Genomic DNA, 60,886 nt, shown 5'->3' with positions numbered 1-60,886 from the left:
GTCAGTAAGTACACATAAATCTAGTATTTGTTTCACACAAGAAATTACACATACCACAATTTTGTTTTAATTTGTAAAATAAATTTATTTGCTGTTCAGCATCACAGCTTGACACTTTAATGTGAGAAATCAAATAAACAAATAAAATAGACACACAAATAATAAAACAGCCAGAACAAGAGGTTGCATATCTCCAAACATGTGTTACCCTGCAAATGCAATGGTGAAAGAAATGGGGACACCAGAATACGTACTGCAACAACCAGGGTGAATACTAAGCAAGATACACACCACCAAAAAAAAAAATCCTGCATTTGTAGAGGTCAAAATACGAACTTTCATGCCCATGGCACGCAAATGGATCGATGGGCAACTCAGGAAGCGGATGTCCAGTGCAATTTAAACCTTTGGCCTCCAACCACAGAGGAAGTGAACCAGGTCTCATTTGGGCCCTTTTTTGCCCCTTTTAGATGGGGCCTTGGGGACAGGGGCCTTTGGGTCAGCTGGCTTTCGGCGTCTTCCCCTAGTCGACACAGGAGGGTCAGCCGAGGTGGAAGGTTGGGGAGCAGCTTGGGGTGGGGCAGCAGATGGGGGATTGTCCCTTAGGGACCTGGCGGTGGACAGCTGCTCCGCAATAAGTTCATTCTGGCGGCTGAGGTGTTGGCCAATGCTTAGCATGCCAGCCGCCAGAGTTTCATTAATGCGGTTCAACGCCTCAACCTGCAGCTGGTTTGTGGCCTTCCACTCCGCCAGAAAATCTGACACCTGCTGCTGACGGATCGCAGCATCCACCCCTTGCTGCTCGATCCTGTCCAGCGTCACCAACAGGCTCTCACTCAATGTCTCCTGTGGCTGGGGCTGGGGGCGACGTCTTGCTGGAGGCTGGACCACCTGCTCCACCTGTGGCTCTGCAGAGGAAGATGCTGCCGGTACATCCTGACTTTCTGCTTCTGCTAGGATAAGAATTGAAAACAACGTCACCATCACATACGCAATAAAAAATATCTTTCTAAATACAATGCATTACTGTGACTTACCATCAAAAGCAGCAGCAAAGACCTGCGCCGGGAGCTCACTGTCCATATTGGAGATCCCCCTGATCTCCCCCACATCGATGACGTCACAGGAGTCCAGCTCCAGGGGGGTATACTCCAAATGGTCAGGCATAGGACCGCTCCCGGTGGACATGCTGTGGTTGTACCGGTCAGTCATCTTCCTCTTCAGGGCACTTTTGAAGTCAGTCCACCTACAAGTTTAAAAATACAAATATCACCATGAGATATGTGCACCACTGTGCTACGTGTAGGGTTACCACCTAGTCCCTTTAATTCCGGACACATGTTACTTACACAGGTTCTGTGGCAGTTTAAAATTAGGTGAAGTGGAGTCTTGAAGTCAGCCAGCCACAGAACCTGTGTAATTAATATGTGTCCGGAATTAAAGGGACTATGTGGTACCCCTAGCTACGTGACATTTCCTAGTGTGGGTGATCTTTTGTGCCATGTGTGGCCAAATATTTCTTTGATGGACAAAACCATGTGCACTGCAGGTGAGGCAGGTGTAAAACCCCACCCAAATCTCATTATCTCTGCACAAGTAACACCTGCCTCACCTGCAGTGCACATGGTTTTGTCCATCTAAGAAATATTTGGCCAGAAAGAGTGAACTAGAATAAGGGCCTCAGTTCCTGCTGGAGACTGCTGAAAAATTGACCTGACAAACACACTAACCTTTTCTTCACCGCGTCCCAAGTTCTGACCACTGGTGACACCTGGTTCACTTCCTCTGTTATCTTGTCCCAAAGGTTTCTCCTTGCACTGGCACCCGGCTTCCTGGTTGCCAATTCAATCCATTCGCGTGCCCTGGGCACTAGAATTCGCATTTCGGCCTCTACAAATGCAGGGTTTCTCCTTCTGGTGGTGGTATCCTGCTCAGTCATCACCCTAGATGTTGCAGCACGTTTTCTGGTGGCCCCAGTTCTCTCACCATGCACCTGCTGGGTCACACCTGTTTGGAGAGATGCAACCTCTTGTTCTGGCTGGTTGCTTGGCCCTTGTGGAGCTGGTGGAGGTTCACCAGGGCCTGTTACTGAGGGGCCCGCTTGATCTTGCAGGCGACTCCTCTCTTGGGCCCTCCTTCTCCGCTCCTGTTCCCTCTTCTGTAATGCTTCAAGCAGGGATTCTGCTTGTGCTCTCTGCAGAGCGTCCTCTGCTGCTGAATCGTCAGAGTCAGAAATGTTTGCAGCAATTGTGGGCTGCATCTGACTGAATATTTATATGTTAATCTCCCGCCACGAACAAGGGGGCGTATATATTTCCCCGCAAGGTAGATGCAAATTTACGCCGATATTTCCCGCCGATAATTGCCGCTTAAATTACGCAGGTCTCAATGCACCTGATCAATCACCCGTATATGTATATACACAGGTTGTGGAGCATTGTGGGCTACATCGTGAAATGTGTGCACCTGTCATTCCAATGATGAGTGTTGTCAGCTGGTATCTGTTGGAGTTCGTGTATGCTTTGTGAGTCACATTTCAAAACATCACGTTATCATGCTTGCCTTGCATATGTAATGTGTATGAAATTGTCATACAGCAACATGTTGCATTGTGGCCCTTTAGGCAGCGTAGTTATAAGTAGAGGGTTGCGTGTATTATTTTCCGCCTACTGTATATACAGTACTCCTCTCCATGCATATCGGTGTATCGTGCCCCCTTTAAGCAGCGTAGTTATAAGTAGAGGGTTGCGTGTATTATTTTCCGCCTACTGTATATACAGTACTCCTCTCCATGCATATCGGTGTATCGTGCCCCCTTTAAGCAGCGTAGTTATAAGTAGAGGGTTGCGTGTATTATTTTCCGCACACTGTCAATACAGTACTTCTCTGTTCATTGAATGCATGCTGTTGGTTGTGGTGTGTGTATATCGGAACGGTCCGCGTAAGTTTCTATTCGCATCCAGTTTGTTAATGTAAGAGGGATTAATAAAGTTAATACCAAACAAACAATTTTTTCGACCAATCAGCAAGCACCAAAAGTGATATATGTACCTGCAATTAATAACTGCGCCATTGCCAATATGACTTGTCCAAGAGCTAGGCCCTTTTCCACGTCAGAGCTTTTGGCCCTGGTGGAAGTGATGGACCGTCACCTGGGGCCCAGGGGCCCTTATGTCAGTAATGCCGACAAGCGGCGGGCGTATACTGCTGCCCGCCGCCTCATCTTCTCTACGACCGGCGTCCGCAGAAGCCTGGGGCAGGTTGAGCGGCGCTGGTCAGACCTGCGCCGGCGGCAGCCGGTTTTACTCAGCAGCCTTCGCCGCCATATTGCCCGATGTAAGTTTTGATTACTAGTATGTCAGCGTTTTTTAGCAATGTTTTGTGTACTTTTTATAAATATGTTCCTGAGTATGGGGGTGTATATGGGGGGTATATGGGTGTATATGGGTGTATATGGGTGTATATGGGTGTATATGGGTGTATATGGGGTGTATATGGGTGTATATGGGTGTATATGGGTGTATATGGGAGTATATATGGGGTGTATATGGGTGTATATGGGTGTATATGGGTGTATAGGGGGTGTATAGGGGGGGGGTTTAAGTAGTTGATCAGTTTTTGGGTGTAGGATATCAAATAGTTTGCATGATAAATGTCTGAAATTTCACAGCAATGATCATTTTGAAGGTTATGAGCATGACTAATGTGAATTTTTCTTTCCCCCTTTTTTATAAAACCCAATCTTCGATTTCTATGCCATCAACATGAACATTTCAGCACGGGCAAGGGCACGCATTGAAGCCCGGGAGCAGGCAGCCCGGGACCAGGCAGCCGAGGAGGAGGAGGAAGAGGAAGAAGAGGAAGAGGAAGAGGAGGAGGAGGAAGAGGAGGAGGAGGAGAAGAAAGAGGAGGAGGAAGAGGAGGAGGAGGAAGAGGAGGAGGAGGAAGAAGAGGAGGAGGAAGAAGAGGAGGAGAAAGAAGAGGAGACCCAGGGTGCAGTTTGGACCCACACAATTTCCCCATCCCCTTCCCCCTCCACAACCCCCACCCCCTCCACAACCCCCACCCCCTCCACAACCCCCCCCCCCACAACCCCCACCCCCTCCACAACCCCCACCCCCTCCACAACCCCCACCCCCCCCCCCCTCCCCACCCCATTTCCAACCCCCCTACACCTCTCCACCACCCACCCCCAAACCTCTCCACTCCCCACTCACACCCACTACCTCGGGCCAAACTACAGGACCATCCACCTTGCTCCTGACCCCCACAACCACTGCACAGCCAACCAACGGCAACCAGGATGGCTCAAGTAGCCGTAAGTAAATAATGTGTCTAATGTTGACCTACACATTTCTACACATAAACAATCACAACAACCACATATGTGTATCCAACATCAACATTAGTTGCAACATATCACTGCAGGCCGACCATGAGGTGTGTCCTGTCCTTCTCCAGGAACAAGGCTCCCCTTGGTGGTTTTTTTGAGTGTGGCCATGCCTCACCCCTTGAATAATTGACATAACAGTACATCCAATGAGATATCCGACATTAGTGGTGTGGTAGTTATGTGGCTCCAGGTGTTGGGTAACTCCAGTTCCCAGCATGATGTGCAACACAGGGCCGGATTATAATGGAGGCGCAAGGGGTCAGTGCCCCTGGGCCCCCCTCTAGCTAGGGGCCCCCTGTGGTTGTCATGTATTTTTTTACAAATAACATGTTTAAGTTATGTTTTTTTTTTTTTTAGCTAAATGTTTTGTGCATGGGTGGGGTAGTGCTGCAGCTTGACCTATCTGCCAATGTGACAATGATTTATGGTGCTGAACATCGGGAGCCAAGGCACACTGATTGCACAAGTGTGCAGTGCATTTCTGGGAGTTGACTAAGTCCCATGACACTTTGCACCAGAGGACAGAGGCTGAGAAGTTTGTGCTGAGCTCTGATTGGTGGAGCTCATTACATGCTTCTCAGGTCCATGGAGAACAGCAGCAGCAGCTTAGTCATAGGAGGGTTTTTAATCAGAGGCAGCACTAGGACTGTGAGGTCTCCTCCAGAGTAAGGGGCAGAGGGACAAACACAGGCTTTTCATGTGGTGTGTGTATATATATATATGGGGTCTATTATTATTCCGAGTGCCGCCAACCCCCTGTCTATATATATATATATATATATATATATATATATATATATATATATATATATATATCCCCTGCAGGTAACCATTGACCAAGTTTATTCTGCCTTTACTCTATGTTTTGACAGTATAATATTCGCCCATGCAGTGTGCGGCCAGTAATGACAAGTGCAAGGGGGCCCCCCGCTCTAAAGTACCCCGGGCCCCCCAAAGGCTTAATCTGCCACTGGTGCAACTTAAATGTAGAGATTGTTTTGGTAATAGTGTGTGAGGCCATGCGGATGCATGCTTTACAAACATAGCTGTAGGCCTATAATTTGTACAGCAATGTCCTAAATTTAAAATAGTAAGGAGTGCTTAAGCCACAACAATGTCATAACCCTTAAATAGCACAGGCTAATTGTGAGGTTAGAGGAGAGTCCCCCAAAACCAAAGTACCAATTGGGATACAGCATACATTCATTGATGAAGGAGTAATTGAATTAATGTTATTTACTATGTACAGTATGTGTGTGTTAACATATTTTTTTTTAGTACTGTGTTTACAGCAGACCCATCTTCAATGTAGTTTCTAAATGTATGTGGCCTTCACACATAACTCTGAACTTTTTATTATGTACAAATACAACAAACATTTGTGTATATTAATTTTTTGTTTTATCCCTTCATTACAGACACTGAACAGCAGCAGGAGGAGGTGGCCGCAATAATGCGGGAAATAATGCTCACCCTCGTCTACCTCCAGCTCCTTTTTGGGCTTCTGGAGGCCCGCCTTTAATTTTTTATTTATCCCCCCCCCCTTTTTTTTATGGTATAAAATAAAAGTTGGATTACTGTTCGAAATTGCCTGTGTTTTTAATAATAAATATGTTAGAGAGCGTGTAAGGGTAGGTACATACAGATGTGTACTGTAAGTTATACTTGTAATTTGAGGTGAGGGGTAATGATTGATGTGTGAATGTGTGTGTTTTTGAGTAAAATAACACATAGTGAAAATGCATGAATGTTTAATGTTGTTAGATTAAAACATCACACATAACATCAGGGTAGGTATACATGTTACACATTTTGGACAAAGTAATTACGTACATAATTTAGTACATATACAGAAACACCAACATAACTTGATTTAAAAGTAACAGCAATATGGGGACACATAGATAGTGATTAAAATGCCACATTAGAACATCACAAATATACATGTAATGTGGGTTCAAATGTAGTTTTATTAGGTCTTTATTAAGGTAGACAATTGAGTTAATAGAAAACAATAATTGAATAACAAATAGATTAATTAATCAATTGTCAGATTAGTAGTTGAGAGGCAAGATTTGCAGGTCCATATATGTGAAGGGTATGCCAGCGTGCACGGACGTACGCTCACTCTCACGAGCGGTGACATAAGCTGAGTTTTCCATTGAAAACAATAGGGACCCGTCCGTGCAAACTGGCGTACGCTCAGATCTCCGCAAGAAGTCGGTGGGGAGACGGAGGAAAGACGGCCGTAGACGGCGCCGTACGCTCAGTTGTACGCCAGTTGTCGGAGTGTAAGGGCTGGGCCGGCCGCGTACGTTGCCGTACGCTCATTTGTACACCACTCCCCTTCTACGGTATTTCTGCCCGTACGTAAGCGGCTGATTTGTGGGTGGACTTAACCCCAACGGCCGCGTACGGCTAGCGTGCGGTAATGGCGAACGTACGCACGTTTGGCCGCTCCGATCAGAATAATGCCCCATGATTCACATCAGATTCTTGGAAAACCTTGACTGGATCTAATCAGTCCTGCTGCTTCTTTAAATTCTGTTGTTCCACATAAATCGCCCTGTCATGACACAGTTTATATATTTCCATTTCAACCATGTCAACATTTTCGAAAGTCATTCTTTTGTCAACATTCTGTCAACATGCGGAGCCTATCAACATTCATATTAGGTTGACATTGCACTGAAGCTGAGACTTTGCACCACTTTGTTTCCCAGCATCTGATTTCCCCAGTGATTTGGTCTATCGGAGTTTGGGCCATTGACCCACATGCCCGCTGCCGTATTAGACCCAATACACTTCACATCCAGTCTTGTAACAATACGAGATTTACAGAAGCTGCAGCATTAAAATCACGTTTTGGGGTCACCGTATCCAACCTGTCACATGAGTCCTTTGTCTGTAAAGGTCTTTTTTATGTTTCCAGCAAATGTCACGAGTTGGATGAGACGGGAACAAGCCTAAAAGGACATTGAACGTCTTCTATTTCACTGGGATTTAAAGCTGATCGGGGGAGCCTTTGTGCTCCCGGCTTCCTGCGGCCTCTCATCCAACAGACGTTTTTAGTCTCAAAAATAGCAGCTTTTTTTGGAAAATATCAGAATCTCCTTTGATAAGAGCCTGTTAGCAGCATCCACTGGAGCGGCCTGGCTTTCAGCACAAGGTATAAAGAAGCCTTTTCCCTGCAGTACAGTACATCACAGGTTTTCCTGGCCCGGGGAGGTGGAAGGGCGCGCTCTGCAGAACAGTTTGGACGCAGCTGAGAACATTGTACAAATGTGGGTACAATTCATTCTAAATAAATTCACTCTTTCACCTGAGGTCTCCTTCTGTCAGATAAGAAAGAAGAAATTGATGGTATTAAAAAATCTGCAATTGACCCCATGGTGACGGGAGGAACATGAGAGCGGTACTTACAGCAGGCGATAAAGGGTAGACACTAGAAAAGTTTGACATGAGTTTTTAAAAACAACTGTCTACATGGACGCCCAATTAGCATTAATTGCTTCGCTTTTGAACATCGTCCTTTTTTATGTCGAACTTTTGACCCTTTTTGGGATGGACCTATTGAGACACTGTTAACCTACCATTCGGTTGCATTTCTGCGCATATTCAGGCACAGGGGATGGGGTCAGTGGCGGGGGGAAAAGCCCATGGAAACGCCCAGTGAGAAGGGTATGGGGGAGGGTGGGCAGCAGATGTCAGCTGCCCGCCTGCTTCACGCACAGGGCGCTCGCAGATCTGAGACACCATAGAGGTGTTTCTGATCTGTGAGAACTGGTGAAATCATTGAGATCAAATGATTTCTCTCCCCCCCCCCCCCAGAACCCAAGGCTGATTATGCAAATCCTCCATTCGCAGTCGTGCTTAGAATCGCAGGCATGAGGGGTTGGGGCGGGCATAACTACGGGCGACATTTAGTCCACACGCAATGTTGCAACTTTGCAGCGTTGCATGTGGACCAGAATAAGGTGTCGTCCCCCCCCCCCCCACCTCAATCTAGAATGCTGTGGTGGAGTTGAACTAGTTCCACCTCACCATTATAGGCGGTGGAACTCCCTCCCCCCAACCTCACCCCTCCACTCCCCGGAGTGGAAGTATGATAACAATGCATAAAGAACACAGGACGCTTTCAGTACACAGCCCTGTGCCTTGCTGCACAAATACAAGGTGTGAATGAAGGCTCGCGACGCAATATCTCCACAATCAGTTCTAAGAGGTTACGACAACAGATGGATCAGGTGCTGTCTAAACAGGTTTTATGAATTGTTTCACCTCTGTCAGATCTCAATAAATCCATCATCTGTCATATCCCGATGAGTATCCCGCATGCTCTGCTCTGGCTCCTCTCCAAACTCTGCTCTACCACCCACCTCCCACGCTCATCGCTGGAGATCCCAACCCCTCAGTAGCTGTCAGGTGCCCAATCTCCACAGCTTGGGTGCAGAGAGGGGTTAAGTGCATTCCAAACGGGTGATAAATAACTAATAAATAATAAAATATGGATTGCGCCTCGCTGAGGGTTAGAAGTGATTTGTAATTTGTCAGCTCCACATCAAGGCAAATGCGGCCCTTGTACAGGCGGTCTGTGAGCATGTTGTGAGGTCTGGGCATTGTAGTGCATCTTCTAGAAGTACAGGTTGAGTATCCCTTATCCAAAATGCTCGGGACCAGGAGAATTTTGGATAACGGATTATTCCGTATTTCGGAATATTTTAATATTTCAATTATGTATTTTGAAGTATCTTGCATTTATGCTGTATAAACACATAATATACACACAAATATATTTTATTACCACATAGAATACACACAAATATATTTTATTTGTTCAAAAAACAAGGTTTCAAAACGTGAAACAAAATGTGTTTACTATCTCAGCACTGAATTTGAATGCCAAGCAATCATTGTCTTGCACATATATAGTGCCAGTTACATATCATGTCACCAGTAGTGCTGTTACAAATGTCCCCAGTGAGTTTTTAGCAAAAAAAAAATATTTTTTTTCACTTTCTGGAATGTCTGGTTTTCGGAATAATTCGGATAACGGATATTCGGATACGGGATACTCGACCTGTAGATAATTCAGAACCTGTATTTAACACATTTTCAAAAACATTTAAATGGTAATTCATGAACGATCATCTAGTGCAGGGTTGGCCAAACCGGTCCTCGATATCTACCAACGGTCCACGTTTTCCAAGTCACCTAGCTGGTGCATAGGTGTATTCATTACTAACTGTTGCATTCCCCACAGCACCTAGCTGATGCACAGGTGTAGTCATTAGTAACTGTCGCATTTTCAAGTCTGCTGAATTCATTCCTACTATAGATCCACAGGTTGCTTACAAACATGAACTGTTGGTAGATCTTGAGGACAGGTTTGGCCGCCCCTGATCTAGTGTCTAGTGTCCGTTTGTGTGTCTTTGAAACACCGCCATCTATTGGTAGCAAATAAAACTACATATTTTTCTCTCACACATGCACTAACACATAGGCAATTACAAGGTAGCAGACAAGCTTTCGAAGCATTTGCTTTGAGGCGGGCTTGCTAATTTCTTATATATTCCTTTCTATCATTGCTTCCATGATATAAACCGTCTTCTGCTCTTCTTGTATAATATTTCTGCAATCTGCTGCAGCTTTTTTTATTGCTACATAATGATGCTTAACAGCAAATAATTGCTTTCCTTCAGTGATGTACATGGCTGTGTGACTATTTGTGCATCTTTAACACTTTCACAAGATTGTGCCATGCACAAAACACTTCCATTTGTAAAGCACAATTGAATAACTTTGTGTTTAACTCTGATATAAAGCAGGGACACACCTTGCATTCAGTGCTAGGTGATTGTTTAGTGTGAGCTTTGGCCTGTTGCTATACATAATGCACAGGAAATGTGTTTGACAACTCTTATTGACTGTTCTCCTATCCTAATGGTATCTATTGTGTAGCAGACTCTTGCGATCAGTCTTTATTAAAGCATTCTGACATCGCTAGGAAGCCTTGTGATTCAAGGAGAAATGCGTTAGCATTTAGCAACATGGATGAACAACTGAATTCCATATAAATACTTCAACCCGCAGAGTATAAGGTGTGAGTGAACGTCAGTTAAGTCATTTTTATTGGTAATTTAAGAAAAAGTAAAATAAACCATTAAAATAATTAATTATATATAAAACACATGGGCATTAAAATAGGTTAATCTCTAAAACAGCATAGTATACACATTATAATAAAGTTGGTGCAATCTTTATACACAATAATAAAAAAAATACATTTAAAAAGGGAAAAAGGTCAAAAACAGATTCTAAGGGGTAAATTTACTAAGATGGGAGTTCTACTGAAGACGGGATTTGCTCATAGCAACCAATCAGATTCTATTATTTCTAGAAGGTACTAAATAAAGAAGTAGAATCTGATTGGTTGCCCATAGCAACATCCCATCTTCAATAGAACTCCCATATCAGTAAATAAAGACATATTGACATTTGAAAAAATTGGAATCTTGACAGTGATGGCATTTTGAACATGTTAGTATTTTGATTGTCTGACAATGCTTGTTGGTATTTTGTCCGTGGGTATTTTGGATGTGAAGAAATCATACCAGACCCCCGCAATCTAACCCTACCTTCCCCCCCCCCCCCGCAGTATAATCCTAAAACTGCAGCTTAACCTTAAGTCCCCCGCAAGTGTCTAAACCTAACCATCCTCCTCCCCCCGGCCTAATGCTAACACGTCCCACATATTTCTGATCAGGATTCTAGCATTTGGGATTCCATCTTAGGCAGGGCTGCCTTCAGGGGGAGACTGCGGGAATTCAGTCCCAGGCCTGGACAGAAAGGTGCCCCAGGATTGCGATCTATCAAGTATAATTTGTGAAAAAGAAGCTTTGCATTTCCCTTGAAGCACTGTAGAGGTTGAGCAGTCCAGAGGTCTCAAGAGCAGTGTTCCCTCTAAGCTGTGCGCGTGTGCGCGCGCACACAACTCGCCAAGCATGCGCACAGACATTACAACAGAGCGCACAAAGCAGCAGTGGTCCCCTTTTTGCAGTTGTGGACTAAATTAATGTGAGTTTCACCCAATAACTACATTGTGTGCTGTGTTTTGAATGTTTAAATGTTTTGAATGTTTAATATCACGTTGTTTTCCAGTTATATATAGAAGTGACGCACAAAAATAAAAATTTCCTTCCAAAGTTGCACAGCCAAAATCTTTTGCCGCACGCAGCCTTCGTAAAATTAGAGGGAACATTGCTCAAGAGGTACGCTGGGTGTTTGGCAATGGGGCCCTACCTATCCTGTCAGTACCCACGGCAAAAATTTTGTTGGTAGCCATCGGTATCCTCATGTTGGGATTCCGGTGTTGGTCTTCTGGCTGCTAGTGGGAATGTCACTGTTGGTATTCTGACTACCAGTGTCCCATCCACCAGGATATTCACCGCATCGCGTCCTAGAGGTATTTAAGCACCTTTAATGGTCCGCACTGTCATAGTGGGAGAACTGGTGTGTACACACGTTAGATGTGCCTTAAGATCCTATCCACGATCTGATCAGATAGGATCACGGATAGGATCTTAAGGCACATCCGATTTGCATCCTATCTTGACTATATAGTGCAGATCTGCACTATATAGACAAGGCAGCCAAGACTTTCTGGCTTCCGATAGGTGAACGCGCATTGGGATCGGATCGAGATCGCAAGGGTTAAAACCCTTGCGATCTGCATCCGATGTTGATCCGACCGTGTGTACACAGCAACATTTTCAACAGTAAATAAAAACCAGACAGTTGCATTAGAAGAGAGGTCTTAGATGACATTGGGAAGCGCAGAAATTCCGACACTCTGGGAACGCCCGACGCAGATGGTAGATGAATAATGATGCATTTAATTTCCACCTGACACGGCAGAGCTTGTGCACCTCACCTGCGGCTGACACAGCCTGCGCTGCCTCGGTAATGCATGACATTCGTTACGATGATCTGCGCAAACCTGATCAACAATTTAGCTGAATGCTTTGGGCTGTGGGTCAGAGCGGAGCTTGTCGGAGATAAGACGCTTCTTCTGGCTCGTTTAGGGCAAACTGCAAATGCCTGGGAAGAGAATGGAGCAAGATAATAATGTCATGTAGAGTGGATTATAGACACTTATATTAAGTGGGAGAATAAATGGAATCCTCGGAGATAAAGTCAGGCGGCACAAGATGATCATATTATTGACAGGCTTAAGAACATACATTATACAAAAGGTTCAATACGTCTCAAACACATCTCCTTATGCATTATTCAGAAAATGTCCTTAGTGACCATAGTGCGTACTCAGATTACAGCATGGAGGGCCTGATTCAGATACGGTTGCAACTTCAATAGGAGCGCAACGGAGCGATTATCGACTGTCCGCGTATGCATTGTGGACTGTCGACCAGTTGCAAAGTGATTGGTTGCAATAGGCCATTTGGGGGAGGTAACGGGGAGGGTTGGTGCAAAACGCAGGCGTGTCGTGACCATTTTCAGGACTGCGATCTCGCGTTCATGAAACATGGCGCCAAAGTCGCACCTCCCTCAGATACTCTGCTTGGCTGTAGTGGCGCTCAGAGAATCAATGTTCCAATATTGACTCGATGTTACCACAATCTGTCACCAGGAAACGGTCGATTGTTCGACCTAAAGATGGTCGACAATCATTAGGTCGACACAGTTGGGTCGACATACTGGAAGGTCGACATGGGACAAGGTCGACAGGTGTCTATGTTGACACATGCGTTAGGTTGACATGGGTTAGTTCAGCAGGCAAAAGGTCGACATGAGATTTTTCACTGTTTTTGGAGCCGACATGTGCCGACAGGTGATATTTCATGCCCTACCATCCATTAGGGCATGGTGGGAGAATAAAATAGTGTGCCGAGTGTAGCCAGCCATGCGAGCGGACACGGTGCACTTAAAACTGTGTCAACTGTGTCAACATTCGGGTCAAAAAAACATTGAAAAACCCCATGTTGACATTTTGACTGTCGGCCTAACCCATGTCGACCTAACGCATGTGTCGACCTAGATATATGTCAACCATGTCCCATGTCGACCAAGACACTTGTCGAGCTTGAACCATGTCGACCTAGACACCTTTCTACCTTCCAGTATGTCGACCAAATGGTGTCGGCCTGATGACTGTCAACCATCATTAGGTCGACCCAATGATAATGTCACCTATCCATAGTTCTCCAATTTACAATATCATCACTTTGCTGCTGCTGTATGTTCTCCATAGTTGTTGACGTGCGACTTGAGGACAAATAGGACGTCAGGGCTGATTGAACTAAATACAATGAACCTGTCGGCATATCTCATACTCTTCATTGGGGAAATATTAATAGATCTGTTTCCAGGCTCACGAAAGGACGGCTCCTCTCATGTATCTCAGTGATGTTTGTAAATAAGACAGAGATGGCTCCATCGCTGGGCAATTGCAGCCGGTGAAGATACTGATTACAGTATGTCATCAATTTGGGCAACAGCAGGGACAGGCACAATGCAACTAAAATAAATCACTTTTGTTTAATAAGACAAAGACAGCACATGACAGAAATACTCATATCCCATTAAAGGGTAAAGGTAATTAATATTGAAACAGAAGTTGCCAAAAGTACTCTGGTAAAATTTAGGTAATGACCACAATACCTGCTATATGTAGAGTTTAATATATTCATATAAATCAATGTATTACTTTTGTCAGATAGTCTGTAGTGTCCAGCATCTGAAGACTTTGCTTGAGTCTCCCATGTTCTCCTCCTGCTCGCCAGTGTCAGGGCATCATTGTAAGTCACATACAATGGAGATAGTCATGCGTATGCTCCATATATTTCAATTACACATACATCCAAGTAGCTAACATAACATACCAAGGTGCAGAAGAGATTGAAGAGAGCGGTCTCAAAAATGTATGGGAATTGCATTAGGTACTTTGCGTCTTGTTGCTGTGCTCAGTCTTGCTATAGTGTATGAACTGTGCCAAGGTCTTCCAAAACCGCACCTTTGTAGCAGAGTTTGGCTTTTCCGCACCCAGTTTTAAACCTCCCACACAGCTGTTTCTGTTTCAGTTAATGACTGTGTTTCAACCTACATATGAAAATGATGAACATTATCACCTGTTTCGAATGATTGGTAAATCATACACCTGACTACAATCCTACACACTCCCTGACTTTGTGCTACCCGTTACCATACGCAGGATTCAGACTCACCTGCAGGTTTTTAAATACGCCCACGACATTTCCACAGATCATTGAGGTTATGTGTCATCACATTGCCACCGGCCAATTCCAGCTCCATCATGACCCAATGACGCAGAAAGACATGCAAAATTTGCATTGATTCTGCACGTGCTTGCCAGCACTGCAAAACCTTCGCCAGAAACGTCACTGATGTTTCCTGCCTCTACAATGTGAGGTCAACAGAGAAGCCGCACTTGCCGGCTTTTAACGAATTCGCAGTGGGCAGTGCTATGACTAGCGCCACCACCATCTGTAGCATCTTGCGCCATTCACATGTATTCTGTCTTTTATTCCGCTCATCTCGTCTCTTTTTCTGCATATTTGATCATTAAAATTTTAATCACACCTTCTAATTAGGAAAGTTGCTATCAGCGGATACCAGTCATCTTCATCTTGTTTGTACTGTATTCCTGAAATTGAGCATCTCTGGGGCCGCCCCAGCAGTGAAGGGGTTACGCGTCTCAGATGCCAAATGATAATCGTCCCCAGAAAATATCCCGCACGCTCCTCAGAGCTTATCACGGCTTAATTAATTTGATTCTAGGCCCTTTCTTCTCCTAGCATTGCTTGTTCATCTCATTTTAATTGAAAGGTAGCTTATCACAAATAATACACTTGAAATAGCAACCTAATTAAACAAACAAACCAAGTAAAACATAATTATTTCATTAATCAAAAGCAATAGCATTTGGACAACATGTTCAGTGGATTTTTTTTTCCCCTCTTCCTTATAATGACAAACAGGACAGAAAAAAGACTTTAAACAACCTATAGTCTGTGTTTGATGAGCGCGTTTGATGATAAGGAAGAAGGCTGCGTTTCCAAGCGGGACTCACAACTAACGCACCAGGCGATAAATCAAAAGATTTTGTTTTCTAAAAGTAGCGAAAAAGTTCACAAACTTGGTTCAGTTGCGCAATGAGAATGATCTGACTTCCAATAAAATAAGAACATATTTCATATTAATTTTGTTTTGTTTTTTTCTTGCACGGAAGACGGTATTTTATAATGGTTTATAAACCTTGAGATAGTCCGGTTGTGTGTCGGAAAATTAGAATTTCCAGATAGGAAGAGAATTCGGGCCTACTCAGCAAGGACGCGCTGCTGTTATGAAGTATTAGGATGGGAAACATTATACGGTGCCTGACATACTATGGGTCTGATACAGACTTAGCCGTGGCTGCATCGTTTTGTTAATGCCGCCGCTAATGATCTTCCTGCTGAGACAGCCAATGGCTGCAGCGCTAATCCGTTTAGGGCCTGATCAGCACTGATGAAAATGCAAATGCAATGGCGGTGTCAGAAGGGATGAATACAAGTGACCTTGCAGCCTAACCCTAAAGGTGGCCATACACACGCAGATTTATCTGCAGATCTGTCTGGTTGGAACAAAAACCTGGTTATGGATGAGAGCAAATGACAGTTGACCATTTGCTTGGAAATGCTGGAAAACTGACAAACTGTCACTAATCCATAACCATGTTTTTGTTCCACCCAGCCAGATCTGCAGATAAATCTTACTAGTGTATGGGCACCTTAACTTTCCCCCGAGTGCCTAAATCTAGCCCCCCATTACCCGGACTGACCCTAACCCATCCCGGCATACTTATGTTCAAGCTTCCTGGTGGTTGTGATTCATGCTCAGATTTCTTTGCAAACAAAACATCGGCCATTTGCCTCCAGGGTCTGATTCAGGGTTCTGGCCACCTTAGGCTAATAATGAAGTGGACATTCCCCCACCACCAACATACATACATATAATTATAATTTTTCTTATCTACATGCTCGTAGCCAGGGGGTTTCATGCTTGTTGCCAGGGGGTTACATGCTTGTTGCAAGGATGCTACATGCTCATTGCAAGGGAGTTAAATGATCATTGCCAGGGGGTTACATGCTCATTACCAGGGGTTACATGCATGTTGCAAAAAGGTTACATGCTCATTGCCGGGGAGTTACATGCTCATTGCCATGGGGTTACATGCTTGTTGCCAGGGGGTTACATGCTTGTTGCTAGGAGGTTACATGTTCATTGCAAGGGGGTTACATGCTAATTACCCGGGGTTACATGCTCATTGCCAGGGGTTTACATGCTTGTAGCCATGGGATTACATGCTCGTTGCCAGGAGGTTACATGCTCAATACCAGGGCTTACATGCTCCTTGCCAGGGGGTTACATGTTTATTACCAGGGGTTACATGCTCATTGTCAGGGAGTTACTTGCTCATTGTCAGGGGGTTACATGCTTGTTGCCAGGAGGTTACATGTTTATTGCCCGGGGTTAAATGTTCATTGCCAGGGTGTAACATGCTTGTTGCCAGGAGGTTACATGCTCATTGCCAGGGGGTTACATGCTCATTGCCTGGGAATTACATGCTCATTGCCAGGGAATTACATGCTTGTTGCCAGGGGGTTACATGCTCATTGCCAGAGGGTTACTGCTCAGAGTTCATCATCACTCCCGGAATCCACACTTCCGGGTAGCATGGGGGCACTGCCTTCCCCTGACAGACTCTAGAAATCTAGTAGGACCTCTAGCGTCTGTCTCCTAGAAGGCGGCAGCCATTTTGGAGGCTGCTTCCAATAGTAGGTACATCCACAGCATCTGTTGTGCAGGCGCTGCACCCCCACAGGCTGCAGTCTATTGGTTGATCAGACCCTGTTTATCTCCATTTGCCTCTGCTGCCACCTTTGACCTGCCCAATGTGCATAAAAGGAGCAACAACTTTTTATAACATTTGTCCCTTCTAGAGATGACAGACACCCTCCGCAGGTTTCTGGGGGGTCTGTCCAATATTTTAATTGCTTATTTACATTTTCTGTTAGGCCCTGTGGAACCCTTGTGGCTTCATATAACATATTAATAATTACAATATCCCTGGAGTTTTCCAACCAGGGTACATGGATTACCTGCAAGACTCTAGCAGAGACCACGTTTACCTCTACGTGGATTTCCCCAAGCTGTGCGACCTGCGCTTTGACACTTGGTGAGGTCGGACATGCTTCCCACAATATTTATGAGCCCTGAAACGCTGGCTGTGTTATTCTAATAGCTGCACAATACACTGGGGAAGATCGGACGGCCCTACAGAACACACACCAGCCCTGCACTCTACCTCCATCCCCGAATGGGCTCTATTACGGCATAAGGAAATTGAGAATCTTAAGCCTTATGGGGCTGCCCCAGTCAAGGTAATTTAACCAAAAACACGGTAGTGTAGAAAGGAAAATCCTTTTAATTAGTCCCTGGAGTTTCATTTGGGGACATAATCTGATTCATTAAAGAGTGGCTGGAATTCTCTCCAAATATTTCCCGTATAGCAGAAGTTTACTTGCAGAATCTGCTTCCGGGAGGTTCTCTTATTGCCTTGGTGTTTGGGACCGATTCCCATAGCAGACGAGGGCTCTGATGTCAGACGCGATGTGTGGCCAGGGGACATATTTACATTTGGGCTGGTGGCAGATAAGTAAAGAACACCAAGGAACCAGGCGTGCGTGCTGAATTTGGTAATTTGGAACAAGCACAGGTGCCAGTCTGCAGATAATCAAGGGGCCGTATTAGAGGTCCAACCTGGTGGGAAAGTGGCCTAAAGTCCACCACCATTATCCCCAGTAACCGGTGGTTTTATTGTGTTACAGTAAGTTAGTAACTATGATGATAAGATTTTGCACATGGATGGAAGAATTGGACGCTAGCACATGTTATCGCTGTACAGTACATGAGCTGGAAACTTACATTTTGATGGATCAGGAATTGATCCTGAACATTTTTGGTTAAAAGCTCTACAAATGCAAGTTTCCTGAAAATAATATGAAAGATATGAAAATAAAATAATATGATGACCCCTTTTTTCCAGACAACCCCAAATTTCTCACCATAAAAGGGTTAAGCAACTGGATCCTCATCTGCTCAGCAGACACAGAGGGGAGGAGAAGCCACCAGTAGGGTCAGCGGATGGCATCCTCGGGGGCTGGAAAGGACACAATACAGCGTGCATGATGGCCTGGAAGTCAGTGTTGTCAGAGCCCACACAACCAAAGAAGACTGAGGTCATGGAGGAAGGAGGCACTGACATAAGTGAGGTCATGGAGGAAGGAGGTAATGACATGAGTGAGGTCATGGAGGAAGGAGGCACTGATATGAGTGAGGTCATGAAGGAAGGAGGCACTGACAGGAGTGAGGTCATGGAGGTAGGAGGCACTGACATCAATGTGGACACACTAGACCAGGCTCAATGGCTGGGCTCAGTAGAGGCCGTGGTGCAGTTGGTTGTTACAGAGTCTGCATCTACCAGGAAAGTGAGGATGGAGAGACTGCGGAGGGGGGTCACAAACAGGAAAGTGAGCTTCCAAAGAGAGATCCATCCTTACAGGCTGGTTCAATTCTGTACAGAGAGCTGAAAGTCTAATGTGTGTACAAAATCGAATCGGTATCACATAGACATTGAATGGAGATCGAACACGTTTTAAACCTTTTGATCCCGATTCTGTCGATGCGCGCTCCCGTTCAGCTGAAATTGAATAGCCAAATAGACAGTGCAGCAAGAACTATATAGTACAGATGTGTACTATATAGTCAGAATGGGATGAGTGCGTTTGGCTTGCCATGCGATTCGATCCCGATCGAATAGGGATAGAATAGCAAGGCCATATCACCATGTGTACACAGCATGTCAATTTCTATTAAAACTTGTAGTGTGTTTATGGATAAGATCTAACTCTGTTTTCATTGGAAATAATGTATCTGTCTAGTGGAAACTGTAAATTATGATTTATTAATTTGATAACATGAGAAATCAATAAATACACATATCATAATAAACATCATCTTATTATCTATCTATGGCCCTTATTCTGATCGGTGCGGCCGGAGCCGCATATGCGGCTCTGACCGCACCAGGCGAATCCCCGCCTTCCATACGGATCGCCACGGCCGTCCGTACGCGGACATGTGGCGATCCGCATGAATGTGTACGGGGATACGCCTCCTCCATGGTGGGAGCAGCCCCTGCATTCGATGGTCGCCGAACATCGAATGCAGGGCCGCACGCTCCACCAGGTCCCGCTACACAAGACCACACGGACACTTGTCCGTGTGAAATCTTGTATGGGGGCGGGCAGCTGACATCCGGCGATGTCAGATGCCCGCCCTGTACCCACGCGTCATAGCCTCATTAGCATGCGTACGCCCCGCGTTTGCATGGGAACGCCCATGAAACGCGGGGCGTATGCATATGCAAATGAGGCTTCGTAGCCCCTCACGCCCCTATCCACCCCCTTTGCGGCGGACAAAATACGTGTACGGCGAATTCGGCTGCACATGCGCAGAGTAGCCTCTGCACATGCGCAGACCGAAAACATCGGCGGAACGGCCGCATGCGGCCGTTACCGCACGAACAAGAATAAGGGCCTATGTAATTTACTCAAAATAAACTTTGTGTTATGGATGCTTTTGGATTAAGATTTAATTGATTTCCAATAGAAACGATGCAAACACTGAAAAAATGCTGACAGCCTATCAGAATCAAGGAAGGGGGATATAAGGAAGAGGAAGTGACACAGCAGGCTACGCCTTCACAAAGCCTTATGGGTTAAATGGTTGTAGGCTAATGGACCTGTTGGTGCATTGTCATATTATGTGATACAAAAGTTACCATGTTGCATACTATTGAGGGGTAACTGATGTCTGAGTAATAGATAGCAGCAGGCAGAGCCAGTCTGTACAGCACCAGCAGCTGAGTCTCATTATAGTTAAGGACTAGCTGACTTCACAAACATACAGAGCTGCCAATAATGACATCACACATGGAGAGATTTACTGGGTGATAATAGAGATAACATAGGAGTTGGTTCCCTGATTCCATATTATACAAAGTGAAAAACAATCATTTCTATAAAACAAGTAGACAATAGCTAATGTCTTGTATATATCCGCGGGCTCTCCTTGGCCCATACAGGGTGGATCTGAGATGGGACAAAACTGTAATATTTGATATTTATTTACTGGTGCGGGATTTGCTCTCTGTTTGTGAATAGGGATTAGTTACCTGTAGCAGGGTCTATTAAGATATAAGGGGTCCCATGTGCATTCTCTGTCCAGGCTCCCTATTCTCTAGCCCACAGTGCATGGCGCTGTACCAGACTCTACTGTGGATGTACAGGTCTCTGGATAAAGGGCAGGGCGGCCATTTTCCCAGTGATTTTCTATTCCCCCAATCACAAAACACCTAAATAATGGTCACCAAGCGATTTTCCTGGTGCAGCACTAGAATTGCTGATGTGGGACTCTAGAAAAATGAGTATTAAAAAACAAACTTACACACATAGATACATCATTGGTTCATCGTATACCTGCAAGAACCAAGCAGCATGTAATCCAAGCCTACATGTTGTAACAGTGTTGCTCTATAAATTAGAGTGTACTTGAATATAATTTGTGTGTTTATTGCACCTGGGGTTGGGAACACTTTACCTCTCTGCTATGAAGGAGAGAGCCTGCCTATTTGTCTTTTATATTGTTGCAGAAAACCCTATTCTCCATGTCAGCACTTTGATTGGCGGATAGCTCCAGCCATCCACCAATCACCTCACTGACAGCTATGCACTGTCTGGCTGCTGGCTGGTAGACAATGCTGCCTGACCATTCTTATTGGGGTAATTGAGTTGTTAGGCAGCGTTCACTACCTGCCCTATAGGAAGCTCAAAAACTACCAGCCCAGGAAGCAGATGTCCCGTGGCCAATCCGGTCCTGCTCGGAGCCCCCCCTAGAATTGTGGCAGCTGCCCAATGTGCTATCTGCTTAAGATAGGCTTACGGTCACATCAAGGCTCAAGGCTTTTTCTTAACAACTTTTTATGTATCTGACCTTCAGTAGTTAGTACCCGTCTTTCCGCTGGTTATGCTACAATCAATCCTGCTGCTACAGTACAAAGACATCTTTTTGCGGTTCATAGAAATTGTTTCAATTGATTCAATTTATAAACCAGAACAGTTTTGTGGTTTTATGTGAATAAATTATCTGTGAATATTTAATCTAACAATAAATGTGTTTATGTAATTACTGGGCTATATAGATATTTGTTTAAGCAGGATACAACAGCTTCTGTTTTATGTATTAATATAGCAGTAAACAAGCATCTCTGGGAACATAATAACGAGCAGTAGATTTAATTCTACTCCGCAGAAACCGAATACGCCTTTCCCTTTAAATGATATTTCAGCACGAAACGCGGAAGGTATCGCTTACATAGGCCCCGAGATAGGGCGCTGGCGGTCGTGTAAGGAGATAATGCTTCCTCTGCACACCGTGGTGACCCACGGATGCATCCATCTCCGTAACTTGCAGCTTCTACTAGCAGTAGGTGACATGGAGAACGGGGGGTAAGATTTTATTAGGATACAACATCATATTACTGTTCCAATAAACCGAGAAAATGAATGCAATTCTTTCTCTGATCTCGCTACAGCTGTGATGATATATAATTAAATCCAAGCACTTTTATGATTCCAATTATATTATAATTATAATAAGACATCTGGATTTATTTGAGCATTAATTCTACTTTTAGTGTGTTTTGTTTTATGAACAGGAGAATTAGCATTTCCCATCCATAGGTGTAGGCATTGCCGCTACGTGTAGGAACTGATAATACTGATGGATAAAGAGTGTTTATAGAGTGCGGCGTATACATAACACGGAACGCATTAGAGATAAAAGGTTCACCTATTGTAATGCTACATAATCATATCCCCCTAAGCTTTCTGCGTCATATCCCCCTAAACTTTCCGTGAGGTGAAGTGCAAAAATTTGCTGCACATTAAGAAATTAGGAGTTTTGTCACTTGTGGCGAATCAGCAACTTGCTCCACCCCCACCCCCCCCCCCCTTTCCCCCAATGTTTATATACAATATTTATATATAATTCCATCGCCTTGTTTTTACGCAATCATGCAGAGATTCCGGCACTTCCAGGTCTGCTGTTTGTACTAGGGATGTCAATCAACAGCTACGATTCATAATTATCGTTGGTTAATGGTGTATGGAGAATACTTTTGCTATCGATAGGGGAGGATCCAAAGGTTTCCGTACATCGATGACACAGCATAATTGAATAGTTCCCGCCCTCCCCCCAAGGTGTCAGGACACTGAGCATAGCTCCGCCCCTGACTTCCATGAAGCCCGCCCCTAGTTTCTGATTGGCCCGCGGGACAGTGTGTGAAAGAACAGGGTTGACGATCTATGCTGCCATCGATGGTCACTTGCACTAGAGATGGACAGTCAATGGCAGCTACATCGATGGCCATTCCTAGTTTGCACGTTATTGAATGCTAGAGGTGCCCTCTGTCCCCTAGCGTATGGATGGCCACACATACGTAATGTGTCTGCAGATAGATCTATTCACACATCTGCACATGTGGGTACTAGAGCCCGCTGTGTAATAGCAAAGCTGTCCAGTACTACATAACACATGCACATGCCCTGTATTACCCTAACATCCTGCCCCACCACAGACAAAGCAATGAAAAGTGCTATTATAAGGCGGCAATTTGCCATTGGGTGGGTGCAGTCCAGGTAAAGTATGCGTGACGTCACATGCAGCCTCTTCGACACCCTCGGATAGCGTTAGCCCACTGTCTGCAATAGAGAAGCCCAGCTGCGGCAGAGGGATCATTATCTTTCTCTGATTGGCTGGAGTTGATCATTATGCTCATTGCAACCTTTTTTCAGATATGAACATAAGTGGAAAGTAGCAGTACGGATGGTGTAATGGTTAGCATTACTGCCTCACAGCGCTGAGGTCATGGGTTCAATACCCACCATGGCCCTAACTGTGCAGAGTTTGTATATTCTCAGTGGTGGATTCAGGGGGGGGGCACCCGGGCACGTGCCCCCCCTGTCATTAATTTTGTAGATGAGGACCAGAGCTTTCCAACGAGCCCAGCCCCATGTCTCTAGCCCCCCGGGAACCGGAGATATCGCCTGGCAAAGCTGTAACATTTTTCCCCATAATAATATGGGACCCGTCAATTCCGACCCCCACCCGGTTCCGACGGCTGCGAGTTCCCCGCCTGCCATCACAGGAGCTTGTGGTTGATGTCATTTAATTCCAAATCGCTGGGCCTTCAATATGATACCAGGATGGTCCATATCGGTCAATCGGTTCCAGAGATATAGCATGTAAATCATTTTTTTTATTTTTGAAATGTAATTTCATGGCTGTTCATGTTCTTTGAGGGCAGATTACTCTGGAACCAAACGTTCCAGTTTCACTGGACCAAAATCATTCAAAGCCCACTCAAAAGTTCTTCAATATGATACTTGTCTCATGTAAATGGGTCAGTTGGTTCCGAAGATATAGCCGGTTAAATTAGATAACTGGTTAAAGGGGGGAAGGGGTGGTTTTCTCTCCCCCTCACACCAGAAAATGCAGGGACTAGGCTGGTGTAAAAGGGACCAACCTGGGAATGCATTTTCTGGTGTGAAAGGGGTATTATTTCAAATAGCCGGGACCTGCAGTGCTCGGAATACAGCCAGGCTCTGCCACTGTCAGTGGCTATCACTTCTGCCTGGCGGCGGCTGTCCCCCATTTACCGCGAGCATGTATTCCCCCTTGGCAATGAGCATGTAATCCCACGTGGCAACAAGCATGGAACCTTTGGCAATGAGCATGGAACCCTTGGCAATGAGCATGTAGATAAGCAGCACTTGCAGTATGTAGCATAATTTTTAATAGGCATTATGGTGTTTGGCATAATACATAATGGACATAATGGCATGTAACTTAATGTGTAATGGACATTATGGTATAAATGTTTAATGCGCACCTTTGGTGGACAATGTCCCTGTTTATGAAGCATATTGTGAATTTTGTCTTAATCTGTGTGGCATTATGTGAATTTTGTCTCAATCCGTGTGGCATTATGTGAATTTTGTCTCAATCCGTGTGGCATTATGTGAATTTTGTCTCAATCCGTGTGGCATTATGTGAATTTTGTCTCAATCCGTGTGGCATTATGTGAATTTTGTCTCAATCCGTGTGGCATTATGTGAATTTTGGCTCAATACGTGTGGCATTATTTGAATTTTGGCTCAATCCATGTGGCATTATGTGAATTTTGGCTCAATCCATATGGCATTTTATGAATTTGGCTCAATCCGTGTGGCATTTTGTGAATTTTGGCTCAATCCGTGTGTTATTATGTAAATTTTGGCTCAATCCGTGTGGCATTATGTGAATTTTGACACAATCCATGTGGCATTGTTTGAATTTTGGCTCATTCCATTTGGCATCATGTGTAAGGGGCAAGTATAATGGTGTCTAGTATTTTGTAGCATAATGTGTAGAAGTTGTATATGGTGTTGTACACTACACTCAAGGACATGCCCCCTGTTGAGTGGCCACACCCCCTTTTCCAGAGCGCGCCTTCGGCGCGCGCACAACTACATCCTTCACTTTTGTTGCCATGGTGGGCCTATTTTTAATCCCATTGCCACCCTCTCTCTGCCGCTCTCTTAGCATGTTCACTGGCACCACTAACACTGGCCCTCCCCCACCTAAACCCTCTTTTATCATGGTGCCCCCCCTGTCATTTTATCCTGGATCCGCCCCTGTATATTCTCCCCGTGCTTGCGTGGGTTTACTCCGGTTTCCTCCTACAGTCCAAAAATATACTGGTAGGCTAAATGGCTCCCAACAAATTAACCCTAGAATGTCTGTGTGTGCGCGTGTACATGTGGTAGGGAATATAGAGTGTAAGCTCCACTGGGGCAGGGACTGATGTGAATGCTCAAATATACTCTGTAAAGCGCTGCGGAATATGTGTGCGCTATATAAGAAACTGTTAATAAAATAAATTTATAGGGTATTTGTTATTTTTAATTTTGTTTAAGTTGGCACAAAATTAAGGTATTAACTTGTTATGTCAGGTTTTTCTGGTCACTAAACATGAACGTTCCAGATTACTGGAGATTGTAATGGTGAAAATCCATTCAGGGAGTTCCAATAACTTTCTCTGGCCAGTCTAGTTGTGCGCGAGGCCCTAACCATCAGACAGTCGCCGAATCTACGTATAACTGCCGACACATACTGTTTACCCGGTATGAAGAGTGGCCATGCCCTCCCAGCATGGGGCACAGTGGGTAAATAAAGTTATGCAGCTATGTCCAGCTCTCACACTGAGCCACACAGTGCCCATAAATCAGATTTATATTCCAGGCCAGGCAGGGTTTGTGTAACTAAAGCAAACACTTTAACTCCTGCTATTTAACCCTGACCACCCAATCCAAATAAAGCATCCCTCTATTCTCTGCTGGAGACTCAGGAACAGAAGACAAATGATAAGTTGTCCCAGAGTCACTCCCAGCGCTTTCCTCTGTGAGCAGCGAGTGGTTCTGAGAACTCTGCTTTCATGTGTCATGTAGATGGGATCTGACTTCTTAAATTAATGTCTAAAATGATGTTGACATCTCCAGATCCTCATTCCCGGGTGGGGGCTAGACATCCTCCCTGCATCCTCTGCATAGCTGGATACATCTCTTCTGAGGGTCTGCAGTAATTCACAGCACCACCCAGTGGGGTCATTTATGGCATGAAAACATAATGAAACAAGTTGGATGTATGAGCTCTGTTTCGTGCAGAGATACATTTTATTTCACAAACTTCCACCACTGCTCTGCTGGGAACACTGTTTCTTCCTTTATCTAACGGTCTGTGGCTTCCATTTTAAATCAATTTCCCTACTTGCTTTATTACTCTGTGCTGCTCGGGACCCTGCTCCTCCCGCTATGTGGCTCCCAGCCTGTGGCTTCCTGCATCAGTGTGACGGCAGCCGCACATCACTGCTTTGTGCTGCGGGGGAACCTGCTCCTCCTGCTATATTACTCCCAGCCTGTGGCTTCCCGTATCAGTGTGACAGCGGCCTCACATCACTGCTCTGTGCTGCTTGGGACCCTGCTCCTCCCACTATATAACTCTCAGTCGGTGGCTTCCTTTATCAGTGTGACAGCAGCCTCACATCACTGCTCTGTGCTGCTGGGGACCATGCTCCTCCCTCTATGTTACTCTCAGTCTGTGGCTTTCTGTATCAGTATGACACCAGCCCATACCTTCCAACTTACAAGGAGACAGAGGAGGGACAGATGGATGCACCCGGAGGCGCGGCCTAATTAAAGGGGCATGGCCTATAATCGCAGCTCTCTCGCGAGGCCACGCCCCCGTTTTGACGCTATGGGGGCATGACCCTGAGGCTCTGTGAGCCTCTAGCCATGCCCCCAGCCCCCTGGCTGCGGGAAAAGACTCTGTGCGCATGCGCACAGGGTTTATTCCACGCTGCTCAGCCGACAGGGGGACTCCAGACAACCCCCCCCCCCTTGCCGCGGGACACTGCCGGCCATGGGAGGGATGCGGGAATGTCCCCGAAAACCGGGGCATTCCCGCGGTAATCGGGACTGTTGGGAGGTATGCCAGCCTCACATCACTGCTCTGTGCTGTTGGGGACCCTGCTCCTCCCACTGTATAACTCTCAGTCTGTGGCTTCCTTTATCAGTGTGACAGAAGCCTCACATCACTGCTCTGTGCTGCTGGGGACCCTGCTTCTCCCACTGTAGAACTCTCAGTCTGTGGCTTCCTTTATCAGTGTGACAGCAGCCTCACATCACTGCTCTGTGCTGCTGGGGACCATGCTCCTCCCTCTATGTAACTCTCAGTTTGTGGCTTTCTGTATCAGTATGACACCAGCCCATACTTTCCAACTTACAAGGAGACAGAGGAGGGACAGATGGATGCACCCAGAGGCGCGGCCTAATTAAAGGGGCATGGCCTATAATCGCAGCTCTCTCGCGAGGCCACGCCCCCGTTTTGACGCTATGGGGGCATGACCCTGAGGCTCTGTGAGCCTCTAGCCATGTCTCCAGCCCCCTGGCTGCGGGAATAGACTCTGTGCGCATGCGCACAGGGTTTATTCCACTCTGCTCAGCCGACAGGGGGACTCCAAACAACCCCCCCCCCCTTGCCGCGGGACACTGCCGGCCGTGGGAGGGACGCGGGAATGTCTCCGAAAACCGGGACATTCCCGCGGTAATCGGGACTGTTGGGAGGTATGCCAGCCTCACATCACTGCTCTGTGCTGTTGGGGACCCTGCTCCTCCCACTGTATAACTCTCAGTCTGTGGCTTCCTTTATCAGTGTGACAGAAGCCTCACATCACTGCTCTGTGCTGCTGGGGACCCTGCTTCTCCCACTATGTAACGCTCAGTCTGTGGCTTCCTGTATCAGTGTGACAGAAGCCTCACATCACTGCTCTCTGCTACTGGGGACTCTGCTCCTCCCGCTATGTAACTCTCAGTCTGTGGCTTCCTGTATCAGTGTGACAGCGGCCTCACATCACTGCTCTCTGCTACTGGGGACCCTGCTCCTCCCGCTGTGTAACTCTCAGTCTGTGGCTTCCTGTATCAGTGCATACCTCCCAACTGTCCCACCTATCGCGGGAATGTCCCGATATTTTGGGACATTCCCGCATCCCTCCCGCCGCCGGCAGTGTCCCGCGGCAGGGGGGGGCAGTTGGGAGTCCGCCCCTGTGGTCCTTGAATAGACGCTGTGCGCATGCGCACAGCGTCTATTCTTGCAGGCAGAGGGGCTGGGGAAGCGTCGCGAGTATAGGCCACTCCCCTTTTGACAGGCCACACCCCCAAAATTCGACGCACGCCTTCGGCGCGCACACCTTCTCGCCGCCACCTTCAGGGATGTTGGTAGGTATGTCACTTCCCTCTCACAAATGCTGTCTTCCTGCAACTATCTTTCATTCCTCTTGCGACCATAATCAAAATTTACTTACCGCACATGCGCAGAGGCGTAGCTATGCTGAGGCAGCCCCCGCCATGGCTTGGAGGAGCCAGCGCCTGCTGGGCGCACTGAGAACTGAAGAGCAGTCACTGTCTGCACACAGAGCTGGAGCTGGCTGCTCAGCAGCACGCTCTGCAGTGCAGGAAGGCACCGACCTGGACAAGCGTCTCGGCTCTCCCTGCTGCTCCTGTCAAACAGCTGACAGGCAGCAGTAAGCTACAGAGGTGGAGAAGAAAGTACTGCAGCCCGATCCCCCTGGCCGGTCTTCTCTCTCCTCAGGTAAACACACACAGGCTCCCCACTGCTGCTGCGTAACCTGCTTCTCACAGGCAGATGTCTGCCTGTGAGGAAGAAACTCGAGGCTGTTATTACCAGTTCCCACGGCCCCCTCTCTGACAGGTTGTAAACCCTCCCTCCCCCACTATGGAGTCTCAGGATACCCAGTTAATGCACTAAAACCTCCAGTCCCAGCAGCTCAGAAGCTTCCTCTGACTCTCTGCATTTCCTCCTGTACGTTTTGCTCCGCCCCCAAATCTCCTGCTACAGCTTCTCAGAACTTCTGCTGTCCTTCCCTGCTTACTGTAAGTCTAGAATCCTATCACCAACTGTGCCACTGCCTCTACCTACCCCATGTGTGTCCCTGCCCACCCCATGTGTGCCCCTGCCCACCCCATGTGTGTCCATCCCACCCCATGTATGCCCCTGCCCACCCCATGTGTCCCTGCCCACCCCATGTGTGTCCCTGTCCATCATATGTGTGCCCTTGCTCCTGCCCACACCATGTGTGCTCCTACCCACCCCATGTGTGCACCTACCCACCCCATGTGTGCCCCTGTCCATCATATGTGTGCCCTTGCTCCTGCCCACCCCATGTGTGCCCCTACCCACCCCATGTGTGCCCCTGTCCACCATATGTGTGCCCTTGCTCCTGCCCACCCCATGTGTGTCCCTGCCCACCCCATGTGTGTCCCTGCCCACCCCATGTGTGCCCCTGTCCATCATATGTGTGCCCTTGCTCCTGCCCACCCCATGTGTGCCCCTACCCACCCCATGTGTGCCCCTGTCCACCATATGTGTGCCCTTGCTCCTGCCCACCCCATGTGTGTCCATCCCACCCCATGTGTGCCCCTGCCCACCCCATGTGTGTCCCTGTCCATCATATGTGTGCCCTTGCTCCTGGCCACCCCATGTGAGCCCCTGCCCACCCCTTGTGTGCACCTACCCACCCCATGTGTGCCCCTGTCCATCATATGTGTGCCCTTGCTCCTGCCCACCCCATGTGTGTCCATCCCACCCTACATGTGCCCCTGCCCACCCCATGTGTGTCCCTGTCCATCATATGTGTGCCCTTGCTCCTGCCCACCCCATGTGTGCCCCTACCCAACCCATGTGTGTCCCTGTCCATCATATGTGTGCCCTTGCTCCTGCCCACCCCATGTGTGCCCTTTCCACCCCATGTGTGACCCTTTGCCATCTCTACCTCTAACCCCCCCATGTTTTCCTCTGTTGCTTTTCCCATCTGTACCTCTGCAGCTCTGCTATGTCCTTATGTGTACCCATGCCTCCCCTCCATGACTGTTTGCTGCAAGACCAACACAAGACCATGTACAGTGCCACACATTTGAAGAATGCAGGTAAGCACAATTTTTTAGTAGTAAAGCACTGGGGAGGGTCTGTGTGGATGTGGGGAGGGTTCTGCTCCTTCTCCCCATTGTGACTTACTGCCTGACATCTATTGAGTGTTACCTTATGTCTAGCGTACAGTGTAAGGTGCATTACAGTGTGTGGTGTGTAGTGTAAGTGGCTTACATTGTAAGTGGCATTATGTGTGTGGCGTACATTGTAAGTGGCATTATGTGTGTGGCGTACATTGTAAGTGGCATTATGGTGTGTGGCGTAAAGTGTAAGTGGCATTATGGTGTGTGGCGTACAGTGTAAGTGGCATTATGTGTGTGGCGTACATTGTAAGTGGCATTATGGTGTGTAGAGTACAGTGTAAGTGGCATTGTGTGTGGTGTACAATGTAAGTGGCATTATGTGTGTGGTGTACAGTGTGTGGCATTATGTGTGTGGCGTACAGTGTAAGTGGCATTACGGTGTGTGGCGTACAGTGTAAGTGGCATTACGGTGTGTGGTGTACAGTGTAAGTGGCATTGTGTGTGGTGTACAATGTAAGTGGCATTATGGTGTGTGGCGTACAGTGTAAGTGGCATTATGGTGTGTGGCATACAGTGTAAGTGGCATTATGTGTGTGGTATACAGTTTAAGTGGCATTATGTGTGTGGCGTACAGTGTAAGTGGCATTATGGTGTGTGGCGTACAGTTTAAATTGTATTATGGTATGTAGTATACAGTGTGTGGCGTACAGTGTAAGTGGCATTATGTGTGTGGTGTACAGTGTAAGTGGCATTACAGTGTAAGTGGCATTACAGTGTGTGGCATACAGTGTAAGTGGCATTATGTGTGTGGAGTATAGTGTAAGTGGCATTACAGTGTGTGGAGTACAGTGTAAGTGGCATTACAGTGTGTGGAGTACAGTGTAAGTGGCATTACAGTGTGTGGCGTACAGTGTAAGTGGCATTACAGTGTGTGGCATACAGTGTAAGTGGCATTATGTGTGTGGAGTATAGTGTAACTGGCACTACGGTGTGTGGCATACAGTGTACTTGAAATGATTGTGTAAGCAGCATTATGAGGGGGGGGGGGGGGGGCGCCAGATACTATTTTAGCAGGGGGGAGCAAAATTTATAGTTACGCCACTGCACATGCGCATTGCGTTTCAGATGCATCCGCAGTAAGAAAACAGTGGCCGATGTGCGTACAATTTCCACTTTGCATCAGCCCCTGAATGAGACTCCTACTGCTGTATGTCCTGTTGGCAGAGGTGGTGGATAATGTCTGTCATTCCCCAGTGTGTGCTGCTCTGTTATCTGAGAGCCTTTATTACACGTGTTCCCATCAGACAATGTATGTGAGTCATTGTTGCAATGTAGTAATTCCGGGGAACACATTGGTGATGAGACAACCAGTGTCTCTTGTGCAGATTCATCCAGAATTGTCTCTTCATTTAAAACAAAAGAAGGTTTCCTGTGGAGAACAATTGGCGAATTTCTGCCCTAATATTGTTCCGTGCCAAGTACCTTTTAACAATACAATGTTTAGCGTTTAAAGCCTTGATTCCTCTTGTTAAGTCTCTGCCTCGGGGGGAACATTGTTCGGAAGACATTAGCCCTCTAATGTGCAAACCTGTAATTGTTTTAAGCAAATTAAACACATGAAGAAATGTTAATTGCTTAGAAGATAGCACTGGCGTTTCAGCGGGGACAGCTGCTGGATTTCTATGTGTCACCATGACTGGACGCTTCAAGTATCCACACCGGAGTCTTTACCAAATGGATAATATAAAACCGATAGTACGGGTAGGCAGGGCAGGGCTTCCGCCCTTCCCCCCGGGAGCTGTCAGTGCGCTCTTATCTCCCACCCTCCTTTAACTTACTACCAGAATCAGCAGGTCCCAAAGCACATGCTTCTTTAATGCAGGATGCCGGCGGCCAATTAAAATGCAGCACCGGCTGGTGAGCCAATCATAGCTTGTGTACCGGCAGTCACACTGATTGGCTAACGGTACACAAGCTCTGACTGGCTCAAAAGCCGGTGCAGCATTTTAATTGGCCGCCAGTGTCCTGCATTGAAGAAGGCAGCATACAGTGGAGGGTTGCTGTGGGCAAAATGAGCTGCACGGGCCCTTCCAGAGGCCGGGGCCCGGGACGGCTCTACCCACATCACCCCCTGTTGGCGGCCCTGCAGGTAGGTGCGCTATGGCTGCCCAGCTGCTGGAGGACTGCAAGTACTATCATGTCTTATGGCTATGGTATAAAGGGTTAACAGTCAACAGGTTTGTTTTTTCGGTGTCAATTTGTAGATTTCAGCACACGCATCCCAAATTATTGTATCTTGTCCCCTCACACTGGCCTGTAGTGTGGCAGTTAGGGGCTGATGGTCTGGTACTTTGTCTCCATCCACTTTATCGCTCTTGAAGGCTTAGTACATCTCCCCCACAGTGTCACAGAGATTTCCCCCGGTAATGACTTCCACATGCTCGGGGCTCTGAGCCTGATACAATACCGCTCACATTCCCCGCTTGCCCTCTGCTTCCTTAGAACTGAATGAGGACGGTGACCTCTCCTATCAGAAGCCTCCACCACAAAGGAGGTCCCATATGGATCTACTTCGCAGGAAGCCTCGGCTAATTTCACCAGCATGCGTTCTCAGGGCACATGAACCCCTCCAGAAATAAATGGGTTAATTGGAGGAAAACATCATACGGGCATGAAATTCAGCGTGACCCCGGCTCCTGTGATGCTTGAATCTAAACAGAGATGGGTCACCTCCAGTTCACACAGAACCACTGAAACACCAGTGACCCTATTCTATCTTGCAAAACTTCCTAAAATATACCCGTCATCTGCGCTCAGAGCAGGCAGCCATGTTGTAGCCTGAGACAATGACATTAAGAATCGTGGGGTCTGCCTCCAATGTGTGCAGACATTGCTGGTAGGGACGACCATTGGACACGATGATTTAAAATAATCAATGGTCTATGACCAAAGCTGAATACTTTTTCCAACTATGATGATATGATCAGATGGTTTGCAACAATCGATTTTAGAAAGAAGCAATAAATATTATTTTTCTGTCCCCATGTTGTTGGTGTTAAACTGCCTGACATTTACTCAAAGCTCCACTTCCAGGTTTTCATTGGCCCGCAGAAGTGTCCCCGGTTCCTTCCCACATCCTCTGACACAGACAGACAAGACACAATGAGGAGGGATCTGAAAAGATTCCTCTGCTTCAAAAGCTGACATGTAAACCGCAGCTTTTGAGTATATCTTGGATTTCTGATTTTTATTCATTCCAACTTTTGTAGCTGTAAGTACTTGGTTGGCAATTCCTTTGAATGTTAAAGGGTCACGTTTTTGGTTACTGTGGTAAACCATTCTTCATTGCAGCTGAAATGTCTTATTATGGCAGAAGTGATATACCAGGAATCTTTTCTGCATCTGTCTGTAACACTCATGGCTAACCCATCCTTGCTGCTACGTTTCTTGCTTTGTAAAGGATTCACATTCTTTGGTACTTGTTTCCTAGCACGGCGCCCCCCATTTCCATTTTATGGCATCTTATGCCATCGCATGCCATATAGCCGCATACGATGCATGCAATTCGATACGATTTTTCATTGTATAAGCACCCTCATGGGTGCTTACAATGTTAAATCCACCCCCACGCCACCCCCACTATCAACGCCAACCCGAAGCCTGGCAAGTGCAGCAAGCCCGCGAGGGGCGGCGGTACACGTCCTCCGACCTTTTCATACCCCCACTATCCACGTTGGCGTGGAGTTGAATTTAGATATTGTGGCGAGCGCAGCGAACACGAAGCGTGGCGAGCGCATTGAGCCCCACGAGGGGACACGGATTACTTTACATGTATTCTACAGCGAGCCACACTATCTAAAATCAACTCCTCGCCGACGTGGATAGTGGGGGTATGAAAAGGTCGGAGGATGCGTACCGCCACCCCTCGCGGGCTTGCTGCGCTCGCCACGCGTCGGGTTCTCATTGATCCTGGGGGTGGCGTTGACAATGGGGGGGCATTTACCATTGTCAGGACCCATCAGGGTGGTTGTACAATAAAAAATTGTATACCATCGCATTGTATGCCATACGATGCGATACGATTTTTTTATTGTACAATATCGCGTTGCATCGCATACCATCATATACCATATTTAGTCTTATGGTATACGATGCGATGGGCGCCGTCAGGGGCTGGCTGGCAACTTTTAGCCTGGGGGGCAAGTACAGAGCACTGGCCCATAAGTAACAGCGCATCGTTAAATTTAGGTTTTGCGGTTTAAAAATATGCATTAATAAAAAAAAAAAAAAGCTACTTTATTTCCTAGCACAGCGCCACCGATTTTAATCTTATGGCATCGGGTCTATGAAATCGGGTCGCATCGCATGCGACCAGAACGCATGCGATGCGACCCGATTACACCCAATTTCCCATTGTACAGCCACCCTGATGGCTGATTACTATGTTAAATGCCACCAGACCCGATTTTTAATTGTACACCCACCCTTATGGGTAATTACTATGTGAAATGCCCCCCATTGTTAACGGTACCCCAGTATCAACGCCAACCCGAAGCGTGGCGAGCGCAGCGAGCCCGCGAGCGGCGGCGGTACGCGCCCTCCGACCTTTTCATACCCCCACTATCCACGTCGGCGTGGAGTTGACTTTATATAGTGTGGCGAGCCACCGAGCCCAAAGCGTGGCGAGCCCCGCAAGGGGACGCGGATTACTTCACATTTATTCCGTGTGCGCTCGCCACATCTAAAATCAACTCCACGCCGACGTGGATAGTGAGGGTATGAAAAGGTTGGAGGACGCGTACCGCTGCGCTTGCCACGCTTCGGGTTGGCGTTGATAGTGGGGTGGCGTTAACAATGGGGGGCCATTTGACATAATAATTACCCATCAGGGTGGGTGTACAATTAAAAATTGGGTGTGTGGGTGCATTTAACATTGTAATCAGCCATCAGGGTGGCTGTACAATGTTAAATCGGGTGTAATCGCGTTGCATCGTATGCCATTGTAATGGCATACAATGCGACGCGATTTTAAAATTGTATGTGAAGCTCTAAAAACCCGAATATCGGGTCTGATCGGGTCCCATCGCATACCTTAACTAATGGCATGCGATGGGACCCGACAGGCGCCGTGCTAGGAAACAAGTACCAAAAACAATAATAGGACACCACAGGCTGCTCCCCTGTATAATATCAGGACACCACAGGCTACTCCCCCTGTCTTATAATAACAGGACAACACAGGCTGCTTCTCCTGTACAATAATAGGATCCCCACAGGCTGCTACTCCTGTATAAATAAAGTACACCACAGGCTGCTCCCCTTCTATAATAGGACACCACAGGCTGCTCCCCTTCTATAATAGGACACAACAGGCGGATCCCTCTGACTTCTAACAATAACAGGACCCCACAGGCTTCTCCCCATGTATAATAACAGGACCCCACAGGCTGCTCCCCTGTATAATAACAGGACCCCACAGGCTGCTCCCCCTGTATAATAAAAATACATCACAGGCTGCTACCCCTGTATAACATGACCCCACAGGCTGCTCCCCCTGTATAATAATAATGGGACCCCCATAGGCTGCTCCACCTGTTTAATAATAACGGGACCCCCACAGGCTGCTCCCCCTGTATAATAATAACAGGACCCCCAAAGGCTGCTCCCCTGTATAACAAAAATACATCACAGGCTGCTCCCCCTTTATAATAACAGGACACAACAGGCTGCTCCCCCTGTATAACATGACCCCACAGGCTGCTCCCCCTGTATAATATTAATAATAAGGGGACCCCTACAGGCTGCTCCCCTTGTATAATAATATTGGGACCCCCACAGGCCGCTCCCCCTTATAATATTAACTGGACCCCCACAGGCTGCTCCCCCTTAGAATAATAACTGGACCCCCACAGGCTGCTGCCCCTGTATAATACTAAACCCCACAGGCTGCTCAGCCTGTACAGTCCCTTACCTTGATGCCAGACAAGTGAGGCAGCAGCAGGCTGCAGCATGAGGAAGTAGGTGGAACAAACAGAGAATCTGTAGTGGCCTCCTGCACTAGACATGTCCTCAGTGCAGAAGGCCGGCGGCCATGTTTATGAAGACCAGTCGGAAACTGGTCAGCCTGGCTGCAGCAGCAGCCTCAGAACAATGGCGGCCCCCACAGAAAACAATTGAGCGGCCCAGGGGGCACATGGCACCCTGCCCCCCTGCCCAGCCCGCCTCTGGGCGCCGTGCTAGGAAACAAGTACCCATTCTTTTGATTCAATTGCTCTGTGACCTATCTTGTGACAATTGTAGCACTTGAACTTTTTTTAATTTTTTTTTTTTAATTATGTACAACGCAGTAGTCTCAATTGAATCACTGGTTACAAATTCTTGAACCTGCAATAACTTTGCTCGGACTGTGTCTCTGGTTATCTTTGCTATGTTTGCTTCCAATGCCACAACTAAGATGTCAAATTCTGGAACCAAGTTCTGCAGCATTGCTGTAGCATTCTCTTCATCATCTATTTGCACAGCAGACACATCATTTTCTAGGAGGTCTATTGGTGTGTGGAGAGGTCTGACAAGCATGTATGTAGTATGCAAGAGGTTTAATGTTATATGAGAAGGTCTTATAAGGGGTAAGTAGGAGATCTAATGGTATGTGGGAGGTCTGATAAGCATGTAAGGGCGATGTAGAAAGTCTAATGCTAGCAGAAGGCTGGTTTTATGGGCACAATTTAGATGGCAGAATTTTCCATTACAGGGTACACAGTAACCACAGTCTCAATATACAGTCTATGACTTTTCCTTTTGAGACATATACAGCAAGTGTAGTTTTATAACAACAAGTCATAAAAGGAAAAGGCTATTTTCAGATCAGTGGGGAGCACATCACCCTGCCAGCAGCGTCCTTTGTGCACACTGCGTTGTAGTGCCACGCAGACCTCTGCCTTTGTTATCTAATATCTAATCGTAGTAGGATGCTGGGTCTCTCCTCAGCTTAAAAGCCCGGTGTTTACTTTCCCATGGACTAAGGTGGCTTCATATTGACACAAGTGTCCTCCACAGCGGGATGAGGGTGACAGTTAATGTCTTATATGTCAGATTTCTTCTCACGTGTTAACCTGTTCACGTCCAAGCTTGGCTGTGAAAGGCTCAGGCCTGGAATTCTCAGCACAGCCCGACATTTTCATATGCACCATGAAAGCGTTTTAAACGCTGCTTAAAGCGTCAGCCGCTGGGATTTAATATTCAGCCTTGAACACTGTTCCTCCCTGCAAGACCCAAATAGCAAAAGAAGGTTTCCAGATGTTGTACAGTATACGAATGTGCTTCATGAAGGTTTTGTAAGATGTCAAGGTTTTCGTGTGGGTTGTGCTTTGGGGTGTAAACCACATTTTGGAAATATTTGACTTCTATTTGTGGGAAGGTCAGTTTATTATTACTGTCAGTCTACGCCAAGCGCACAGACGGAACCTGGGGAATGGAGTGTATTTATTGTACGCAGCCAGAATAATGGAAGATAATAAGGGTCTTTTTCTGGCTGCAGAACTTGTAGGGTCTATAAGATGTAACGAGCAGTATATGGGATTCTATAGACAGAAACAAGGTCCACTTTCTGCAGCCAACATCCCACCAAAAATAGGTTCTTCAGGATGATGTCCTGCTAATCTATTTCAAATGCTTTGTAAGTAAGGGGCCTATTTAACAACGTTATGAGATATACCCCGAAAGCTGGCGTCCCTTAATGCCGCTATTCTTGGCGCATGAGATTTGGGGCAATTTTGGGACATTTTATCATTGCACTCATGCCAAATCTTAAAAGCGCTACGTTAACCGCTATTGGCAAGTTTACAATGTCGGGTTCCATCCCTACTGTGATACTTTGCGGGACCATAGGTCATGTGTCCGCACTGCCAGAGAAGGAGGAGTCAGCGGGATCTAAATGAATCCCTCTGCGCACAGCAGAAGCTTTATCAAACGCAATGGGTCCTATTCATCACCATATGCATCATCCTATATGGATGTCCTGTGATAACATTGGCCCAACTAGCAATGGGATAATTAACCGCATCACATGGATTTATTGATTATCGCATGCAGGGACGCAGCCGGCCTTCGTTCACACGGGGACCGATTTTTGGCATATGCACATACGCAGCCGCAATTCTGCGCATGTGCCGGGTGTACCACCATTCACAGGGCGGGTTCTGGATGACTCGCAAGGTTTTGAATTTGCACCCGAATGTATCAACCAGAATAACCCCCATAGTGTACGTTAAAGCTCTTTTCCTGCAATGGGCCCACAGTGCTATTGGGGTATTTTTCAGGATAACGTCGCCTCCATTGCCAACACAATAGCGGCTCCTCGTCGCGGCCATGAATAGCCCTTATGTCAATTCTCCTGAAGATATATTTTTCCTTTACTGTTAGCAAAAAAAAAAAGTTTGAGCTGATGACGGGCTCTAAGGTGTCATTGAGTAAGCGGGCGGCTCTGAGTTAGTGTATTAACCTTTCCGAAGTGCTCAGCAGAGCATGTGACTGTCACCAGGTGAGATGCCAGGCTCTGGGTCAGGCGTTTCACAGATAAATCTGCAGATGCCGAAATACAGGCAGCACCGGGACAGTGAATAAATAATGTCCTTTATTGCTGGCCCCAATGCACTGAAGGCTTAACAGTGAGCATTACTTCTCTTCGTCATAAAAGTACAGGAAATTTATGACATCAGTGCCACAGTTAATTTGCAAAGAGAAGCAGGAGAGACCTTCAGGAACACCTGAATAGTGTGAAGATTCATCTGTTGTATTGGGGACCTACTGTATAGAAGCATTGTAATATTTTCTTGAAGTTTGCAGGCAAAATACAGAACTCTGGGCCTTATTTTGGTTCATTCTTTCTGACAAAATCCTTCTTAGATGGACAAAACCATGTGCACTGCAGGGGGGGCAGATGTAACATGTGCAGAGAGAATTAGATTTGGGCGAGTAATTTTGTTTCTGTGCAGGGAAAATACTGACTGCTTTATTTTTACACTGCAATATAGATCTCACTTTGAAGTAAAACCCCACCCAAATCTAATTCTCTCTGCACATGTTACATCTGCCCCACCTGCAGTGCACATGGCCCATCTAAGAAGGGTTTTGTCAGAAAGAATGAACCAAAATAAGGCCCTCTGTCACAGGACGATCAAAGCACAGTATATATGACACACATACAGTATACCAGGGTTGCCGACCCTCCCGGAATTTCCGGGAGTCTCCCGAAAATCGGGTACCCCCTCCCGGCCCCCGGAAGGGTGGGCAACCCTCCCGGATTCAGGGGGGACCCCCGCTGACCCCCGGATCGCGGCATTAAAATGCCGCAATCCTCTGGTCTCAGAGGAGGGGGCGGAGCTAAAACGGCAAAATCGCGTAATTTTAGCCCCGCCCCCTGCACGGAGATCCGTGAATTCGCTCCTTTAACAGCATGGGGGCGGGGCTTAGTGATGTCACTCGTAAGCCCCGCCCCCTGAGCGGCTGCTGAAACTCTCCTCTCCGGGCTTCTCCCGGAGAGGAGAATCTTAAAGTCGGCAACCCTGCAGTATACAGGTCAGCGTTACCAATGTAGGCTGCCCCATGTCCTCCTAAAGGTAGTAAGATAAACCAGAAGCACAAATCACATTTTTTACTTATTGTTTGGATAATCAGGTGTAATGTGCTGTTTTAGAATGATTAAAATGGTAGAGAAGTTTGTTAAATAATGTTCCTAATAATGGAAACAATATATTAACTATAGCAATAAATTCATTATTCAATTTTAGGTGATTTACTGAACTTTACCCATTTCCTCCAATCCGGGAGCCCCAACCTCTGGACCGCAGTGCCCTGAGGTCAGTCCGGAGGTTGGGCAGGGGCTGCCTACACAGCCTTCTCTTCTGTCTGCGGTACTATGCAGACAGCAGCAGAGACTGGGAGGAGGTGAATGGATGCCTGTGTGCGCCGCGGCATTCATTCACCTCATGGAAGGAAGCTGGGGGTGCACAGAGGCTGGGGGCAGCCCAGCAGCTTACCTGGGTGCTGGGCTTGCCCCCAGCGTGTCGGACGGCATTGCAGGGGGGGGAACGGTCGGCGGGTTTCCCGGCGCTTGGAGATGATGTCATCTCCGAGCGCCGGGCTCAGGGGTGTAAAAGGGAACAACTGCCGGGCCACATCCGGGTCCAAAATCCCGGGTGCGACCCAGCAGTTTTGGTTTAAAAGTGGAAGAGAAGGCAGGGCTCACTCACTCTCAGTCTTAATGAAGGCAGGGCTCTCTCTGTCTTAGTGAAGGCAGGGCTCTCTCAGTCTTAGTGAAGGCAGGGCTCTCTTAAGCCCTGTACACACGCTTAGATTTTTCCCTGTTTTCGATTCGATTTTGCTTATAGAAGCAAAATCAAATCCACATCGAATGGTTTTTAGGACACTTTCGATCTGCATTCGATTCGATGCGTGCTCCCGTTTTCACAAAATCAAATAGAAAAATCTACTGTGCAGCCAAGGAAATCTCGAATTCGATCCAGTAAATCAAATGAGTACATTGTGCCTACAATGTAAAATGGAAATCGAATGCAAAAGTACAGATCTAATGCCAAATCGAATGGGATGATCTAATGCCAGATCTAATAGGAAATCAAATCTAACATCAAATCTAAAGCAAATGTAAGCGTGTGTACAGGGCTTTAGTCTTAAGGCCCATACACACTGGGCGACTTTGAGCAGAAAGTCGCTCAAAACAGCAGCTATGTAATGCCGTGCTCCCCCCTCCATCGGCGCCGGGGCGGGGGAAAGTCGCTCAGTGTGTATGCACTGAGCGGCTTTCCCCCCAGCGATGATAGCGATCATCACTGTCCATACACACTGGGCATAGTCAACCAGTGTGTATGGACCTTTAGTAAAGGCACACATTATACTGTATGCAGGTTTAGAAGACTTTGTTTCACCTAGGGTTGTGTCATACTCTTTCTGCAGGACAACACTAAGCAGTATGTAATCTGCATTGTATCACATGTTAATGCTTTGTGGTACCTGAGCTGATTGCTTACTAGCAGTTACTAATAACTAAAGGCCAGCTAAGGTTAACAGCTGTAATTATCAGGATCAGCAGCTAATATATCACAGTCAGTGGACTTCGGACATGTAATTGTCTCTGGCTCTGTCTCTGGCTAGATCTCATGGAATGTCTTGTATCAACATAAAGGTTTCTGAATGTATTACTATATTGATCAGCTGTGACACATATGTAATAAAGTGTAATGTGATCTTGGTTCTCTTCACCCCTACATCCCTCTCTTACATATCTCATATTGTGATAAATACCTGCCCAGCAGGTGAGCTTCCCACCAATGCCCTCACATGAATGTTCCTGTTATATGTGGGGCATACCAGTGGTGCAAAAATAGCATTGCAGAGCCCGCAACGGCGGGGAGGCGCTGACCAAATGTGGGCGCCTGGCAGCGGGGGTCTGCGGGAGCTATTGCTACGCTATTGCCGCATCTGCTGTGGCCCCACAGATTTACTAGCCTGGTCTAGCGCTCTTCCTGACTGGCTCCGTATGAAAAATATCCCTTACAAAATGGCTGCCCCCTTAAAGCAAACAGTATTTGAGGATGCTAGAGGAGGCTGCAGCATCCTCTAGCATCCTTAAAACCTGTCTGCTGTTAGGGGGAGGCCATTTTTCTGAGGGCCATTTTTCATGAGGAGGCTGAACCAGGAGGAGCGCCGGGACCAGGCTAGTAAATCTGCGGGTCCCCGGGCCAGTGACCAACCAACTCCCGGCCACAGACCATCGTGGAGTGGTAAGGCAGGGTGGGGGGGGGGGGTCTTTCCCGTGGGAGGCAAAATAATATTACGCCACTGGTGCATACTTGCCTACTACTAAAAGCTAGAACCAGTAGTTAGCGTTAGGCTGCTGAGGATGTGTGTCACACTCTGCCCAAAGGGCGTGTCTACCTCCACATATCGGTGTCTATGCTTAAATGCTTTTTGTTGCAAGATATTTCTATATAACATTAGTAACAATATATTTTAGGACATTTTGCAGGTATTGTTACTACCTTTGATGCCTGTTATATGGGGTTTCTTGTTTGCAACTATATTTTCGCTGTGATATTTATTTTCTTCTCACTCAGCACTGTATACAGTACATGATGAATGTGATGTCTATGCAATAAATTCCAAATGCAATTTGACCTTGTGTGAATTTATCCCCAAGCATATAAGTATGTCTCCGCCTCCGGTGCACTATTTTGGAGAATAGTGTACTGTCTGCATCTTGTAGGCACTACCTATAAATATTGAAAGTGCTGTTTTCCATTTCCAATATAGGAAAGTGCTGTTTTTTTGGCATTAGCCAAATCCTCACTAGCAGCAGCAGCAGCAGCAGCTATGGATGAATGCACATCAGCACATATGAGAAGACCCTGTGTGATCATGTGCTGTTATTCTCTCTCTCTCTCCTGACAGGGGGAAGGCTCTTGAGCAGTTACAGCAAATCACTGTCCATGCAAACAAACTCTTTAGTGGCGCCTCTGCTAGAATCTGAAGATACTAGGAGATTCAGCAGCAGGTGGTTTATGACTGAAATGGGAGCCTCCTGCAGAATAAAAGAGCATAGGCAACTTCTGCTCAAAAAATACTCTTAAAAGTCAGTCTTCCAGATGCTATAAATACTCCTGACTCTGGAATAAAAACTGCTACTTGGAATATTCCTGATGAAAACATAATTTGACAGATATGTTGTGAATAAAGTCTGTCACCAGGAATATACTATGGAACGTAGTTGTTGCTTCTGTGGTTCCATATATTAATAACAAAGATCAGTTATTGGTAACATCATTGTGTTTCTGCGGCTTTGCCTGCTGATTTCTGGCAGAAGTTCAATGTTAATATTCTGGACCATTCAGGAAACACATAAAAATAAGAACCAAGAATGTATCGACTGTTCTGTTATTTCCCAGGAACATCACTGGTGTCCATAACTGGAAACGTCAAACACATAAGGTTGGATCCTATCAATTGCGAAGGGTGCAAGGTGCCAGTCCAACGGCATTTAAATGCCGGCAAGAGCACCCAATCTCACACCCTTCGCAGGCTGGTTTTAGGGTGAATTAGCTGAAAATTGCGTAGCGAGCACTTATATGCAAATAAGGGTCGCTGTAAAGTGCGGCCGCTTACGCAATGATTCAAGTTCATCACGACTAATGTGATCAACGCCTTTGACTTGGTTCTTTTCGACAGTCAAGGATAAACATCCCCAAGTCCTCTATTGCCAAGTCCTCTATTGTATTCACCAGGGATGGATAATTCACTCTATATCTAAAGACATCATATTTTCTTTAATATTAATTAATTGATGCATTAGACATTGGTAAGAACAAAGGTGTACATTCTATTACCGACAGTATACACAGTCACACGGTCACATAATGACAGTGAGCACTTAACGTTATTGTGTAGAGAAGACAAAGGGGAGAAGGTCACTCATTGAAATGAGCTTACAATCTGTATTATTTTGGACCTTTATTTGAAGGGCGCAACAAGGGTTCTGCAGCGCCTAACAAAGTACTTAAAAGTGCAAAACAAGAAAACAGCGACTACAGTACAAGACAATATAGGACAGGTACATGGTATATACACATTAGTGGGTAACACTTAAATACGCATCAGGGTGGTAGAAACCGATGGATAGTTTCCATTGTCGGGAGTATGGACTAGATCAGTGGTCTCCAACCTGTAGCTCGCGAGCTACTAGTAGCTCACAGTCATAGTTTGGGTAGCTTGCCTAGCTGCAATACTGCTATCAACTGGGATTAAGTGCCTGAGATCCGGGAGCCACCACAAGGCAGGAAGAGAGAACCCGGAAGCCACTAGCAGCTGCAGAGGGATCCAGTGTCATTGTCCCATAGCAGACTGGAGGCTGCTCCGAAGACCCACGAAGACGCACATCACCGGTAGCCACTGGTGGGAGACAGGAGAATAGGTCACACTCCCACAGAGATACTGTAAGTGGGAAGGTAGTTGGGAGTCACGGCGAGATGGAGAGGGGATTGTTGGAAGTTGGCCAGACAGGTACGGGGACCATATGAAAAATTTCTCTAAAAACATTTTTAGCTGCTCTTCAAGTGGTTTCATTTTTCTCGAGTAGCTCATACCCCAAAGAAGGTTGGCAACCACTGGACTAGATGATAGTCTAAGGGTGGGATGTACTAAGGGGAAAATGTGGTAAAACCCTGTTTTCCCGCATTTTCAAATGTGCTAATACCCGGCCGCCGTGTCTTTGCAGGGCCAAAGGTGGCGATACCCTATAGAAGCCTATGGGCCTATGACCCCCCTCCCCGTCCTCCATCCTCCTCCCCCTAGCATATGTCACAGCCGGATGTCATCCCGGCTGCAGGGGGGAGGAGGAGACGCCGGGGACAGCCGCACTGTGCCGGAGATGTGACGAGACCACGTGCACACCACATCACAGGTATCGTGGGAGGCCTCCATCACCGCACTGCGATTCTAGCTGCATATGGTAATACATATGCGCTAGCATCGTTGCGGTGGCGCGACGAGGTGTGGCGATGTATTTTAATACATCCCACCCTAAGTAAGAGAAGGAAGAGCACATGAGGGGGAGGGTCCTGCTCGTGAGACGGAGCTTACATTCATATGGGGAAGAGCGACAGGTGTGACACAGACGGGTTAGACAGGGAGCATGGGACAGTGGGTTATTGGGGATACTAAGATTGTAAGCTTGCAGCAGGGCCCTCTTACCTCCAAGTCTGGTGTTATACCCAGTTTGTTTTATCACTCTCTAAAATTGTAAAGCTCAACAGAATCTGCTGCACTATATAAGAAACTGTAAATAAATAAAAATAAATAAATATTTGTAGGGGATGTGGCTAGAAAAAATGGGAGTACAAAGCAGAGACGAGATAGCAAGAAATGGGGTGGTATGGAAATAATTTTAATATAAGTTTTAGGGTGAAAAGCCTAAAGTAAAGTCAGGAAGAGTTCCAGAGGTCAGGAGCGACCTGAGAGAAATCCTGACAGTGAGAGAGGTAGATGGTAGAAGAGGGCTAGAGGGAGAGTGTGAGGAAATGTAGGGATGAGCCGTGAGGTCAAGAACTTGGTAGGCGAGAGAGGCCATTGAATTTGGTGCTGAGTGGTACAGGGAGCCAGTGAAGTGATGGGCGGGGGGGGGGGGGGGTGGAGATAGAGTGATGAGAGGGGTAAATGAGGTGGCAGCAGAGGAGATGACGTGGTAGAAATGTAGGCTGGGTATTGCTGACACAGGTGTCGTATGAAAGTCTAAAGCAGGGATGGGGAACCTCAGGCCCGGGGGCCATATGCGGCCCCCGTAGCCGGTCTGAGTGGCTCGCCCAGCCACCCAGCGGCTTTGCTGGAATCAAGTACAGGGGAATTCTCGCATTGGTAGTTCTCGCGGGATTCCTCTTAATCAACAGCCATTGGAGACTGTCAGTCCTATTCAGCGACAGCCACTGGAGCTTGGGATGGCTGCAGCAGGACAATTTGTAAGAGAAATTTTTACATATGGCCCCCAAAGTTTTTTCCCCCCATACAAACGGCCCTTGGCACAAAAAAGGTTCCCCCCACTGGTCTAAAATAACTGTTAATTCCTCAAAGAAAGACATGTAGCAGGAAGATTAAAGGGGGGCAAGGCAAGAGTCTAACCTTGGGGGATTCTAATAGAAAGGGAAGGAGCATTTGGACAAGTAGTGACTTAAAGCCTGTTACACAGTACTAGGTGATTAGTGGGAAGCTTTATCATTCCGACATGGATAGGAACGAACGATACATCGCCCACGTTGCTCAGCGTGTACCTGTGATCATGCTCTCACTCGGGTGGTCCTGTCAGGTGTATTGCATGCCCAATGCGTCGACCAAAGGATTGACAGCGATACATTACGTTGTGCAATATAATGATCATTCCAAAAACTGTAAATATTCCCAGACATGTCGACGTTAATCAGTTCTCTGACGATTAATCTGATGTGGTGCAATAGTGGAAAATATGGGTTTATTTTCTGTATCTCAGTTTGTTTCTACACCGAGTCCAAATTCTTAACGCATCTGAAACCTGTTCACAAAGGCTGTTTAGCCAACTAATTGATTCCCCTTCTGTTTGCTATTAACGACTTGCAGACTGATAGGATAATAAGCAGTGTTTCTACTTGAAAGACATTCCTGAGAGCTGGATTAGAGCACAGATAAACGTCCCTGGCTCTATGGATTGTTTGCATGCTGCTAGCTGATTGCGGGTTTTCATATCATGTTTTTTCCCTGTGTATTATCTGGAGTGGGAGACACTAACAAGAGATTAGTAACTGTAATATATTTCACATAAAACCTCCTGGATATCTGCTCATTGCGCTGGCAGGGGACCAATTACACATCACATCCTCTGCTAAATTGGAGCGGCTGCCTGCATTTCTCTTTAAGGGGCCTATTTATTAAGCATTAGTTGCAGTGTATTTCCACAATACGTGGCCAATTTGACAAGGCAGCAGATATTACAGAACCATCTCTGGATGATCGAACAGGCAAAATGCCAAGTTTCTCCCATAATGCCTTTTACCCTTCATATACTATAGGCTACATTTGCGCATTATTTTGTGTAGAGGGATCCAAAGGGCTCCCTCTCCAGGAACTTGCTCATGTGCATTGGTGAAGCCTGGTTGAAGATTGGGAGTAAAGTGATAGTGTGAGCTCTCCCTTTAGCATTATCAGAATCAGTGTTCCAGCATTCACAATATGCAGAGACATAGGCGTATCTTTAATTGGTACATGGACCCAGGGATCCGTGTGTACGTGCACACGGATCCCTGGGTCCAAGCTGGCCCACTCCACACACCCCCAACATCCATGTTCATTTACTAGACTCAAAGTATTGAGTCCCACGTCAGTGCTGCTGTAGCAACAGAAATCATAGACTTCCCCTGCATGGAATTGCGTCACAGGGCGACCAACGCAGTTAACAGCACTACATCCTGAAGTACCACCCACCAGGATGTCATCATCTCTCTCACCCTATCAGTGGATATCACTGGTAGCTCCAGGGATGTCCACCATACCTGTAGCTCCACGGATGACTACCATCCCAATAGCTACAGAATGTCCACCATACCGATATCTTTAGTGATGTCCACCATATCAGTATCTCCATTGATGTCCACCATACTTGTAGATCCACTTACCACAGCATCATCATCTCTCACCATACTATAATGTCCACCATACGGGTACCTCCAGTGATGACAACCATCCCGGTAGCTCTAGAAATGCCCATCACACCAGTATCTACAGTGATATCCACCATACCGGTAGCTCCAGTAATGTCCACCATCATTTTTTCTAAAGTGATGTCCAACATTCTGCTATCTCTTGTGATGTCCAACATACTGGTATCTCCAGTAATAACCACCATACTGGTAGCTCCAGTAATGTCCACCATACCGGTATCTATAGTGATGTCCACCACACTGGTATCTCCAGTAATATCCACCATACTGGTAGCTCCAGTAATGTCCACCATACCGGTATCTATAGTGATGTCCACCACACTGGTATCTCCAGTGATATCCACCATACTGGTAGATCCACCCACCATGGCATCATCATCATCTCTCACCATACTGTAATGTCCACCATACGGATACCTCCAGTGATGACCACCATCCCTGTAGCTCTAGAAATGTACACCATACTGGTATCTCCAGTGATGTCCAACATACCGGTATCTCCAGTGATGTCCAACATACCGGTATCTCCAGTAATGTCCACCATACTAGTATCTCCATCAGGGAGTCATGGTTGCTCACCATACCGTTATGTCCACCATACTGGTATCTCCAGTAATGTCCACCATAACAGTATTTACAGTGATGTCCACCATACTGGTAGATCCACCCACCAGGGCGTCATAGTCTTCTCATGATACCGTTATGTCCACTATACTGGTAGCTCCAGTGATGTCTTCAGGTCTGTATCCACAAGAGGATGATTACCACTGGTTCCCTAGCCCTCCCCCTAGTGCCTTACCCTACGCTTCCCTAACATAGCCTAACCTTAATCCCTATGGGCATCATTCAGAGATGATACTAAGCAATAGTGGCAAAATCATGCTAATGCTTCCGCCAATGGACTACTCCCACATCCAGCGGCTGCAACTCCAATCCGCTGTGGTGAATGCGGTATCTGCACTGCAGGCCAACAGTAATAAGGTCTACAGTCAATAGGTCAACAATGTGAAAAGGTCAGCTTGATAATGGTCGACACAACAGCATATGATCGACATGAGTTTTTCACAATTATTTCCACTAATTGGGGGTCCATGTGGTACACGATAAAACGTGAAACTCCAAAAACCTTAAAAACTCATGTAGACGTTTTCATGTGTTGAGCATATCCATGTCGACATTTTGCTTGTGTTAACCTTTATCCATTTTGACCTCCTGTCTTATGGGGCCAACCTTTTCACTGTTGACCCTATAGACCAAACCTGGCACACAGTCGTCCATTGGCCGCAGGTTGGGACTTCTTATTAACCAGATGGTTGCTCAGAATGTCCATCAAAATTTGTCCTATGGGTTAGAAACTGTAAACAGACAGCATCCCAACCACTAACCGCAATATAAGCCACACCCCGTGGTCACCGCCCAGGAACGCCAATCAGAATCTTTGTGTAGGCATGGAGTATATGTGTCCACCAGCAGTGACCATCAGGATGTATACGCATAAATAAAAGATTGGGTCTCATTCCGGGGGCTGCATCAGACCCTTTGTCTACATCCAGCTGTTGTGAAACTACAAGTCCCATCATGCCTTGCAAAAGGTTTGTTATTAGGGATTGCTAAAACTATGGCATGCTGGGATGTGTAGTTTCACAACAGCTGAAGGGCCACAGTTTGGCCCTGCCTGGTGTACATGCTCCAAGCGCTCCTCCCTATGGCCCTTATTCTGGTTGGTGCGGTCGAGCCGCATATGCGGCTCCGACCGCACCAGACGAATCCCCGCCCACGCTACGGATCGCCACGGCCGTCCGTACACGGACGGCTGGCGATCCGCACGAAAATGGTGGAGGCGTACGCCTCCACCATGGTGGGAGCTGCCCCCTGCATTCGATGGTCGACGACCATCGAAGGCAGGGCCGCACGCCGCGGCAGCTCCCGCAAGCTGAGACCACACGGACGATTGTCCGTGTGGTAGCTTGTATGGGGGCTGAAAGCTGACATCCGCCGACGTCAGCTTTCCGCCCCCATGAGTGGCGTCATGCCCTCATTACCATGCGTACGCCCCGCGTTTGCATGGGAACGCCCATGAAACGCGGGGCGTATACATAGGGAAATGAGGGACTGAAGCCCCTCACGCCCCTATACGCCCCCTTTGCGGCGTCTAATTTTTTTAAACGGAGATTTCCCCTGCACATGCGCAGAGTGACCTCTGCGCATGTGCAGAGAGAAAACATCGGCGGTACGGCCGCATGCGGGCCGTACCGCTTCAATCTGAATAAGGGCCTATGTCTGGACATATGTGCTCCTCCATATGCTGCTCCTGAATTCAGGGATACGCATGACTTGGTGAATGTTCTCACTCCAGAAACTGACACGTTCAAGCAGGTAAATGTGTGTGTGCCAGCCCTCGCCTGAACCAGCTCTCATGATACAGTATATGTGCCAGCGATATGCTTCTGCCATCCTGACGAGCATGCACTACTTGCGCTGCTCCTCCTGTGCTTATAAATGGCATTTATTGACAATAAAATGGACTTTCTCCAGCACAGGACGGCACGTGGCGAGCAGAAAAATACATCCTGTAAGTAGTGTCACCAGGGACCAACCCTGTTCTTAAGGGAAGATGAGACGGTTAACCCTGTACTACATGCACAAAAGCTACATCTCAGGTCCTGCTGCACCGGGCAGGAACACATAAGGACAACTGTAGATGGCGTTAGAATGTTTGTTGCCGCTACACGTACACACCCATAATAAGAGCGGTTAGGGCAATTTGTTGGGGGGGGGTTGCACGTCGCATCGCGTAACGTCTTGTACTCATGTACAACATCCGCTCTTTTATTTGCCGGGATATTTTTAGTGCTATTTGCCGGGCAGCCGTTTACTGTTCTCTTTAGGAATATTTTAGTGGCGGAATAAAGCGGGCGTTTCATGAGCGATGTGTAATAAAATGTAATTGCTAACGTGTCACTGTTATTTAGCGTGAAATATTCTGCCTTCACGGCTTAGGGAAAGAGAATTAATCACCAGCGATGAGAAGCAACATTTCTATTTTATACCGTTACCAATTCCGAGCCGCTAGTATTACAATTGCGCGTTTCCGCTGCCCGGCAGCCTGGTCCGCTCATTTAGCAACGGGATTTTATCATCTCGTAAGGTTTTTATCAAAGCATGGAGAGAGATAAAGTGGAAAGAGGTAAAGCACTAACCAATCAGCTTCTAGCTCTCATTTTATGGGCAATTTGAAAGATGTTTCATTTCACGCATCCGAGCTAGAAATGATTTTGCCACAAACATTGGAAATGTATCAGGGTATATTGGATGCATATTGTAATAAGGCCATTCCTGGTGCCCCTTCCCTGTTATCCAGGGGTGCCTACCCTTCAGGAATGGCCGGGAGGCTTCCGAAAATCGGTCCCTTCCCGGCACCCCAGAAGGTGGGCAACCCTGACGGATACAAGCGCCCCCCGCAGCAGCATTCATTTCCCTCAATTTGCGGCTTTTCAGTGGAGGGGGTTGGGCTAAAGATGCAAATCGTGTCATTAAGCCCCACCCCCTCCTCAAAGACCAGCGAATTGCAGGATTTGCTGTACTGGGGACGGGGCTCGATTACGTCTACATTAGGCCCCACCCCCCAAAGTGCTGCTGTCCGTCTCCTCTCCGGGCTTCTCCCAGAGAGGAGGCTTTAAAGTAGGCCACCCTGCTGTTATCACACTTCGCAGACCTGTGTTTGGTGGTGGCCAAATTAGGCCCGGGTCTGTGCATGAGCGTATTTGTGCATATGCAGAAGCCGTGAGCGAACGGCATCTGCGAGTTTCACACTCAGTCCAAGTTGCATCTCTCACTGAATTAATTTGAAGATGGGTCCACTCCTGACAATATGAACATAGGGACGTGTGGAGCGCGTGACAGGGAAACACTGTTATTCCTACTGTTAGTGTATATGTAAAATACACAATCATTCAAATAAGTAATGTCCTGCACCACTGGAGCTTACAGTCTAAATTCACCATCGCACACAATCTAATACCCCTTTCAGGCCAGAAGCAAACTCACGGATTATTACACATGAACACATATCTACCTGGGATTTTACATAAACCACTTTTCCTCCAAAAACCCATATCCGGTTCCTGGGCATGGTTCCAACCTAGGTCAGACCGTGGTCACAATGCACCTTCAACAGGGGATGGGTTACCTCCGAGCTGTATATTGTACCCTAAACCAGATTATTATAACCAGGTCACTTAAATTTAGTTATTTTTCAAGGACACTTTTGCACCAAGCGGTGACCTGGGTAGAACCATCAATAACTCAGGCTACTGCCTTAGTGGAGCAGGGCCAGAACTCAGGTTGAGGAACCCAGCAATCCAACCTGGGTAGTGACCAGGGTTGGACATGGTTCCGTCCCGGGTTCTGGTGCAGCGTGAAACAGTAACCCAGGTCATCCAACCCGGGACCGTTTACAGCATGGGTCTTCAAACTGTGGCCCTCCAGATGTTGTGGAACTACATGTCCCAGCATGCCCTGACAGTTTTGGCATGCTCTTATAGGAAAAAATGTGGCAATGCTTGCTGGGACATGTAGTTTCACAACATCTGGAAGGCCACAGATTGAAGACCCATGGTTTACAGCAGGCATGTCCAACGTTGGCCCTCCAGATGTTGTGAAACTACACATCCCAGCATGCTTTGCTATGAGAGAATGCTAAAACTATTGTAAAGCATGCTGGGATGTGTACTTTCAAAACATCTGGAGGGTCAACGTTGGACATGCCTGGTTTACAGCACACAGTAGGTTGAGCCAGCTCTGGCACATGGTGAAAAAGGGTCTGACCCATGTTGGACCCTTGTTCAAAATCCAGGATCGGACTCAGCATTCAAAATCTATATGTATTACAGATGGACACATATATGGAAGCTGAGACTTGTAGTTCCACAACAGATGGTAGATGGAGAGACACAATCTGCACTACATCTCTCAGCTTGAATACAAATAGGAACCAGGTGAGAAGAGGATCAGTTTTGGAAAAGTCTCCCCCTGAGGCCACAATTACGGCAGATAATGCCACGTGTGAGCTTCGCGTTTTTAATTTGCTTGTTAGAAATCTATAAATATTTTCATGCGTTTTACCACCTGCTATTTCCTCTGTCTAAATGAGAGCGATGCCGTTTGCCAGCTGTTACAGCTCTCCAATCACAGGAGTTTATTTACCAAGGTGCAAAGTGTTGTACAAACTTCCCATCTCCGCACATTAATATAACACACAAGCTCAACCAGGTACCAGACCCCGGAATCCTATCAGCTGCAAGCTCATCGGGGCAAAGGTCAGCAGGCAATTATTATGCAGACAGTCGCTACGGTTACCCTGTTCATCTACTGCTGATATTATTCTTATCATGCGCCATTTTCTTATACAGAATGTATCCAGTGACGTATTCTACAACTGAGCAATAGGAAAACTGGGATATAAAACAAGCACCAGTACAAAGTACATACACAGAAAATAGAAGTGTGTGTGGCTGTTACCAACAAGAACTGACAATTTAAGGCAATATCTAGTAAAATATCCGCAGGACCACAAGGAACGTAAAGCTGTCACACACTGCCGGGTGCCCTGGGGGCAGTGCCCGCCGTACGCATTCGCTACCACACAACCCATATCGACTCTGGGGGTCATTCAGGTGCGGTTGGAGTCCCTGTCCTTCCTTGGAGCAGCAGTTATAGCGCTGTATGGGAATGAGAATAAAATGGTAATTGTGAGGTTTTCATGTTTTTTTGGTGTCAGCACCTGTCGACATGGACTCCATATTAGTGGAGCGCCTACTCTTGCATAGTCACTCGCTCCAATAACGCTGCACTCTGCACACTTTACCATTCCAAACCATAGTCCATGTGGATTGTAAAGCATGAAAGATTTAAAAAGAAAAAAAATGTGAAAAAATATTTACATGATGATATTTTGCTTGTGTTGACCTTTTGCAACGTCGATCCAGTGTATTTTGACCTTTGGATGACCTATTGACTGTCATTCGCATTGACTGTCATTGCTGGCAATGGTTGCGGTTGATAGATCTACAGTGTCTAGATAGATAGTCAATAGGTCTACCCCAAAAGATTGACAGGCATTCGGTCGACATGGTCAAAATGTCTACATGAAAAAAGGTAGGCATACTGTATGAATAGGTCGACTTTAGTTTTTCATGTTTTTTACTAACCACCTTGTTCCTACTTCACCATCCATGTAATCATGGTGGTCCATGTATTTTTTTGCTGTCGACATTTTGATCCTGTCAACTTTTGGCGTTGACCTTTTGACACTGTTGACCTATTAACTGTATATCTAATAATCCACACCCTGCTGGCAATAGGGAACAAGTACTACCTTTCCAGAATTCAGCCTTCTGGGCATTGCTGGGTCCCTGTAGGGTCTGTAATACACATACGCAGACAGGAGGTTGCACATGTGCATGACATAGAAGCCGTCACTTGTAGCATTAGGTAGGAGAGCGGTCTCTCTCTGGCAGGAATGTGGATGCCTTTGCTAAGGTGGGCGGACAGCGCTAAAGGTGCCCATACACGGTAGAATTGTTGGGTGCGATGAGATGCTCCCGTCACACATCTGATCGCACAGCTCAAAAAGTATGTGCTGCACATACTTTTTGTACTAGATCTCATCGCATCGCATTGCAAAACCTATGCAATGCGATGAGATCCGATGCGATATTGTATACAATAATTGTAACGTGTATGGGCACCTTAAGTAATGCTGAATACTAGCTGCAACATTGTTCATATCACAGCGATACTAAACAAAAAGTGCAGCTGGTGTTAGTTTTTGTTAGAAAATGGGCCTCATACACTTGTTATAGTCTTGTCGGGGGCAGAACGGATGGTGTAATGGTTAGCATTACCGCCTCACAGCACTGAGGTCATGGGTTTGATTCCCACCAGGGACCTAACTGTGTGGAGTTTGTATATTCTCCCCGTACTTGCTCCGGTTTCCTCCGAGTGCTCCGGTTTCCTCCCACAATCCAAAAATATTCTGGTAGGTTAATTGGCTCCCTACAAATTAACCCTAGAATGTCTGTGTGCGCATGTACATGTGGTAGGGAATACGTAAGCTCCACCGGGGCAGGGACTGATGTGAATGTTCAAATATTCTCTGTAAGGTGCTGCGGAATATGTGTGCGCTATATAAATAACTGGTAACAATAATGAGGCTCATTCTCTTGTTATAGGCCGATTGTTAGTAAATGGGGCTCATACTCTTGTTATAGGACGATTGTTAGTAAATGGGGCTCATACTCTTGTTATAGGACGATTGTTAGTAAATGGGGCTCATACTCTTGTTATAGGACGATTGTTAGTACATGGGGCGCATACTCTTGTTATGGGACGATTGTTAGTAAATGGGGCTCATACTCTTGTTATGGGACGATTGTTAGTAAATGGGGCTCATACTCTTGTTATAGGACGATTGTTAGTAAATGGGGCTCATACTCTTGTTATGGGACGATTGTTAGTAAATGGGGCTCATACTCTTGTTATAGGACGATTGTTAGTGAATGGGGCTCATACTCTTGTTATAGGACGATTGTTAGTGAATGGGGCTCATACTCTTGTTATGGGACGATTGTTAGTAAATGGGGCTCATACTCTTGTTATAGGATGATTGTTAGTAAATGGGGCTCATACTTTTGTTATAGGACGATTGTTAGTAAATGGGGCTCATACTCTTGTTATAGGATGATTGTTAGTAAATGGGGCTCATACTCTTGTTATAGGACGATTGTTAGTAAATGGGGCTCATACTCTTGTTATAGGACGATTGTTAGTAAATGGGGCTCATACTCTTGTTGCAGTACGATCATTAATCTGCAGTAAAAACATTGTCTTTGAGCATTCTAGCGCTGGAACTTAGGGCCGCTGAGGGCTGGCTGGTGCTATCGCAAGCTCCCATTCATGCAGAACACCTGCACCTATGAGTGATATCAATAAATACAAGGCCTCAGTGTCTCTCAGTATTTATTATCAATATATTATATTTAGCATGTGTAAAAAAACCTTAAAATCATATTTACTACTGTACATCATCTTCTGTCTTTTCCTGAGAGATTCCCGCGATGCGTTGGATGGAATTCTCAGCACATTCCCGGCCGTCTCTGTTTCCCATCCAGCTTTATAAACCAGGCTCCGGTTGAGCAGACATTTACAGAGCAGCCATTGAATCAGGATGTGTAAGGAGAGAGCATATGGGGCCCTATGTTATAATGTGGCTAATTTTACCATCAGACCCGAAGGTCTTGTCTACAGCGGGTGCCAACATAGCCGCATGTTCCCTGATTTGTATAATCTAATCAGCAACTTGGCATTTACTAAGGAGAGACTGCATAGTACAAATAATGGGGGAAACTAGAGAGCGGCTGTATGTGTGTGGGGGTGGGGGGGGGAGGTGGTCGGGCAACATGCCGTTGGGGGTGGCTGCCATACTGCTAATTAGGACAATACGTTACAGGAATCAATGAATTGGTTGAGTGGACTGACAAACGGGATACTGTCACTAAGTTGACAAGCATTAGGTCGACAAGCATTGGTTTGACACCATTAGGTCAACATGCTGCGAGGTCGACATGTCATTAGGTAGACACATGCATTAGGTCGACATGGGCAAGGTCAACAGTCAAAAGGTCAACATGGGGTTTTTTAAGCGGCATGTGCCGACAGGCGGTATTTCATGCCTTACCATCCACTTGGGCGTGGCGACAGAATAAAATAGTGTGACGAGCATAGCGAGGCACTATACCCGAAGCATGACGAGCACAGCGAGCCATGCGAGGGGATGCGGTGCACTTTATCCTGTTTCCATGCCGACTGTGTCGACATTCTGGTAAAAAAACAGTGAAAAACCCCATGTCGACCTTTTTGTTTGTGTCGACCTAATGTCCTGACGACCTAGACCAATGTCGACCCAATGCTTGTCGACCATCATCTTGTAGACCTAATGATCCATACCCTGACAAACTGTCCATATATTAGACTGAAACAGTGAATCAAGGAAAGTCTAGGTCTTGGAGGCTTTATAATGGTAAAATGGGGGATTAGAAGGGGGTCCAAGGTTTTTTTTTTTTTTTTTTTTTTTTTTTGGGGGGGTGCAATTCCAAGGGACACGCTGTATATGAGCTGGTGCATCTAATGATGCCAAGTTTGGGATTAACCTCATAGTAATATTTATCATATCAAGGTTGTGAATGGCTGCAAAAATCTCGCCGGTCAGCGGCCAGCTAAAAATCCAATCGTAACTCACTAACCATTGAAGGATATCCCAGTCTGTGTGTAGTCTAGAACCTACTCGACCGGTGTGATAGAACCAGGCTGATTAAGGCCGGGGCTGACATCACAGACCCTCCCAGAAAACACCTGGGCTCACCTGCATGTTCCCTGACTCTCTCACAAAACCGCCCGTTACCACCCACAGACGCCAACTTACTGTCAACTGACCTGCGAACGACTTGCGAATGACCTCGCACATACACGCAATGATCCGTGTGCATGTGCAATCTATCAATAATCGCCCCCCCCCCCTTGCGAAATCACATCCCAGTGACTAGGTCTGAATGACCCCATTATTAGGTTCAAACGATTTCTTACCACAGGAAGCCACTGTGATAATGACTGCTATGTACTGTACACGCCGGGGTCTGGGTCATTATCTCAACAGTCAGAATGCCGACATGGATGTTATGTCGACATTTGACCATGTTGATGTGGTAATTTTGTCAACATTGCGCATGTCGGCATATTGACAAAACTTTTCTACTCTTAGGTCACTAACCGTAACCCTGATCGCTGCATCGTAGCCCACAGGAGACAATAACCCCATAACGACCCCGTTATTTGCAGATGACGGCACCGTATTCTTGCTATGAATCTGATAACCTCGGGATCCTCCGCAAGACAAAGAGACAACAGGATGAGAATAATCAGCTCCCATTGTACTGCTCCAGTGGTGCAAACCACATCTTACTGCGTGACTGTCCTGATGGGCGGCCATATCATCTGTACTTGTAGTCAGAGGCCACAGCTGAGCAGACATCGGCCAGGTATGACGGATCAAAACAGACTATGGCCCTATATTTCCTTTGCATATGTCAAACATAAATGTGTAGATATAAAAGAATAATAATTATGCTAATAAGAAAAATAAGAAAGAGAAGAAGAAAGAGAAAAAATGCAGCCATTCTCTGAAAATGACATTATCTGGGGTTTGACCATTTTCCTCGTATGCACCAAGTTCTAGACTTCAATACGTTCCAGAGTTTGAAGCAATTGGATTAGGACGTACCTAACATGGGTGCAGATGCTATGGGGCCCAGAGCTGAGAGGGGCCACCTTCCCTGTCACAGTGTTATACATGTGTTATATACAGGGGTGTAGCCATCATAGGTGCATATACTGCAGCTACTATGGGGCCCAGAGCAGAGAGGGGCCACCTTCCCTGTCACAGTTACATGTGTTATATACACATGTGTTATATACAGGGGTATAGCTACCATAGGTGCAGGGAGTGCAGCTGCTATGGGGACAGAGCTGAGAGGGGCCACCTTCCCTGTCACAGTTACATGTGTTATATACATGGTGTAGCTACCATAGGTGCAGGGAGTGCAGCTACTATGGGGACAGAGCTGAGAGGGGCCACCTTCCCTGTCACAGTTACATGTGTTATATACAAGGGTGTAGCTACCATAGGTGCAGGGAGTGCAGCTGCTATAGGGCCCAGAGCAGAGAGGGGCCACCTTCCCTGTCACAGTTACATGTGTTATATACAGGGGTGTTGCTACCATAGGTGCAGGGAGTGCAGCTACTATGGGGCCCAGAGCTGAGAGGGGCCACCTTCCCTGTCACAGTTATATGTGTTATACACAGGGGTGTATCTACCATAGGTGCAGGGAGTGCTGCTGCTATGCTGCCCAGAGCTGAGAGGGGCCACCTTCCCTGTCACAGTTACATGTGTAATATACAGGGGGTGTAACTACCATAGGTGCAGGGAGTGCAGCTGCTATGCTGCCCAGAGCTGAGAGGGGCCACCTTCCCTGTCACAGTTACATGTGTTATACACAGGGGTGTATTTACCATAGGTGCAGGGGGTGCAGCTGCTATGGGTCCCAGAGCTAAAATGGGCCACCTTCCTGTCACAGTTATATGTGTTATATAGAGGGGTGTAGCTACCAAAGGTGCAGGGAGGGCAGCTGCTATGAGGCCCAGAGCTGAGAGGGGCCACCTTCCCTGTCACAGTTATATGTGTTATATAGAGGGGTGTAGCTACCAAAGGTGCAGGGAGGGCAGCTGCTATGAGGCCCAGAGCTGAGAGGGGCCACCTTCCCTGTCACAGTTATATGTGTTATATATAGGGTGTTACTACTATAGGTGCAGGGAGTGCAGCTACTATGAGGCCCAGAGCTGAGAGGGGCCACCTTCCCGGTCACAGTTACATGTGTTAAATATTCAGGGGTGTAGCTACCATAGGTGCAGGGAGTGCAGCTACTATGGGTCCCAGAGCTGAGAGGGGCCACCTTCCCTGTCACAGTTACATGTGTTATACACAGGGGTGTATCTACCATAGGTGCAGGGGGTGTAGCTGCTATGGGGCCCAGAGCTGAGAGGGGTCCACTTTGCCTGTCAAAGTATCATGTGCTATATACATTTTCCAGCATTTGTTGACAATTAAATGCCCTTATACACATGACACACATAATGCCCCTTACACATATGCTGAACACTATTGCACAACCAACCCACCCGCAGACAGCACTCGCACAGCCGATAACAATGTGACCTCTGCCTCTGCTTGGATACAGATGTTTCCTCATACATCTTGCCTCAATAGTCCATGCAGCTCCTGGCCAGTTCTGCTAACGTTGGGTGCTTTTTTTTTCCTGAAAATTCATCTTATTTGCATTGTTATGACCAGGACACACAAGGAGCTTCCGATGATTAAAATTATATGTGGCATGAATATATTCTGTGTGCGACTGTGGCTGCATACAGAATGCTATGTTACAGTGATTTCCATGAATACACTATTTCATATGCAGATACAGCCTCACTCACACACAGAATATAGGCATGCTGCATATAATTTTAATCAGCAGAAGCTGCTGATGCCACTAGGCATTCCAAATGCCCTAGGCAATTGCCTAGTTTGCCTATGCCTAAGGCCGGCTCTGTGCTGCTGGGTGGGTGGACGGGCTGGTCCGTTGGTGGGCGTGCCGGGCCCAGGACAGAGGCGGGCTGTGTGGCCCAGGACGGAGGTGGGCTGTGCGGCCCAGGATAGAGGCAGCCTGTGTGCCTGCGCAGCGGGATCTCTGATGTCATAATGCTGCGCAGAGCCGCATTGCCCAGGACAGGAGAAACCGGGCAGCTTTTGAGCACCTGCTCAGACACTGCCCAGCATTAGACTGTGGATGTGCAGTCTAATCCCGAAATCCCGGGATTGGCCACCCTAGCTACCTCCCCTGTCACAGTTATATCTCTTATATATTTAGCCAGATCCGTCAGTCAAAGCAGTGTAGCAAACGGTGGGCGGGGTTACACGGGTGATTGACAGGCCCGTCCACCGTCAGCCACACTGCAAAACCTGGCCACTTCCGTTCTACACACCACCCCCCTTGGCCTCAGTTCTCCACACCAGCTCACACACAATCCGCCCCCTCCTCGGCCACCAACCCCGCCCCACGGCTACACACCGCGCCCCCCCCCCCCACACACACACACACACATCATCCGGCCGGCACACAACCTCCAACACTACCCACCCCCTCCAAGCCCAACACCCCCCCTATGGCCGCCCATACACGGGCAGCCCCAAGGCTACACACCGTGCTCCCCCCAACCATACACTGCCACACACACCCCCCCCCCGCTACACACCGCCCCCCCCCCCCCCTCACTCTCATAACAGATGTAGTTGCTAACGAGCGGGGGAAAGGGGGCGGGATCTGGGCGGAGTGCGGACTCCTGCGCCCGGAGCAAGGGGGGAGAGAGGCAGCTGGAGGGTGAAAGATGTCAGCAGGGTGCAGGTGGGCAGCAGCACGGGGGCGCAGGTGGGAGAGACCTGCTCTCCGCACAGCGCCGGTCCCCGCCAGCAGCAGCAGCACGGGGGCGCAGGTGGGAGAGACCTGCTCTCCGCACAGCGCCGGTCCCCGCCAGCAGCAGCAGCAGCACGGGGGCGCAGGTGGGAGAGACCTGCTCTCCTCTCCGCACAGCGCCGATCCCCGCCAGCAGCAGCAGCAGCACGGGGGCGCAGGTGGGAGAGACCTGCTCTCCTCTCCACACAGCGCCGGTCCCCGCCAACAGCAGCAGCACGAAGGCTCCCATGTGCTGGCCACCCTAACCTGCGCTCTCACTGCTGCCAGGGAGAGGAGGGAGCAGCACCAGCAGCAGCGCATAAGGAGGACACTGTAACAGCACAGCAACGGGGGACT

The 60,886-nt window shown here is 47.0% G+C and overlaps 2 long non-coding RNA genes across 3 annotated transcripts; one reads left to right on the top strand and one right to left on the bottom strand.

Moving 5' to 3' along the window:
- Positions 1-9,334: 9,334 nt before the first annotated feature.
- Positions 9,335-14,935, bottom strand: LOC146049704 (uncharacterized). The gene is made up of 3 exons (XR_014466188.1): positions 14,296-14,935; positions 12,327-12,493; positions 9,335-9,473 (listed from the first exon to the last, which is right to left on the bottom strand). It is a non-coding gene; the product is annotated as an uncharacterized LOC146049704 (long non-coding RNA).
- A 13,627-nt stretch (positions 14,936-28,562) lies between these two features.
- Positions 28,563-42,885, top strand: LOC146050128 (uncharacterized). 2 transcript variants are annotated; one of them, XR_014466268.1, is made up of 3 exons: positions 28,563-28,783; positions 30,038-30,138; positions 42,628-42,885. It is a non-coding gene; the product is annotated as an uncharacterized LOC146050128 (long non-coding RNA). The 2 variants fall into 2 exon arrangements; XR_014466267.1 differs by lacking the exon at positions 28,563-28,783 and adding an exon at positions 28,997-29,085.
- Positions 42,886-60,886: the final 18,001 nt, after the last annotated feature.

Source organism: Crinia signifera, chromosome 12 (assembly GCF_055691185.1).
Source record: "Crinia signifera chromosome 12, ASM5569118v1, whole genome shotgun sequence".
Classification (NCBI taxonomy): Eukaryota; Metazoa; Chordata; class Amphibia; order Anura; family Myobatrachidae; genus Crinia; species Crinia signifera.
The sequence above is the reverse complement of the archived record's forward strand: the minus strand, read 5'-3'. Positions and strand labels throughout refer to the sequence as shown.